We start from the raw sequence: 72089 nt of genomic DNA, 5'->3' as shown, positions 1-72089 counted from the left end.
AATGAAGGTGGAGAACTGAGTTTCCATCAAGTGCATCGCTACATGAGTCTGCAGACAAATCCTCTGATGTGTCGCAGCAATACACGGATTTGTTTCCAGACTATGAGTTCCAACCTGCAGCACTCGTTGAGCCTCATCAAAGTACGAGGCGAGTGTTACTATACTTTTCATGAGTTTTCCTAGCCAAAATGCATGCATGTACATCATCGAGATGAGGGGAATTCGTAGGACTTTTCAGTAGGCTGGTGTATAGGACAAGCAAATACCCTCGTCTAAAACTATACAATGCATGGGTATGTCAGCAATATGATCATATACATACGCAAACCTATTGAAAAAATATGAAAAAATTACACAAAACCGGTAAAAATTGAGGGAAACCTGGTATAATTGCGACAAATTGATGGCAAATACGTAACATTGTGGATACTACGACGAAATATGTAAAGTTGCGAAAAACTTGTAAAATTACTTAAATTGACTGAGACTACATAAAATTACAGAAAAAGTAACATGAAATGCAGGGAATTGAGGTGGGTTGTGGGCAACCAGACACTCAAGACCCATAAAACATTAAAAATTATGTTCTGTCTGCATTCAGGTTTAATCTACCGTAGGTGCGACCACAAAGGAGGGGTATCTGTTAAGAGATCATACAAACGTGTGGTTCCTCAAGACGGGCAGCGGCCTTTTCAGTAGTTGCAGGGGCAACAGTCTGGATGATTGACTGATCTGGCCTTGTAACACAAACCAATATGGCCTTGCTGTGCTGATACTGCAAACGTCTAAAAGCAAGGGGAGACTACAGCCGTAATTTTTCCCGAAGGCATGCAGCTTTACTGTATGGTTAAATTATGATGGCGTCCTCTTGGGTAAAATATTCCGGAGGTAAAATAGTCCCCCATTCGAATCTCCGGGCGGGAAATACTCAGGAGGACGTTGTTATCAGGAGAAAAAAAACTGGTGTTCTGCAGGTCGGAGCCCTTAATCGGGCAGGCAGGTTAGAAAATTTAAAAAGGGAAATGGATAGGTTAAAGTTAGATATAGTGGGAATTAGTGAAGTTCGGTGGGAGGAGGAACAAGACTTCTGGTCAGGTGAATACAGGGCTACAAATACAAAATCAAATAATGGTAATGCAGGTAGGTTAAATAAGGAATAAAAAATAGGAGCGTGGGTAAGCTACTACAAACAGCATAGTGAACGCATTACTGGGACCAAGATAGATACGACGCCCACGCCTACCACAGTAGTGCAAGTTCATTAGTGCAAGTTCATATGCCATCTAGCTCCGCAGATGACGAAGAGATTGAAGAAATGTATGATGAGATAAAAGAAATTATTCAGATAGTGAAGGGAGACGAAAATTTAATAGTCGTGGGTGACTGGAATTCGATAGTAGGAAAAGGAAGAGAAGGAAACGTAGTAGGTGAATATGGAATGGGGGTAAGGAATGAAAGAGGAAGCCGAGTGGTAGAATTTTGCACAGAGCATAACTTAACCATAGCTAACACTTGGTTCAAGGATCATGAAAGAAAGCTGTATACATGGAAGAAGCCTGGAGATACTAAAAGATTCCAGATAGATTATATAATGGTAAGACAGAGATTTAGGAACCAGGTTTTAAATTGTAAGACATTTACAGGGGCAGATGTGGACTCTGACGCACAATTTATTGGTTATTAACTGTAGATTAAAACTGAAGAAACTGCAACAAGGTGGAAATTTAAGGAGATGGGACCTGGATAAATTGACAGAACAAGAGGTTGTAGAGAGTTTCAGGGAGAGCATTAGGGAACGATTGACAAGAATGGGGGAAAGAAATACAATAGAAGAACAATGGGTAGCTTTGAGATATGAAATTGATAACCGGCAGCGTAGGATCAAGCAGGTAAAAAGACGAGGGCTAATAGAAATCCTTGGGTAACAGAAGAGACATAGAATTTAACTGACTAAAGCAGAAAATACAAAAATGCAGTATATGAAGCAGGCAAAAAGGAGTACAAACGTCTCCAAAATGAGATCGACAGGTAGTGCAAAATGGCTAAGCAGGGATGGCTACAGGACAAATGTAAGTATGTAGAGGCGTATATCACCAGGAGTAAGATAGATACTGCCTACAGGAAAATTAAAGAGACCTTTGAAGAAAAGAGAACCAGTTGCATGAATATCAAGAGCTGAGATGGATACCCAGTTCAGTGTAAAGAAGGGCAAGCAGATAGGTGGAAGGAGTGTATAGAGGGTCTATACAAGGGCGATGTTCTTGAGGACAATATTATGGAAATGAAAAAGGATGTAGATGAAGGTGAAATGGGAGATATGATACTGCGTGGAGAGTTTGACAGAGCACTGAAAGTCCTCAGTCAAAACAAGGCTCCGGGAGTAGACAACATTCCGTTAGAACTACTTATAGCCTCGGGAGAGCCAGCCCTGAGAAAACTCTCCCATCTGGTGAGCAAGATGTATGAGACAGGCGAAATACCCTCAGACTTCAAGAAGAATATAATAATTCCAATTCCAAAGAAAGCAGGTCTTGACAGATGTGAAAATTACAGTTTAATAAGCGACGGATATAAAATACTAACACGAATTTTTTACAAACGAATGGAAAAACTGGTAGAAGAGGACCTCGGGGAAGATCAGTTTGGATTTCGTAGAAATGTTGCAACACGTGAGGCAATACTGACCCTACGACGTATCTTAGAAAATAGATTAAGGAAAGGCAAATCTACGATTCTAGCATTTGTAGACTTAGAGAAAGCTTCTGACAATGTTGACTGGAATACTCTCTTTCAAATTCTGAATGTGGTAGTGAGCGAAAGGCTATTTACAATTTGTACAGAAACCAGATGGCAGCTGTCTGTGGTGGACGAGCGGTTCTAGGCGCTTCAGTTTGGAACCGCACGACCGCTACGGTCGCAGGTTCGAATCCTGCCGCGGGCATGGATGTGTGTGGTGTCCTTAGGTTAGTTAGGTTTAAGTAGTTCTAAGTTCTAGGGGACTGATGACCTCAGACGTTAAGTCTCATAGTGCTCAGAGCCATTGGAACCATTTGAACCAGATGGCAGTTATAAGAGTTGAGGGGCACGAAAGAGTTGCAGAGGTTGGGAAGGGAGTGAGACGGGGTTTAGCCTATCGCCGATGTTATTCAATCTGTATATTGAGCAAGCAGTAAAGGAAACAAAAGAAAAAATCCATGGAGAAGAAATAAAAACTTTGAGGTTGGCAGATGACATTGTAATTCTGTGAGAGACAGCGAAGGACCTAGAAGAGCAGTTGAACGGACAGTGTCTTGAAAGGAGGATATAAGATGAACATCAACAAAAGCGAAACGAGAATAATGGAATGTAGTCGAATTAAATCGGGTGATACTGAGGGAATTAGATTAGGAAATGAGACGCTTAAAGTAGTAAATGAGTTTTGCTATTTGGGGAGCAAAATAACTGATGATGGTCGAGGTACATAGGATATAAAATGTTGACTGGCAATGGCAAGGAAAGCGTTTCTGATGAAGAGAAATTTGTTAACATCGAGTATAGATTTAAATGTCAGGAAGTCGTTTCTGAAAGTATTTGTATGGAGTGTAGCCATGTATGAAACTGAAACATGGACAATAAATAATTTAGGCAAGAAGAGAATAGAAGCTTTCGAAATGTGATGCTACAGAAGAATTCTGAAGATTAGATGGGTAGATCATATAACTAATGAGGAGGTATTGAATAGGATTGGGGAGAAGAGAAGTTTGTGGCACAACTTGACTAGTAGAAGGGATCGGTTGGTAGGACATGTTCTGAGGCATCAAGGGATCACCAATTTAGTATTGGAGGGCAGCGTGGAGGGTAAAAATCGTAGAGGGAGACCAAGAGATAAATATACTAAGCAGATTCAGAAGGATGTAGGTTGCAGTAGGTACTGGGAGATGAAGAAGCTTGCACAGGATAGAGTAGCATGGAGATCTGCATCAAACCAGTCTCTGGACTGAAGACCACAACAACAACAGGATCCTCATAATTCTGGTCAGTTGCAGGTTAAATTTGCGACCGTGTTGCAGGGAAGATTGGCCAAGGACAATGTGTGGGGGATATGTCAATCTCCAACTTTATTCTACGAATGCGAGAATATTGTGTGACGCCTGTCCACATGGGGAAAGATGGTCAGTCATAATCGTAAATTCTGCACTATGATCGAAGTGCTGGAAATATGTGAATAACCTAACTGCATCGTTATAGGACGCTACGTGGTATACTTTGATGTATATGACCAAATGGACATACAGCACTGCCATTTATCTGCATTTACAATCTAGTACATGGTACTTCCAGAGTAGTGGAGAGGAGATTTTACGATGATACAGAGACTGGGAAACATTCTGCTGTGTCATTGGCTGGCGTCGAAATTACAAAACAACTGATAAAATTGCTAAAATTGATCGCACTGTCTACTGCAGTGTTTATTATCACACTATCTACTGAAGTGTTTATTACAGTACTACCTTCTGTATTGACAGTGTCTTCCACATTCTGTCAGTCTACTGGTATACTGTTGACTATCACATAATGATTGACTGACATCACTTGTTTGAGATGGAGAGAGCCTTGGTGGAACACTGTATACCTGCTACTTGTCACTGTGCAGCATGGGATGAAATGTAGACCTCCACATGTTTTTTCATCCGTAAGATAAAAGTCTCTCTTGTTATTTCTACTATATGATGTGTGTTTTGACCAGCACCTTCCATCGATGGTCAACACCGGAACAATAATCATATGCATGACTGTAAAATGAGGTAACAATGCTGTTCAAAATGGAACATTGAGATATGTGTCAATCCATCTCTGCGGAAGATGAGATTAACTGCATGAGATTAACTCCGGATAGCAGCTTGGAAACCTTCCATAATGCCGCAAACTCATCCAATTTTAATATGTTATGATGCGTTCCACGTTTTTTCAATGAGAAACATAGCCTCTGTGTTTTATTTCTACCATCCGTTGTGTTGTGGCAGCTGCATAGTTTACACCAGGCAATGTTCAGCTTTCCGTGAGAGCATATGGATCGAAATGTGTTAACGTAGGTTTAGCATCCGACACAGGCCTCAAAGTCATGGGGAAAAAACAACATGTGTAGTGGTGTACAAAGCTGTTGCCATACACTGCTTAGATGTGTTACATCTGAAAAACAATGTACTGAACTGATCAACCGAATCTTCCATCGGTTTTTGGTAGAACAGTAATACTGTAGAACCAAAGCAAACTAGCGCTATTCATTTATTATTAAACTACTTATGAAAGCACAAAACTGGATCCCTTTATTGTGAGTGGTAGTTTGTTGTATATGGTCTACCTCCAGTATGGTTGACAAAACTCTACACAGGCCTTGCAAGTGACATCAACCACTGGCTACCTGCTCCAATGGAGCGACTTGTGTATATGTAATATGTTCGATGTCAACATGCGAAAGGTACTTGTTTTTAGATATATCAGAAGAGAGAGACACAGTACAATCTTATAGGAGATTCTATTACAAGGAGTGATATGACTGCTTAAAGTTTGGATACAGATAGTCCTCTCAAAGCTACACCGATTTTGCTCATAAAACTGATAGAAATCAGTTGATTGTCTGCTGGACGACAGAAACTTTACAGGCAGGTCCGTAGAAGGGAGTTATGATGCAGAAATATCAAATGTAAACACTCAGATGGGATTCGTTTTCGATGCATCAGAGGAGAGAGGCACAGTAAAATCTTCAGGAGTTTCTATTACAAGACATGCTCTTACAATTTGTTGAGTGTGATATAGCATCACATTGCTAAAACAGGACCTGCAATACTGTATAAAACAGTAACCTCCTCTTGAATTGTAGCTTGTTGTTTAAAATGATTGCGTCTTTGAGACATGTGAGCAAATGTCATGAAAGGCTGTATTCTGTAATGTTATTTCACATGTCTGAAATGTTTATAGTACACACATGCATAACAGTTTGTTGATAGATACTGATTTGAACGTGAGGGAGTCTCTCAGGCCGTGTAATTTGTCCATCATGCTAAAATAAATAGCTTATAATAGATTATTTTTCTGCAGAGTTTAAATTCTCGCTTCTTTTTTACTTTGATGACAGTTTCGAAATAACGAGGGCATTCTGCAGTGATCGGTAGTTTTCGTAACAATAATAGTGGAACTTTTCTTCGATTTTATGCATGGTGGACCCGTGTAGGAGATGTGGATAAATTAATACATCTGTCAGATATACCACTATTGAATACTGACTTCTGTAGATCTGTAATCGACGGCAGGACTGAAGTTTTTTTTTCACTTCATGGTATGTCGCAAAATAACTGGAGGCGACGGGAGAGAGAGATGTGAATTCTATCCTACAGTCGGATCTAAAAGAATGACTGTATGGATGCCGATCTATATTGATAATTCAACCATCTGAAAAGAAGAATGGAATGCCCTCGAGTATGACAATTTATGACTTGAACACAATGAGTGCTCTCAAAATATTGCCATTTTGCTCATACAACTAAAAGAAAATGGACTGTGCCGATTTATCTTGAAACAGGACATTTATTATCGTTGCAACTGTGTGTTTGTCTTAAATAGACGCTCACTTATAAGAGATGTTAAATATAATTGTTGAATAGTTGCAGTGAAGTCTTTTCCTTGCAGAACGACGGGCGCTTGGGGGGGGGGGGGGAGGGGGGGAGGGGGGACGGTGTGGGGGCAGGCCCACAGTGCCTGTGGTCTCCAGAGGCACCTGTGCTTTGCTCAGGTCACTGTTACATATTAGCGTCATTTATCTCACATTGTTTAGTGGACGTCAAGCCTTCTGTGTTGACGAGGAGCTGCTGCCTGAACGGTGCAACCGGCATCACCCCAAGGCGGGCTGGGTGCGGCCGGCGACCGCCTGCTAGTCCGCCAGAGGGGGTCCGGTATGCTGCAAAGAAGAGATTGGTACGCAGTAGCAAAACCGTGTGACGCCACCGTAGGTGGAGCGAGTGAGGGAGGGATGGAGAGATGAGGGTTGGTAAGAGTGCCTCTAATTTCTCTGTTTCCTGACCATACGTTGAGAAGAATGCACATTCGATTGCCGCGCCTCTCTCCTTCGCAGTCTTTTGGGACACGATTTTCCCTAGTCCCCAGTACATGTGTTGTGTTATGACCTGTTGATCACGAGTGCTGGTTTTTCACGACAATTCTGGTGTGTAATTAGAACAGTGAAGCATTTTCCATCAGTTGCGGTAGCGTGTATTGGCTTTGACTACCTGGGTTGCAAGGTCATTGTCGAGCAATGCAGGGGTAGGTGTCTGTAGCGAACTATATGTTAAGCAGCGATATATGCAGTCCTCAGCAGTATGCTTACAGACCACACATTTATTAAACTCCTCTCTGTCCAAAGCCAGCATCTTGTCAGTTGAACAAAATTCCCGCCAAATAAACAAATAAGCAAAGACAGTACCTTCCATTCTTTCCCTTTTCCCCCCAAGTTGTAGGTTAAGGGCAAAATTTTTTCCCAGCCAGTTGTCTGGCACCGTCAATTTTCGAGCTGTATAGCGATTTTAGCCACTCCTTGTGTAGCTCTATGCATATAGTTATGTAATTAGGATCGATTTTTACGATTAATTATGAAATTAGGACCGATCATTACGATTAATTACGAAATTAGGACCGATCTTTACTTCAGTTTCCCAACCAAAATAAATAAAGAACATTAACGTAACTTTCCTCCCCCGCATCTGGACAGTTTCCATGCGTTGGGGTGGTGCTCTTGGGCGTTCTCTCCAGGACGACCAGTGGTCAAGTCCCAGAAAGGGGCTCACCATTTTTAATTTCCCACTAGTTCCAGGGTGAGGGGTAGGATGGGTCATCAGCACAGCCCTGGGACAAAGAAAAACCAACTAAAATTCGAATTTCTCGCAAAAATTCGAAATTCCCACCGAAGTTCGAAATTCCCACGAAGGGTAGGTGGGAGAGGGGGAGGGGTAGAGGTGGGGTTGAAGATGGACAGGGACCTACGTGCCAGCTGGGGAAAACACATGACGTCAACTGGGGTGGGGTGTAGGGGTGGGTGGGGGATAATAATTGATCCGTTTAATTAATTTGCATATCAACTTGATATCAAAAGTGTCCTCAGAGCCCACTTACCTTACAACATTTGTTGAGTGTGCTCCGCACCTTATGCCACAAAAAGTCACAGATTGCTGCGACAAATAAAAAAAATGGAGTTGATTATTTATCTTCAGCTGCAGCATCTGCTGGTTTGTATTTGCTTTCTCGAAAGTCAGCACTCCAGTCACAAAAACAGCATGCTGAGCAAGAGAGAGGCCACTTTTATTTCAGGGCAGATCTCACCTTACATTCTCGAGCAAACTGTGTATATTCAGTATTGTCAGGTGTCGTGGTTGTTTTCTTCCGAGTAGTTTATTTGTGTATTTTCCTAGTCTAAACAAAATTGCACTTCATATCACGCAGCGTTCGTAATGTACATCGGTACTGAGTTTTAATTATATAGTTTTCATTGAGCACATAATTAGTTTCCTTTGACATTTAATTAGATCGATTTTCTTTATTTCAAATTTTGCATTTCATTATGTTTAAATTATGTTTCATGAGACTGTTCACTTGCGCAACATAGGGCCAACCAACAGTCAGTTTTGATCAGAAATTGATCTAAAGTACACGTTACATAAGGTGAAAGTTTTTGAAATCAGTATATGTTAAGTTTTCTCACACACAGAAAATTTTTGATAGAAAGCTTACACATGTCGACCTTCTTCGCCTAGAATACACATCTGGTTTTTGCGTGACTGCGCATTTAGATTGCAACACAGGTTTTCGAAAGCAAATCACCACTAAGCTTATATGTACTAGCTTTGTATTTTCTCTTTCAGCTATTGTAATTTTCATTGCCATACTTATGAGTGATTTTTGGTGTAACATTCTTGTGATTCTAGAAAACCTCTTCGATCAGAAATTGAATAAGATATCTAGCGTACACATTACATGAGGTGAAAGTTTTTGATATCAGCATATGTTAAGTATTCTCACATACAGAAAGTTTTTGATAACAAGCGTACACATGTCGATCTTCTTCGCTTAGGATAGACCTCTGGTCAATGACAAAGTTGTAGTACAGATATTTCGCGCAATTTTTTTGTTACGCAGATATTGAATTCATTCCTTTTGTATTTACGGAAACGCTCAATCTTGTGTTTTTTGTGACTGGTGTTTGAAAATAATTTATTTCGTGAGGCATAGAAATGTGATTTTTCTTACGGCAATTAGTTGAGAATGCAGTTAGTTAAAGAGAGTGTGGATGAGTATAATAGGTTAGTGCAAGAGACATAAGCAAAAATAAGTCACTGAATGAGGATAATAAATCACAGAAAGAGTTTTTTAGGTCAGTGAGGGACACAAGTAGGGCACGGAAAGAAAATACAACGTCACAGGTAGAATATTCTAAGGATCAGAAAGAAATGATTACGTCACAGAGAAAACAAAATGGTAGAATTACTCTGAATGATTTACTATCAATGCGACACATTTGTCAAACAATACAGAGACAAAAATTCTGACAACACTTCCTTCACTGGTTCACTTTTCAAAAACAGTCGAATGAGAAGTTTTGAAACAATGTAACGTTGATCAGAAGCGAACCACACGAGATCAGAAACACAAAGTAAATACTAGCACAACATTTGCCGACACGAGTTTAAACAGTGAAACAAATCCACTCAATGGCAATGTGAAACAGCTATACAAGAAAACAATGTAATATCCTGTACCATTACAGCTCACAGAGGACAACAAATACAGCATCTTACAAATGTATCCCAGCCCGTGAAGAACACAAACGAACATAAGCAGAACCCTAAATAACATTTTTCTTGTTTGTTCTTGTCGTACAAACAAACGTAAAGCTTTCAAACAGCATGCAGACGATCACGTAAGAATAATGGAACAACAGCCTACACACGGTGGACGAGTGCCATTATTTTGCTTATTTTTGTTTACATTTTGGCACTTTCAGTATTTGTATGTATTCGTGGCATTTAAGTTTCGTGGATACATAAAGACTGCAGTAACGATTGCAAACATTTTCATACAGTCAACCCAGGCGACTATTTTCTGGTACAAAAATACACTTACACTAAGACAGTGTAGGGTCCACGCGTTATTATACTGAGCATTTGAGCGCAAGAATTATAAAAGAAGCGACAATGTGAGTTCTATGCATTACCTACGTTTAAAAGTAGGTAGGAGATCCATCATACTTTTTTCAGTACATTGACTGGCTAACGATGCCTGCCCGTGCTGGGTGTTAACCGTTTTTCAGTTTCTTAATACGCTCGTCTTCTCCTACTATAGGAATTTTCCTCCACTGTAGGAATTTTCCTCCACTATCCTAATGTAACAGCGTCGAAAATAATTTTAGTGACTTGTGAGCAACGACTAAGAATGTGTCACATTGCCTACAGAGTACATTCGGAGACTGACTAATTGGAAACTTCGATTACGTGCATTTCGTGACATTATCAAAATGAAATTAAAATGAAAAAACAAGCGGCATTTCATTTAATTTCGACGCTTACTACAGATCAGCGACTTGCAATTCTGGTAATAAATAATGCTTCAGGTCACACAGAATATACCGCTGCTACAACATTAAACTTTGTTCACAGAAATATGTGGGACATCATACTAATTGTCCCAGGCACTACGTTAAACTGCCGGCCACGAAAAATAGAAATAGAAAGTACACTCTCAGTAAACATTTTCTAATATGAAATGAAACACATATTGGTGATACAACCATACAGCTTTGAACAGCATAATTTTTGCATACAGAATTAGCAGTCAGAAGTTATAAATTGAAATATTTAGTACCAGCTCCGGTAAGATATATAGATTACTGAGATTATACACATATCAAAAAAAGTTTTGCATCATCCCAGTTCCCAGAACTCCTGAAGACACATGTTGACAGTGGATATTGTATCACAGACACAGTCCCTTTGACTGTTCAGATATGTCACTGCATGAGTAGCGCCTATTATTTTAGTAATAGTTTTTCATTTATCTTATATCCAAATATGTACATTTATTAAATTTGAAGTATTATTGAATTTATAATTATCTGACAATAGTTATAGTACAAATACACAGAAATGCTTACAAATGTCTGCAAAAATTTTGTATTCTCTCGAAGTTGTAGTATAGTAAATTTTGCCGGCTGGAGTGGCCGTGCGGATCTCGGCGTTACAGTCTGGAACTGCGTGACCACTACGGTCGCAGGTTCGAATCCTGCCTCGGGCATGGATGTGTGTGATGTCCTTAGGTTAGTTAGGTTTAAGTAGTTCTAAGTTCTAGGGGACTGAAGACCACAGCATTTTTATAGTAAATTTTATAGTAAATTTTTTCCCAAATATTTAACTAACTGTTTTGGTATGTTGCCACCAAATGAATCAAAAACAATTTTTGTATTATTTGTTTTATAGTAACAAATCCAGTGTGTGCATAATCAGATAAATCTAAATTTACCACTTCAGCTTTGTTATTTTTTGGTTCGTCTCATAATTCTTCAGTGTTTAATATTTATTGTTTTGCAAGTTTTCCTATGTCGAAATTACATTATGCTTTTGGATGCTTTCTGACTATTTGTTGGAATTTCGTTTTTTGAACTTAAACCTTTACTGGTTGTTTGATTGTGCCATTTTTGGTCTTCCAATTCGGTATCACCTTTATTTTTATTGTAGTTGTATTTGCAACAGCAGCTGATCCATCATCTAATGAAGAAATAGCAGTGCATTATAATAGATGAGATGAAGTCCCATACTCCGAGGAGCATAGAGAATGATGTGGGGGACCCGCAACACTGACTTGGCAAGGTCGTAGTGGAGGTGGTTTGCCATTGCCTTCCTTTGACTGTAATGGGGATGAATGATGATGATAAAGACAACACAACAACACCCAGTCATCTTGAGGCAGGGAAAATCCCTGATCCCACCGGGAATTGAACCCCAGACCCCATGCATGGGAAGTGAAAATGCTACTGCAAGACTACGAGCTGCAGACAGTTATAATAATACTGCCAAAATTAATGGAAAAAATCCTCCTTGTTGTGTTAATCTAGAGCCTTATTCTTTTTCGTTAGATATTCATAGTTTTTCCACAATGGGTATACCTAATGTTATGAAAAAATTTCCACCTTTTTTATCTCTTTCTTTTATGAGCATCAATTAAAAACTTTCAATGCTATGCCACTGTTCATTATTAAGTTTAATTTTAATTGCTTAATAGTTTTACCACTACATAGCGATTTGTAAACAATACTGAAGTTATTCTTTTACATAGGTAAAACTTTTAATGAGAATGAATATTTTTTTATAATCCTCTACTATTTTCATCACGTTCCATGTTTAATTTTTTTCCATACATTATTCCTCTAACTGCTGTTGCAGCTAATTTTTCTCTTCATAATGCATCAGAAGCATGCTTTCTCTCTCTTACAGCTAACTGAAGTTCTTTATCTGCTTCATGGCTTTTCTCTAAATCTTTATGACCTTTATAGACGACGTCAAATTGTTTACAAGCTTCATCTAATATATTAATTCCTTGATCTCTTCTAGTTAAACTTTCATTTTTTCATTTTATTTTATTTTATTTGGATTATTATCAGAATATAATGCTTATGATTGGTGCAATATCTTCACATAAAATGATAAATCAACAGTATTCAATTAGTGTTCAAATAATCCATAGTAATCAGTTTTTAGTTAAAAGATTCATCTGTCCATCTGTACCTTCATGTTCTTATTCAACGATTTTTTATGTATCTTTTTTGAATTCATCTGGCAAACGACCAACAAATTTAAATGTATCAACAGGTGTTAATTGTAAAACTTCATCTTTACTATGGTTGATATACTTTATCATTTTTCACCTATATTTATTTTTTAACATCACTCTTCACTTTTTTTTACTTTTTTCTCTTATGCACAGTTATTCACTGTGGTGTGCATTTCTGATCCACGTAATGTGTGATCAAACTGTGGACTTTCATATTGTTTTAATTTTTCATATTTATTCAGTGGAGCCAGTATTTCTCATTCACTTAATGTATAATCAAACATGGTACATTTATCATCAGACTATTAGTAATGTGAACTTTGATATCCTAGAAAATTCCTATGATATGGAATCATTTGTTTTTCAGTTTCTCTACTTTCTGCAATAGCTTTCAGAAAATTATCACTTAATCCTGAAATTCCTTGTTTTACCTGCTTGATTGCATTAATAACAGGCTGGTTATCTTTGTTAAATTTTACATTTCCTGTTCTTGGTTGTTGTTTCTAAAGCTTGAATGATTTTTCAATTTTTCAGTTTTTTATTTCATTTAGCTTTTCTAACAACTTTTGAATTGTAAACATTCTGCATACTAAGTCCTTTCAAACAACTGTATTTTGCAACGATTTACTACAGACAAACATTAACAAATTATTTTGATGTGGTAAGAAACCTTTAATTTGATCTTTGTATTTACCTTCAGTGGGTTTTCTAGTTATATCTATTGCAAAAAATTCGAACTGATCGTCATTCCAGCATTTACTACAATCTTCTTTAAAGTGATCAAACTTTAAATAACCATCAACAAACTTATGGTAAATATGATTTATATTTGTATCATCTTGTGTAAATATATTTAAAAATTTAGATTATGTCTTACTAATTGTTTTCCTATTTTTGAATAATAACGACCTAATTCCTTTACTTCTATCTCTAGTAAAATCTTATGTAACTAAATCCTAATTTTCGAGAATGGAATGATTGAATACTACAAGCGAATTACCTTGACATTCATTTATTGGTATAATTTCTTGATTATTCTCAGTAAAAGTAGTAATCATATGATTATTTTTATCTTCCAGTTTTTTGCACATTTTTATAAAACCTTGTTATTTTGGCTGATATAAGCTTTTAGAGAAAACATACAGATGCTTAGTTTTATTCCAATTCAGCCATCCTGAAGCTAGAATACAATTGTAGATCATTAATGTAGTTTTCCACCTCTGCTTGACCCTGTTATTGCACATTTAATGAAATTAGGCTAGAGCTTATCACAAATATTTTTCGACTTCTCCTCTGGTTTTCTAAGTTTTGGTTTCCAACCAGTTTTCCTTTAATGAATAATATTTTTGTTTATAGTAAATGAGGCACTTATTTCATTTGAGTGGGAAGTCATCTGTTCTCAGAAAGAGATTGGCAGTTCCTACATGAGAAAACTACAGCAATGTTGCACCAAGTGGTTTTTATACAAAAGTTGTAGCTCCAAATATTACATTGAAAAATAATAAACTGTACTGTACTGGAGAGACAATAGAAATTTCTGTTGGTCAATAGACTTTCAAAAGCTTAGAAACATTTATTCTTTGAAAAGAAAGCAAATATATTCGCGTAAAGGGATATGAAATTTTAAATAGAGTTATTATTGAAAGTCATGTTAAATTGTGTATGGATATAAATTACAGTATTGACACTCCATTTGGATTTAGTAGCCAAACTATTCTTGTTAATGAAAAGACTGTTGCTAATGATGTTCCTAAAATTATTCCATTCAAATTAATCAACATAAATTTTAATCTATCTGATGGAATGTTTGTTAAGCATACAGATCATTTTCGTTGAGAAAGTAACATCATTGCTTCATTCAAACCTAATGCTGAATTTGGTGGACTGCTAATTTATGAACTATATTATCCTGCATATATTGCAGTTCACAATAAAATTCACGTTTTAGACATGACTGTAATTGATGAAAATGATAATTTAATTGACTTAAGTGGTGGTTGTGTAACTATTACTCTAAAGATGGCTTAATAAACTTTTTGCCTTATTAAATGAATAAGATAGAAACTTACAAGCTATACTTATTCCCTCTGAATGACAAAAATAAATACAACCTAAATGCTCCTAACAAGGGCAGTGAAATTGACATTCACATAGCAGATGGATAGCTTCATCTTAATCATGGTCTATTGTACATCAGCTTTAAGACAGTTAAAGACTGAAGGATCAGATTACCCAACATCCAAAAAAATTAATAGGTAACTATGTGGCAAACTTATTTGATTCTAAACCATAGAGAAAGGAAATAATATTTTATCTAGAATTGAACACCCTTTTATTTCATCATCAGTTTTGTTGCATTAGACTTCATCTCTTGCTGATAAAATAAGCATAGAAGGTCATATACTTATAATGGAAAAATAAAGAAGAAGAAGAAAGAGGTGCTTTATCCATTTGGAAATCTTGGTGGATTTTTCAAAGATTATATGGAGACCTTTCTGCAATTTTTGCATGATCTTCTAGTGCTGGAGACGTTGTTCTTAGATGGTCTGTTTTCAATGATGCTGGAATTGAAATACGAGATTCTTTTCCTAATGAATGTAGAATTGTTTTAGGATGTATGGGTATATGTTGTCAAATTTGAGCCAAATAACGAGCAAGAGCAACAAGAAAATATAATGAAAAATCCCCAAACTCCGATACCTTTGTATGAATTAGAAACTATGGAAGTCGCTGCATTGTGTGGTAAGAAGAATTTTTAATCAGTTATTACAAATTTCTGTAACTCAGCAGTATCAGATATGCCTTACTTCATATTCATTACATTTCAGACAAATCAAAAAAATAATCAGTTGCCTGATTTGTCATTATTTGATCATGTAAACTATGTGCAGTTTATCTTAAGAATGAATGAAATGAAATTTCTCCATAAGTAATGTGGAACTTAGACCCACCAAATAATTATTTGAATGCTTACGATTCTTTTCTGAATTTCAAATGAGTTACACAGTTGAAAGGCGATGTGATATAAATACAAATATGGATAATTTCGTAACGAATTATCCAATTTGTGTCATAAATAAGACTCATAGAAAGAATTTAGTTGACACTAAAAAAAAATAAAAATGAAAAAGTGCAGCAGCTTTCTGTAACTGATAATGATAAATTTCCTGCTGGCGCCCTAGCTTATGTAATTATGTATGGTAAAAAGAATCCCTCGTATGATGCCCAACACAAGGTATCAACTAAACATTTTTATGCAAGAACGTGTGTAAATTAGGACAGCTTTCTGATTTCTTAAAATCTGTTAATATTTGGCTGAGAAATAAACAAAAATCAATCCATTTGGATGCTGGCAGGCGTCAGTCGCAGTATATAGATCCCATCTGCGTGAGAGAACTGATTCGACTGACATATTCAGGAAGTGGGCATGAGATCAAGCCATGCCCTCCGCTTCGCTCTGCCTACTTACCTCCGGCTCACTTGATTAGCATGTCTGTACTGTTTGCACAGCAATTGATAACTTTGTTGATAGATGACACGGAGGCAGTCCCCACTGAAAACAGTGTAGGAATATACTTCGTTTTCCAGACAAAATATTTTTTTTTAATCTGGAGTGTTCAATTCGTGTTTACATTTTGTTAACAGTTCTTCTCTTCTAAAAAAACGCAATAAGATAAAGGCAATAGTGTATTTGCATCTGAAATAAATCGATGAAAACATCTTAATTTGAATGAAGTATATAACTCAAATACCTACTATATATACGATTTGTACGCAGTTTATGCTAGCCCCTATGGTCAAATCTGGTGCTTTAGATAATGGTTCGGCCAAATCATTTACTGTTCTGTATTCTTCAAGACCATCTTGTAGCTATACTGGCAGCTCTCTCTCACCTGACAGCTGTCGTCTGGCAGCTCAACAGTCAGAAGAAATGGGACAGCAGCAGTAAAAAACTGGCACACCACCAGCACAAGAAAAAACCGGGAGGAGAAAATGAGAAACAAGAAAGAAATATCAAGAAAAATAACCTACAGGTTTCTCCGATATAATGCAACCAGTTCTAGCTTGTTTAAAAAATTAGTGGGCTAGAAGAAAACGTTTTTTATAACATTGCCGGAGGGCAGTGAATTCAGGAACTTTGATGTCGAAACTTCGTCGATATACTATTAAAGTTTTGACAGTATAAGTGTCTTTACTCTGAATGCGGGTTTGATTTCGTTCTCTCCGTATCGACTGCCGAGTGTCATCAAAAGACAGCAGATATCCGGCTAGCCTGTAGGCCTGCATGTGCACTCCATAAGTACTCTGTTACCCAAGTGGCCGCTTCCTTTGTGTAGTGCACCTCTGACTTATGAAATGGAGTCCTACACTTCTCCACCCTATACCGTATGTCAAGAAATCTGCAACCAAGACTGTCAGACTGTCGACAGGGCCTTTGGTTGCGACTCCTCTCCACCTATCCAACCACAGGGCGATTGGGCTAGGCCAAATGGCAAGCCTCCATATTCACTCTCCACCTCAAGCGACGCGACCGCGTAACAGATCGCCACTTATCGTGCGGTGAAGGCGGGTCACCCGAGTCGGGTGCTCTGGAAGGTGTCTTGACAGTAGAGCCGGTTGGCGAAATAAGCCACACCCGAGGTGCCACATGCGACGCGCCAGATCCTCCGCGACCGCTACACTCTCGAGGCAACAGCCTGTAGACCGCTGAGCGTGACCAAAAACGTTTTCATCTGTTTGTGAACTGCAGCCAGCATCCGCACACAGCAAGCACACATAGTTATCCGTCGTAGTACTACTAACAAGAATTAACTAGAAAAGTGCAAGGAAAGATAAATATTTATCTAGATATCCTCCTGATGCGTCACCACCGTAGGCTGAAGCCATACTGAGGTGCTTCGATGGACGTTCAATAGAAATAACTGTGCTACAGACTGTGCGAAACTACAGTTTACGGTTACAAAATCGCAAGATTATACCTTTTAAATAAAAAAAACACGCAAGGAATTTAAGAATTAAACAACGGAAAAGCACAGAAAAACTTAATATGTAATTTGCTGGTTTACTGGTGTGCCACAGGTGGCAGTTGTTAACCTCTCCCTTTATTCATCATCATTCAAAATGATACTACAGTAAACACACAGCCCTTACAGTCATCTACACTCATTAGATACACTTAAAACATAACCCCGTATACGTGATGGAAAGAGTCATAGTGTGCGGAGTAAGAAAATCCTTTCTGATTAAGTGACGGAATAACACCTCAGAAATTCTTCCCATAACAAGTGCCCCATAGCTTCCTTAAGCATCAGATTCGCCTTTCCTACTAGAGATTTTATGGGTTCCTACCATTTCGCATCACACCTGTACTGCCTAAATAATATAGCAGCCTCTAGAAGTTTAACAACAATTTTGTAGTTGAATACTATTGCACCCTCTTTCTTTCTGGTATTAGTTGGCATTTATCCGTATATAAAGACATCTGTCACTTAGTACACCAACTGCATCATTACGTTCAACCACCAACGATACTTTTTCCTAATATAAGTCTCCACTTATTACTGAATTTACCTGCACTTATGCAGTCTGATGACCTTAACGGTCGTATGAAGTTTCCTAAGGACACACCTCAAAGAATATTATCTTGCTCTTCGAAGGTTATGACATTCAAGCTTAAAATATTAATCAGGATTCCTTATCAGAGGAAGGTTAGGGACGTTGTGTTCATTAGGCTGTGCTCCACAACTTCGATAAAATAAACCCCATGATAAAAGAAAGGCGCACCGTGAAGGAATTATCCGAACAGGACAGAAATCACTGGATGTGATATACATACACAGAGAAAAAAATAATTACAGTTGCAGAAAAACTGGATGATTTTCCAACAGTAGAAGCTTTACAAAGTAAGTAAGTCAATAACGCGTTGGTCCACATCTGGCCCTTATAGCACTGACCCATAGGGTTGTTGGCTGTACTCCTGAGGAATATCGCGTCAAATTATGTCCAACTGGCGCGTGAGATCGTCAAAAACCCGAGCTGGTAGGAAGACCCTCCCCATATTGCTCCTATCGTTCTCAGTTGGGGACATATACGAAGACCCTGTTAGCCAATGTAGGGTTTGACAAGCTCGAAGATAAGCAGCAGAAGCTCTTGTCGTGTGCGGGCGCAGTGTGAGCGCAAGATGCCTTGCTATGAAGGGCAACAAAACCGAAGGCAGAATATCTTAGACGTCCTCTATGCTGTTGGGGTGTCGTGGATGACAACCGAAGGGATCCTGCTATGATAAGAAATAGTACCCCAGACTATCATTCCGGGATATCGGTCCATATGGCGGGCGACAGTCAGGCTGGTATCCAATTGCTTACCAGGGTGTCTCAAGACACATCTTCGGCCTGGGATCTCGTTGAATGCAGTAGAATTGTCTTCAGTGATTAGTCCCGCTTAGAATTGAGTCCGATGACCAACGAAGACGTTTATGGAGATGAAATGGACAAAGGTTTCTTCCAAACTGACTGTCACCCGCTACATGCCCGAAAACAAGGAGTGATGCTCTGGGGTGTCACTTCTTTTCATAGCAGGTCTCCTTTGATTGTTATCCACGACACCCTTACGTCGCAGCGGTAAGTCGACGATATAACACGCCTCGGTTTGTTGTCTTTCGGAGTTAGCCATCCCGCACTTACGTTTCAGCAAGATAACGTCAACGCACAGTTGGAAAGAGTTTCTACTGCTTTTCGCGCTTGCCAAACATTATATTGGTCACCAAGGTATTCTGATCTCTCCCCGAATCACAACGTTTGGAACATTGTTGTTATGGCCCTCCAGCCATCTCGGGATTTCGACGATCTGGCCCGTCAATTGGACAGAATTTGGCAGAATATTCTTCAGGAGGACATTCAGCAACTCTGTCAATCAGTGCCAAGCTGCTTGCATGAGGGTCGGAGGTGCACCAACGTGTTACTGACTTACTCAGTTTGTGAAGCTATTGCTCTTGAATAAATGATCCAGTCGTTCTGACACAGTAATCATTTGTTTTTCTGTACGTGTACATCACATCCACCGATTTCCGTCCCATTTGAATAATTTATTCGTGGTATACTGCTTTTTTTGTCTTAGAGTGGACATTTTCATGTGTACCACCAAAAGCTGCCGAAGTTTTACAATTTTTCAACTAGTTTCATCCATTTACGTCATTATCTCACATACTATACAGCTCAAAATCGTATATACCACGTCTCTCAAAATCTGCTGTGTTTTTGCTATACTCTTCTTAGGTCGCTAAAATACTTCACATTCCACTCATTGTCACCAGATGGCGCAGCCAAGTCTAAGGACTAGTAAGAACGGAGCCATAAACGAGACACCGCTGTGGCACCTCTCCTAGCATTCACAGACGAATGATGCACGAGTGGAGATTACTCAGCATCAGAATGGGCCGGTCAACGGTCCAGTCAGTAAATAACAACTCTGTAACAGTCTTCTGCCGCAAAACATTTTGAGTGCTAAGAGCTTGTAAGTAGGCTGTTTAGGTTTTTATATTGGTAACGCCACGTAGCGCTCTGTATGAAAATCACTGGCTGTGCTGTGTGCAGTCTGTGGCTGGTTTGCATTGTTGTTGGCTATTGTAGTGTTGGGCAGTTGGCTGTTAACAGCGCGTAGCGTTGCGCAGTTGGAGGTGAGCCGCCAGCAGTGGTGGATGTGGGGAGAGAGATGGCGGAATTTTGAGAGCGGACGATCTGGACGTGTGTCCATCAGAAAGAGTAAATTTGTAATATTGAATATCATGGACTGATATATATATAATATGACTTTTGAACACTATTAAGGTAAATACATTGTTTGTTCTCTTTCAAAATCTTTCATTTGCTAACTATGCCTATCAGTAGTTAGTGCGTTCAGTAGTTAGATTCTTTTATTTAGCTGGCAGTAGTGACGTTCGCTGCATTGCAGTAGTTCGAGTAACGAAGATTTTTGTGAGGTAAGTGATTTGTGAAACGTATAGGTTAATTTAGTCACGGCCATTCTCTTGTAGGGATTATTGAAAGTCAGATTGCGTTGCGCTAAAAATATTGTGTGTCAGTTTAGTGTTGATCAGAATAGGGAAAGAGCGAAATGTCAGTACGTTCAGTTCTGCCCAGGTGTTTGAAAATCAAATAATGTAAGACGTTTATCAGCACAGTAATTCATTAATTTTTCTAAGGGGACGTTACAAGATTCTCAGATTTATTGAAAATCTTACTAGTACTCGTCGTATATTTTGTTACGTTAGTGTAGGAACAAGAAAGATGTAGGGAAGCTCAAAACTTCAACTGTGCCATTGCAAAATAGTTCGCAAATGTATTGCGTAGTTTTCGATGTTGGTCTGCAATAACTATGTGGGTCTGTTCACAAGCAGCAGCAGTACGAATCGTATAGGCGCTGTTTTCACGATAGATCGTAAATTTATCCTACATGTGACGTTTACCAACAGTGCACTAAATACGTATCTTGCTTTTTGCTAGAAATATGTGGCAGAACTGCCAGTGCTTTTACTCATACATTTTTCCTCAACGTTTGCCCTGAATTAATCATAGCAATAGCTCATTAATACGCTGCAGTAAAACGTAATTGAGCTTCAGGACGTAGTAACAAAGATCTGTCCTCGGTCTCCTCAAACACACTCAAGAGATAAGGAACGACGAAACAAAACAAAAGATAAAGACACATTAAAACAATGAAACATCATGTAAGTTTATTTCATTTACATGTGTATGTTCTGATATTTTGAGTAAGGAAACTATATTTAACAGCTTTTATGTTTATGTCTGTCAGTGAAATTACTCAAATTACGTCAACGTCAAATGTCGAAAAGCTGCAGACCATCTGCCAAGATGATATAGTTGCGATGCTATAAAAAAAGTGATGTAGCAAACGGGACGCTGTGTCTGCTATAGCTTATCGTAGTCAAGGCTGCCGTCCATGATCTTCTTGATGAAACTGGCGTGTGCTTCTCCACTCATGAGTGAAGCTTTCACTGCGGGATCCTGCTTCATGGCTGCTCCCCACGCCAACTGGAAAGGAAACATAATTATAAATTTTTCATTTACAGCGGTAACATCAAAGTAAACAGAAGTTTGTGATACGACAGTAGTTTCTTTAATTCGTGCCGCGATGAGAATTTTGTCTATGTAATAGCAAATTTCTCTAAATGTTTTACGTTGAGTGCATTAAATCGTACCAAATCATCACTTGATTACACGAAGCTTATCTTCATTAATGTTAATTAAACAATATTTATTAACTAATATATGCGAGGACATGTTGAAATGTACTGTCTTCGATCTTTTTGAAAACACTTACAGTATTTTTAAATAAAACAAACTTTATTTACATTGTGTATCTATATTCTTCATGTATACATATTTATTTCTCAACAGTTACCCTGGCGAAGAGCACATTTCTCCCAACGAGAGACCAGTTTGTTAATACCCTCCCTCTAGAATGTTTGACTTTGTTGACGAAGCAACAACCTCACCTCTGTTTGCACTGCTTCATCACTATTATTACAGTGGTCCTATAATGTGTTCTTCAAGTTCTTCTGATAGAAGAACTAGAGATACAGCGAAGAGCGCAGCGTTTCGGCACGGGATCGTTTGGTCGGCCGGAGAGCGTCAGAGAGATGCTCAACGAACTCCAGTAGCATACGCTACAGGAGAGGCGTTGTGCATCACGGAGAGGTTTACCTCTGAAATTTCGAGAGAGTGGTTTCCGGGAAGAGCTGGACACCATATTACTTTCCCTCAAATACATCTCGCGAAATGACCACGACGAGATAATTCGAGAAATGGGAGCTAATACAGACGCTTACCGACAATGATTCTTCCCACGCGCCATTCGCGAGGGTTACAGGGAAGAGACAATTACTTAGGGGTGCCAGAAGTACCCTTCGCCACTGACCATCAGGTGAATTTCAGAGTACTGATGCAGATGATTTCTGAGCTCTTTCATGCGACCATAAAGAAACAGCTGATAACTTTCACCTGGTCCTACACAATATGACTTTGACTGACCATCTGGGAAGAGTAACAAGGCTGCCCTAATCAGAAGAGCAGTTCAGGTATTGGTAGGAGCATTAAACCGAAAGTCATCTCATGCGATTAGAGGAGACCCGAGTACTTCGGGCGGGGATCCTAGTCGTTTCCTGAGCGTTTGACAGTGTGGCCTGACGTCCTCTTGTTGATGTTACTTGAACAAGGATCGCGTGTCTAGCTTATCGGCTCCTATCACGACGACAGGATCTTCCGTGAGGGAGTCGAGGCCGGACTGTCCACAGTACGTCTTTTCTAAGCTGGCGTACTACAATGCTCGGTCCTTGGAGCCGCCGTGTACACACTACACACTGCCATGACGCATCTGATACCGACAAGAGACCTCTCTTCCTGGAATCTTCAGTAGTTTGCTGCTTTATTTCCTACTATACTAATAATTTAGGTGGATACATGTCAGTCATAATCCTATAAGGAAATAATTTCATGTTATCAACTTCAGTAATGTATCTGTTCCACAACGATTTAGAAAATACAGAAGTAACTTCTTTGGAGATTATTATGAAATCATGATTTCCTCTTAAGAATCAAATTAATCAACTTATGACAAATATTGAGAGAGTAATCGTCAGTTCTCTGGGATATAACAAGTTTTTTGTATCGTCTGTAAAATTTAGTTCTTATGACATGACACATATCCAAACCGACCAAATCATTCATATGAACGATAGAAATGTTAGAACATTGCCTCGCAGTGGACAAATTTTTGCAGACTCCGATGGCAGTTTAGTGATAGAGTTTGGGACACTTGCACGAACTTAATTTTGGCACTTCTGAGAATAGAGGAAGCAGTGAACTTGTTTTGCTGCAATTTGTGACTGACATTGCTTGCACAGAGATGAAAAATATACCAAATCTTTTCCTGAAGGAACAGTCCTGCCGGACTTAGCAAGTCTGCTAATCAGTTTTATAGTTATTTCTTTGAGAAACGAACTCTTGAACACTAGGTTTTCGCGTTTACATTGTACTGTTGAACTGTATTATCGATTATTTGTATTAAAAATCATTGAATCAGCAGTGATGTGTGACCACCATTTATTGATATCTGAGTAATGTCACTAAGCATTTATTCGATTTGAATTATAATTATTTTGTGTTAGTCAACATTATTAACCTTACAGGATGTATTCATTCACTACTTTATCGATATTAATAATTGGCTATAAATTATCTAACTTCCTATAACTTATTAGAATGACGTGTCGTTTAGCTAAAATGTGACACAAGCGGTCGTATATATCCCAGATAGTGGAGCAAGGACCACGAAGAGAAGAGGAAGTTGGTGGATCGAATAGTAAAAGTAAAAACTGCGTCACAAAATACAACTCAAATCGTATGTCTACGCCAGCAAATAAGCCAAGACCAAAAATGGTCGAATTTGGGAAATAATTCGTACAGTCGCAAATTTTTGTGCAGTGGTAGAAGTGGGTGCCACGAACAACATACTAAATATCTAGACCAGTGGGGACTGAAAGGGGGGGTGTTTGTTCATCTCTGTACGTTTTCCTAGAATAATTCGAAAACTATGGCCTCTAACAAAAATATATCCCAGTACAAAATTAAGCTACATCAAATTTCCTACAAAAGCGGTCTGATCATTTTGTGTAGGACTAATAATTTGCACATAGCAGGAGAGAAAATGTGAAATTCTCGCACTTGGTTTTTGAAGGCCAGATACAGAATTATGGGTTGTATAAAACGATATTGGTAAGAACATCTGTATGTCAACTAACGAGTTGTATATTATTCGTTACCGATACATGTAATGAAGGAATTAAAATGATTTTAGCAGCTAGGGGTGCTGAAGCAATCTGCATTCATATCAGCGACGCCTAGAGTGATTTGATGTTACCCTCTTGTATCGGGTTTTCGATGACGGATTGAATGCACTTGGCGGAACAGTGTCAAGATTAGCAGATAATGTAAGCAGTGTCGAAAGATTTTGAAAATATAGCAGTATTTATTTAAAAGGGAAACTTAACGTATGATTTGGTTTGCCTTACAAAATATTATAAACAGAAAATAGCATGCACCGCCATCAGTTCAGATTCATTAACAGCAGAAAGATCAGCTACCGTGTTGCAGGGCATTGAAAAATCGAAAATTATTTATCTACAACGTGGATTTCACGTCCAACTCTCTACCGAAATATTAAGGGTCGCACATATCTCTGTCTCAGGGTTTTTTACGGAGATTACGCAAGGCATAGTAATAGGAATAGTCCTCCCATGGTCTTTACGACAATGAGTGATGAACGAGACGATCAGAGTAGACTCACGAGTCTGGGAAAGTCCTGCACTGGCAGTTTGACGTCTGGGTGCATCGTACGAAGCCCCTCAATGCGCTCCGCCCACGGCCAGATCATGTAGTCCAGCATGCCGGGCCTCGCACCTGAAACACACACACATCCAGCAGCGTGAGGACACGCCACGTCTCAGGCAAAGTGTACGTACGTCACAGTGACCAGCACCATTTTATTTCTCAGTGATATCTCAGACGAATAAAGTGAGCGTAAATTAAACATAATTTGTAAAATGCTCAATCTAAATTAAAGTCCAGAATAAACTGGTTTACCTCTTATAACCTGAAACAATGTCCATTCATTAGGTACGCCTCAGTTTCCTGTGGGCAGTGAGGCAAGAGGTGATTTATCTTCGACCAAGGCGATGTGCACCATCAAGATGACATTTCCCGATAAAATAGGCTAGTTGTTTTAGACTGTCAGTATAGCGTATGCGAAGTTCCCTACTTCATATACATGATACAGGGCACTGCCTAGTTATCCATTTGATAAGTGAGACTGAATATTTCGAGAGAACGTTACGTGATCGGTATCGAAAATGCTTCTCGTGTCTTCGTCTCGAGCTTTTCTTATTTCTGTAATTTATGCGACTTGCAAGTGATGATAGACCAGTAAGTTTCCGAACAAAACCGGAAGCAAATCCATCAGGCAAGATATCATAAATGTGAATTATGAGAATTTATTCCATTAAAGGGACATTTGCTGATTTAAATTGAACATCAAGTTTAATATCTTACAGCATTAAGATTATACAGACATAGACGAAAGGGACGATTATATATTTTTAAAAAAATGAAGTGATCGAATGACGTTATTGACAAAGAGACCCCGTCTGGCGTTATTTTGTCGTCCAGTGTCCTATATTTGAGGCCATTTTGGCGACTATGCATCTTTCTGATGAAGATGAGGTGAAATGGTTACAACAGAAACACCCAGACTCCGATTGAACACAACCTGTGACGCGGCCAGGACTCAACCCCGCGGCCCAAAATCCATAGACAGCTTAACCACTAGACCACCGATATGCCGACCACAATTATGCAACGCATTATGCAATACATGGTGTTGAATGCAGGTTAAAGCTATCTCGTATTGATATCTTTTCCGTCTTAAATTATTTAGTCTTGGAAACATTCCATGATTCACACATTTTAACCACTTTGCGGTCAGTTTTGCATTGAAATACAAACGCATGCCTCTGAACTTTTTGTGTGAAAGATCTTAAAGCTTTGTAAATATAGCAAGCTTTATCAATATTCTACATCTTTATTCTTGATGTCTGGTTATTTATTTCTCAACATAGTCACCCGGCGACGAACACATTTCTCACATCGAGAGATCATTTTGTTGATTCCGACACTGTAGAAAGTTTTACTTTTCTGACGGAGCCACAACCTCCCTCTGATTCATCGCTTTCAAGACGAGGCACTCGAAAGTGTTTTTTGCGTTTTGGAAACAGACGAAAATTGAATGGGACCAAGTCCCGACTGTATGGGGGATGATCGATGATAGTGAAGCCAAAGTGTCAGATTGTTGAAGATGTCACAGCACTCGTGTGTAGTCTTGCATTGCCATGCTGAAGCAGAGGCTGCCCCATGTATGGACGATCTCTTAGAATTCCTGAATCTCAATTACAGCACGCTGTTTCTCACACACCGACATACACTACTGGCCATTAAAATTGCTACACCAAGAAGAAATGAAGATGATAAACGGGTATTCACTGGACAAATATATTATACTAGAACTGACATGTGATTACATTTTCACGCAATTTGGGTGCATAGAACCTGAGAAATCAGTACTCAGAACAACCACCTCTGGCCGTAATAACGACCTTGATACCCCTGGGCATTGAGTCAAACAGAGCTTGGATGGCGTGTACAGGTACAGCTACCCATGCAGCTTCAACACGATACCACTGGCGTATTGTGACGAACCAGTTGCTCGGCCACCATTGACCAGACGTTTTCAGTTGGTGAGAGATCTGGAGAATGTGCTGGCCAGGGCAGCAGTAGAACATTTTCTGTATCCAGAAAGGCCCGTACAGGACCTGCAACATGCGGTCGTGCATTATCCTGCTGAAATGTACGGTTTCGCAGGGATCGAATGAACGGTAGAGTCACGGGTCGTAACACATCTCAAATGTAATGTCCACTGTTCAAAGTGCCGTCAATGGGAACAAGAGGTGACCGATACGTGTAACCAATGGCACCCCATACCATCACGCCGGGTGATAAGCCGGTATGGCGATGACGAATACATGCTTCCAATGTGCGTTCACCGCGATGTCGCCAAACACGGATGCGACCATCATGATGCTGTAAACAGAACCTGGATTCATCAGAAAAAATGACCTTTCGCCATTCGTGCACCCAAGTTCGTCGTTGGTCTCCGAGCTGATAGTCCACGCTGCTGCAAACGTCGTCGAACTGTTCGTGCAGATGGTTGTTGTCTTGCAAACGTCCCCATCTGTTGACTCAGGGATCGAGACGTGGCTGCACGATCCGTTACAGCCATGAGGATAAGATGTCTGTCATCTCGACTGCTAGTGATACGAGGCCGTTGGGATCCAGCACGGCGTTCCGTATTACCCTCCTGAACCCACCGATTCCATATTCTGCTAACGGTCATTGGATCTCGACCAACGCGAGCAGCAATGTCGCAATACGATAAACCGTAATCGCGATAGGCTACAATCCGGCCTTTATCAAAGTCGGAAACGTGATGGTACGCATTTCTACTGCTTACACGAGGCATCACAAGAACTTTTCACAAGGCAACGCCGGTCAACTGCTGTTTGTGTCAGCACGTTGTAGGTGTCGCCACCGGCGCCAACCTTGTGTGTATGCTCTGAAAAGCTAATCATTTGAATATCACAGCATCTTCTTCCTGTCGGTTAAATTTCGCGTCTGTAGCACGTCATCTTCGTGGTGTAGCGGTAGTGTATGTATTTACGTTACACACCACCACGTTACAAGCAACAATTTGGCGCCCTCTAGCGGCAGAGGATTGCAGCTTGCGTCAGCGAAGCGGGAAAGTCGAATGAGTAATATGCATGACCTGTAATACTTCAATCTATATTGAGAACAGAGTAAAAGATTCAGAGGGATTACTTTTTACCACTGCTTCGTAATTACACATCCGTGAGAGTGTATATTTCTTCCGTAGCAGTGAACATCACCAAACGCATGTTTTCACCCATGAAAACTTCCTAATACTGGAACACGAGGAAAAACTGAACATGTGCTGCGCCAGGAACTGAGGCGAATGGACAAGTGATAGTCACGGATCAAGTCGCGGTGATTATCTGACGCTGGGTATTACGTTAGATCTTGCATAACCAATCCATATCAGTGTCTGACAGGTGTATAGTAATCTCAAAGCGTTGTGTAGCGCTACAAGGCCATAAGGAATTCACCAGTAGCTAGTGAACGCCCATGTTTGGATGTAAAGCAAGGTAGCAGATGAATACGAATGCAACAAGCCAGCAAAACATTTGCCATTATGAGTTGGCTCTGAGCACTATGGGACTCAACTGCTGAGGTCATTAGTCCCCTAGAACTTAGAACTAGTTAAACCTAACTAACCTAAGGACATCACAAACATCCATGCCCGAGGCAGGATTCGAACCTGCGACCGTAGCGGCAGTATGAGTTACTGGAACCTAGCGGCAGTTATAGGTCTAGTAAGTGTAAACACACTGATCGATAAAATGGGGAGAGCGTATAGACCACTAATGCACGCTTGTGCAGTGGTGCTCGACTGGAGTAAATCGATTCGAGTCCCGATGATTGAAAATTTTTCACTACCGGTATTAGGCTAGCGAGGGGAGGAGAAGTTACAGTGTAATGTTCCTGACCACTAGCCTTTGAGCCGATCTACTGGTTTAAATACGAAATCTCTCTGCAGAGTCTCATGAAGTGAGGGCATGTGACACTGTTGATGGCGATCTGTCCTTCGGATGGGGATGGGGATGTTAAGCACGCCTATTTACGAGCTTGCTATTTGCAAGGAGCAGGCTATGTGACGGCACCAAGTTTCGCCCTGTTGCTACTAACATCACCACCATCACCACACAACACTAACATTACTCTACACTCCACACACACGTATCAGATACATGTAATATTACAAATATTGTAATTGAGCATGTTGTAAAACTATTTTTTCTGTGACCTTGTATCGTTAGATTTCATAGCAATATGATCATACAGTAGGCAAAATAATTCATTATATTGTCTAATCTTTCCCACTAATTTTCGTATTCGCAGGCTTCTTGCCGTGATCAATGTGAAAAAACTCCTATTTTCTGAAGAATGTGTAAAGATGTTATCTAATGATGAAACTGTTTTTCATCTCTATACGCCTTGTGAGTTGAATGATTGGAAATCAGAGGCTGCCGATGTAATGAAGTCTCCTTCTCTCCGTCCATGTAGAAGATGATGTGTTTGACAGTAATGATATTGTGAAGTACGAAATTATGTGTAAAAGAGGAAAACCGCTGGCTCAGTAAGCACCTCACACACTGATCAGAAGCATTAATCTTCTTGTCTCTGAAACGAAAGACTTTGTCCAACTTGGGAATAGCTTTAGTCATTGTAGTTTTATAAAACAATAGTACTTTTAGCTAGTGAAACAGCTTGCACTGGTAATGAGAGTTCCAACACAGTCGTCGAAGTATGCATCAAGTTCACATGGAATGCCTACTACTGTAATCTAAATGAGAGAAAATTGCAGATCTAAAACAACGATACTACTTAGTATGTGTGAACAGTGTCCATTGTCATAAAGATATTATTGACGCACTTGATTGTTTGCAGATCATTTTCTTTTTACTGGCTTCAGGATCTAAGTGAAGTACAAGCTTTTAGAGAGAGAAATCCTGTTTTATATGCGCTTCAGTTTTCTGATGTTCTTTTTGATATGTTATTATCCAGTTTATGTTGACATGCTTTCGTTATTGCTTTAAGGAAAGGTAACTACAATGTCACTTTATTTTTATTTAATTACCTTTTCCATAAGATTTGGAATATACAAAGGGCACAGTTTTACAAAAAAATATATAAATTGTATAAAATTGTAACAAAAATCGTCAAAAGAGTTTCCTTCTGCCTGTACACCAGTAAAGTCATAAGGTGACTTCTACTGCTGGGAGTTTGTTGGATTATAATTCATCCAGATGCACTGAAGTTGGCCATTTATAGCTGCAGTCTGATATACAAGAATAAAAAAACTATGGTATTACGACTGATAGCTATGTTCTATCGTTCCTTATAAACCAAATGAAGTCACACAATGGACTTGATCTAGTTCGTTTGTTTCAGAAAGAGTGCACAGAGATTTTCACGTATGTACGCGAAAAGCAAGACATCAGACACCAAATGTAAATTGGAGTAATCTCCTGAGCCCTTGCATTAAAACTAACTCCAAACTTTGCACTCTCTTTGGTATTTCAACTCTTTGATTGTTGTTTCGCTGCTCAGCTACCTTTTGAAAACTTCAGTTGGTGCCAACTGTTCTTCCAACAAGACGGATTCGTCAGTTACACACTCATGTGGAAAATATCTTTTTCATTAATTACATGAAAATGCTCGCTGTCATTTTGCACATCACCAGGTTTTAAATACACTGGCGCAAAAAAATCGCAACACCAAGAAGGAGTGGTGCGACATAAACGAAAGTTGGATGGCGTGCTTCTAATCTTAAAGATAACATCTACTTCAGTTTCGTGCCAGGCTCATGAGAGTCGCACTAGTAGCGCCATTATGAGAGTGCCAATCAGTTTTGCTTCAAATACACGCCGCAACAGTCGAGAGCGTTACTTACCTTTGAGGCTGGACATAGTGAGTTGATGTTACTCAAGGGGGAAAGTCGCCATTATCAACACCTCACTGAATTTGAACGAGATCGTAAAACAGGGATACAAGAAGCTGGATGTTTCTTCCGCAATACTGCAAAAGACTTGGCTGGAATGTAGCCACTGTATAAGATTGCAGGCAGCACTGTATAAGACTGCAGGCAGCGGTAGTCGCGAGAATTTGCTGTTGCAAGAAGACCGAACTCCGGACGGCCACGTTGCTCTGCCAAGAGCGAAGACGACCGGCATGGCTCTGGCGCATTGTACTGTATCTGCAGCAGCAATATGAGCGGCATTTGGCACCACAATGACACAACGAACCGTTACAAATCGGCTACTTCAGGAACAGCTCCGAGCCAGACGTCCTGTAGTACGCATTCCACTGACACCAAATTACCGCCATTTGCGATTTCAGTGGCGTCATCAAGAGGTCGTTGGAGAGCAGGGTGGAGGTCTGTTGTGTCTCCTGATGAAAGCTCGTTCTACCAGTGATGGCACTGCGTTGGTTACAGGGAGGCCAGCTGATGATGCAGTACCTTGCGTTATGGTCTATTCTGCAATTTCGTGTGACAGCAGGAGCACTCTTGTTGTTATGAAATGTAGGGTTTCGCAGGGATCGAATGAAGGGTAGAACCACGGGTCGTAACACATCTTAAACTTAACGTCCACTGTTCAAAGTGCCGTCAGTGCGAACAAGAGGGGACCGAGACGTGTAACCAATGACACCCCATACCATCACGGCGGGTGATACGCCAGTATGGCGATGACGAATACATGCTTCCAATGTGCGTTCACCACGATCTCGCCAAACACGGATGCGACCATCATTATACTGTAAACAGAACCTGGATTCATCGGAGGAAATGACGTTTTGCCATTCGTGCACCCAGGCTCGTCGTTGAGTACACCATCGCAGACGCTTCTGTCTGTGATGCAGCGTCAAGGGTACCCGCAGTCATGGTCTCCGAGCTGACAGTCCACGCCGCTGCAAACGTCGTCGAACTGTTCGTGCAGATGATTGTTGTCTTACAAACGTCCCCATCTGTTGACTCAGGGATCAAGACGTGGCTGCACGATCCGTTACAGCCATGAGGATAAGATGCCTGTCATCTCGACTGCTAGTGATACGAGGCCGTATTACCCTCCTGAACCCACCGATTCCATATTCTGCTAACAGTCATTGGATCTCGACCAACGCGAGCAGCAATGTCGCAATACGATAAACGGCAATCGCGATAGGCTACAATCCGACCTTTATAAAAGTCGGAAACGTGATGGCACGCATTTCTCCTCCTTACACGAGGCATCACAACAGCGTTTCACCAGGCAACGCCGATGAACTGCTGTTTTTGTATGAGAAATCGGTGGGAAACGTTCCTCATGTCAGCACGTTGTAGGTGTCGCCACCGGCCCCAACCTTGTGTGTATGCTCTGAAAAGCTAATCATTTGCATATCACAGCATGTTCTTCCTGTCGGTTAAATTTCGCGTCTGTAGGACGTCATCTTCGTGGTGTAGCAATTTTAATGGCCAGTAGTGTATATGGCCTTGGAAATGGATACTTCTTTGAAAGGCGCTTATATGTACCAGGTGTCCCTCCTAAGAATCATCAGTGGCATTTTTCGGTGACGTTTCTGCTGGTATTTGCAGTTTTGTTCATGCAGTGCATAAATGCGGCCAGCCAAAACCAAACACTGCTTATAACATCCTTCATGTGGCGCCCATTGTTAATGGAAAGTATCGCTTTGTTTTCCATTATAAACAAAGTGATTTTTAAAGCCGAATTTTACATAACCGAGCTATATGGCTATCACAGATTAGTCTAATGCGACATTCGCTTTATCGAAATCCATTAACAAGGACATTACAACAAGAAGAACAACCAGTACTCCAGCAGCTACTGAGCAGCAATGGGGCGTGGCAGTAACAGCCGGTGTGGATACGCGCAATGCTGTCGCTGTTGGAGTACTGGTTGTTCTTGGTGTTTTACCATCCCTGTTTATGCATATCGCTAAAACAGACATTCAGATCTTTCGGAATCTTTTGAAAATCGCTGCAACGTACACAAAATTCATATCGGTCAGATGCTTTTGAACATAGCCAAGATGGCAGCTCCGGGGATACGTACTGAGTGGCTGGCTCGTAACTTAAGGGGCTGTGGCTGGCTGTTCTGTTTTAATGGCCAGAAAACTAATGGGATATGATTGGAAGTGAGGGGAGCGGAGGGGAAGAGAGGCATGGCGTAGGAAGGAAGGTGTGGCTTAGGAAGTGTAGTGCGGCCTAGAGACGAGAGCATGGCTTAACAACGAACCCCTTGAATGTGAAGTCGTAACTTTAATCTTTATTAAGTCTCACGGGAAAGTGTTGTGTTAACAGTTACGGTATGAAAAATATTATCAGCTACTGACTCACCATGGGTATCAGAACAGCGACAGAAAATGAGTGTCCGGGAGGTGCAGAGATCAAACTTTTATGGGATGTATGTATTATCAAAACAAACCATTAACGCGCACCATAACACCGAACGAAAAATCGCGCATCACAGTAATCACAAAGGTTCTCGTACGATAGTTATATTTCTCTTGCGCCCATTTTCCCTTTCTTGCTTGCTGACGTAAATATTCCCTGACACTCTTACACGAACACGCACACGAGAAGAATTGTAGGGGGTAGAGCACTTACAACTTCTCGCAGCACGGTTAATAATTTTCTAGCCAAATTACCACCCAGATTAACTTTCGGCATAATTATATAGGAATGCGTTATGGCACTGATGTTAATTGATCTTGATACAACTCCTTTGGTACCTCTAATTTGCAGGGTTCCTTTTATTTCCTTGCACTTCCTCTTCAAATCCCGACTGGTCGGAGACGAAAACAAATTCCTTACTCAATAATGGGATACATTTCTTTATCTCATCTACAAATTTTGTGGTGGATTCCGTTGTTTGTTGTGCATCGTGATGTTGATGCTTTGTTTGAAATTCCGTTATCTTACGTCTTCCAGTTCTGCAGTACTGTTGTAAGTTATGCAACCATCCATCGCTCCCCTTCAAATCACTGTAATCTATGTCGCGCGCACTTTGATGTGCATAACGCAGTAGGTCATTATCATGGATAGCCTGTAAATTGTATCGAGCGTCCTTGAAACGAGCAAACACCAATTTTTATAACAAGTACGCCTTCTCCTCCGTTGAATATCCGTAGTTTTTCTTTTGCACTACATGGCCAATATGTTCGAAATCTGTTCATAATTGTTTTCCGACTGCGCTTAGGATGATCTTACATGCACGTAATTATGTTTAGTACCCGCTCTTTGGACAACGATGTCCTTTACTACGTTTCACTGGAGACGGGATTTGCGGCTCCCTGTCCGAACAGGATGATTAACTACATGGACTACATGGCTCGACACCGTTTCAGTATTACTTTCACTTGTCAAGCAGTTACCGTCGTCACTGTACTCATGTACATTGTCTGCACAGTCGAACGTATACGATACCCCACATTTCACTGACTCATCTTGCGGATACGCTAATATTTCATCTGGTACTTCTTTCTCACTCTGCGAAATTGTTGGTTTCCTTTCTGACAATTTCTTAACTTCGGCAGCTGTTGTTGGAGATATAATGCAATGTTTTATTTTTTTTATCGTTGCCATTACTCTGCTTTTTTTCAGTGCCACTATCACTATATCACTGTTGTGAGTTACTGTTTGACTAAGCAGTTCGTCTACGCTCCGTAGCCTCATGCCGTGTTCACCATTAGATACCTGCAGTTCCGTCCCCTGTTGTCATTAGCAGCTAATATAGCGGATGGATGGTAGACAATATTGGGGGGGGGGGGGGGGGGGGAGGGCGTCGAAGGCTGTAAACCGTAAACATCATTGGCCTTTTGCGACCACGCACTCAAGATGATCCCTTTAGGCATGGGTGCGTGGCCTCCACTGGTCACGTTCTGAGTAACGGCCGGTACGCATATTTGATCTCCAACGGTCACTGCATTCCTGCTGCTCCATTGCACCTTAGTTTTTGAGCGGTTTTTGCGTATGATATCACGTATTACCCATCACAGTCACTGTGAGGAACAACTACTCTACCAACATATTAACTACTTAGACTCGGGTGAGAGCCGATGCGCCTTACCTCCGAAGAATTTGGATCCTGTCTTTGAGAGCTCATTCTCCAAGGGTTGTATGACAGCCGCCATAGAGGACACTGTCTCATCCAGCTCCTGTGAAGTGATGGCACTGAAGAACTTCCTGTACAATGGGAACGCCTGCAATATGAAGCATACGTCAGAGCACAACGAGTGGGTGTTTACAATAACAGATGACATCAGACAAGACTGCTGTTACAACAAATAATAAACAATTGAAACAATCACAATTCTGCATCAAAATATAACCACGCTGTTGGTCGGCTTTGGCGGTATACGTTTACTCTGAAGATAATACACTCCTGGAAATTGAAATAAGAACACCGTGAATTCATTGTCCCAGGAAGGGGAAACTTTATTGACACATTCCTGGGGTCAGATACATCACATGATAACACTGACAGAACCACAGGCACATAGACACAGGCAACAGAGCATGCACAATGTCGACACTAGTACAGTGTATATCCACCTTTCGCAGCAATGCAGGCTGCTATTCTCCCATGGAGACGATCGTAGAGATGCTGGATGTAGTCCTGTGGAACGGCTTGCCCTGCCATTTCCACCTGGCACCTCAGTTGGACCAGCGTTCGTGCTGGACGTGCAGACCGCGTGAGACGACGCTTCATCCAGTCCCAAACATGCTCAATGGGGGACAGATCCGGAGATCTTGCTGGCCAGGGTAGTTGACTTACACCTTCTAGAGCACGTTGGGTGGCACGGGATACATGCGGACGTGCATTGTCCTGTTGGAACAGCAAGTTCCCTTGCCGGTCTAGGAATGGTAGAACGATGGGTTCGATGACGGTTTGGATGTACCGTGCACTATTCAGTGTCCCCTCGACGATCACCAGTGGTGTACGGCCAGCGTAGGAGATCGCTCCCCACACCATGATGCCGGGTGTTGGCCCTGTGTGCCTCGGTCGTATGCAGTCCTGATTGTGGCGCTCACCTGCACGGCGCCAAACACGCATACGACCATCATTGGCACCAAGGCAGAAGCGACTCTCATCGCTGAAGACGACACGTCTCCATTCGTCCCTCCATTCACGCCTGTCGCGACACCACTGGAGGCGGGCTGCACGATGTTGGGGCGTGAGCGGAAGACGGCCTAACGGTGTGCGGGACCGTAGCCCAGCTTCATGGAGACGGTTGCGAATGGTCCTCGCCGATACCCCAGGAGCAACAGTGTCCCTAATTTGCTGGGAAGTGGCGGTGCGGTCCCCTACGGCACTGCGTAGGATCCTACGGTCTTGGCGTGCATCCGTGCGTCGCTGCGGTCCGGTCCCAGGTCGACGGGCACGTGCACCTTCCGCCGACCACTGGCGACAACATCGATGTACTGTGGAGACCTCACGCCCCACGTGTTGAGCAATTCGGCGGTACGTCCACCCGGCCTCCCGCATGCCCACTATACGCCCTCGCTCAAAGTCCGTCAACTGCACATACGGTTCACGTCCACGCTGTCGCGGCATGCTACCAGTGTTAAAGACTGCGATGGAGCTCCTTATGCCACGGCAAACTGGCTGACACTGACGGCGGCGGTGCACAAATGCTGCGCAGCTAGCGCCATTCGACGGCCAACACCGCGGGTCCTGGTGTGTCCGCTGTGCCGTGCGTGTGATCATTGCTTGTACAGCCCTCTCGCAGTGTCCGGACCAAGTATGGTGGGTCTGACACACCGGTGTCAATGTGTTCTTTTTTCCATTTCCAGGAGTGTATATAAGTAAATATACACGGATATAAAAGTTCAGGCTGTCACAATTTCTTCCACAATAAATTGTTGACAAATAGCATAAGAAAATACATTAGGCATTTTTGTGTTATCAGTTCACTCTATTTTCTAAATTTAATCATTTGATACATAAAAATGAAAATATGAATACTATTACAACTTACAGACTTTCCCTACACTCTCAAGGAAGTTAGCAGTCACTTTATGAAGGCAAATATCTTTACTAAACAAAAGGGGACACTCTGATTGTAGGAGATGGTATCTCATAATTATCAATGTCTTCAAAAATTCGCATCTTTCACAGTCGAATTTGGGACACGAAAACAATAAGTTTACATCGGCTTCCAACTGAGAATCACACTCACATGCAAGAGGACCGTAAGTGTTGATTATGGAGAAAAGACGTGGTTGAGGTGTTGTCGAGTGATTGTGGAAGTCGTTGATCAGTCCAAACGTGTCGTTGTGAACCATGGCCTTGCAAGACTTTGAGGTTGTAACGCTTCATACTAACCACCGTTCCTTTGTTAGGGCATATGCCACATCTCTTGTCACCGATATTTTCCGTGGGTATTGAGATCACTTAAGTAGTCCGTATACGTAATTTCAAATCAAGGACAGTGCCGACAGATGCAACTACCTTCACTAATATATCAACTTCCTCATTGCAGAGGATGCCAGAGTGCGAATTTATCCACGGCAGATGAAGAGTGTACTCCCTCCGTTCATTGTGAACGTATTCCATTATTCAACAAGTAGACAATAGTTAGCTCTTTTATTAAATGTCCGGTGTTGAATTTTATACGGCCAGTGTGAAGGGCACAATTAATCTCTTAAAGAAGGGGGCTGCTGACACAAATCTGAGTGCTTCCAAAATTGCCATTCTCCACCATAAAAGCAAAAGCACAGTTACTTTGAATACTTCACTGACGTGGATCTGAGGGCACAAAGAAACACTTCCAATATACTTTTCTCGGGGAATTTTGGATCCATATGTATAAACTAGCCATCGAGCTTCAACTAGACAATGAATGCTTTATATGTATGCATTCCAAGCTTGTCGTATTAAAAGAACAGACTCGAATCTCAGCAGAGTGTGATAAATAAAAGCAAACGCGAAGAACGTATTGTTGAATGTTAGACAGGTTGCGGTGGAAGCATCTGTTTGTCTTCAGCTGTACTATCAGAATACTATCAGAAGATGCGTCTCTGACAGAGAGAGCTTGCAGTGGCAATGCACGGCTTAATGTTTCACTTTTGGCTTCTTGAAATCATATGACCTTTTAATAGCAGCAGTTGTGAACACAAAGAAGAGTCTCTTGGAACGACACTTAGTAAATCCTGTACAAGTGGTAAATTATCGAGAATTAATTAATGTTGAACTAAAAGATAACAAATTTCCGACTGAAATCACCGAGGACCAAAGTTTATTGTTACGGATAAAAGATTTAGATGTGTTTCCAGCTGGCAGTACTTTACGTTATGTGTTAAATGTACCTCTAGTTGATAGTAATGACTTTAAATTGTACAAGATGTGGCCACTCTCCGCAGAGTTTGATAATACTAAGAGGCGGTTTACGTATATAGCTTCAGGAAAAGATTTCTCAGTGACTGATGAAGCAAAACAGCAGTACACGCAATGTCCGGGATAATTTACCCTGTAAATCTGCAACTACGAAGCACCAAATATGTATTAATATCTACTTATGATCATAAGAGGTTCTAAGCCCGCATGCTGCAACTTGTCCGAGAGATACCGAAAGATTGCTATCTGAAGTACATAATACTGACCAAAAGTATCTGGACGCAGATTCGGAACAACGAATGGTTGTTTGTCATCCTGAAGGACGAAGGCTTAACAGTAATGAACTACCAACTGCAGACCTCATTGTGCGAATGACCGGGAAACTGAAGTTTTTCAGTAAATGCAAGGCGTGTGGAACGCAAATCATGTTACAGTCGGAATAGTAGTAAAAAGGATATAGCACCCACCTCAAATGTAGATATTGGCTGTTGTAAAATGGAAAATGAAAAACAAAAGGTGTCCGAAGTAGTTTTGCCGCTGAAGGATATAGTGAGACATTTAGATGATACGAATGTAGCTGGGCACAAAATCGAAAATCTTCAAAATGAGACTGAATATCAGCAACGAACCACCTTCCGAGGATGCGAAGGGAGAGCTGCGACTCCAGTAGTGGAATCACCAAATTTACGTATCTAGCAAAGATATCAATGTAAAGGTTTATAAGCTCATTAAGATTAGTAAAGAGTATAATAACGGCAAAAGCAAATTTTTCTGAAATATGTAAATACGGTAAAAGATACGTAATTTGAAACTGTACATCCAGTAAGGTATGCCGTTGTGTTTTACGACCAATGGACAATGAATGGAAAGGATATTTCATGTAAAAAGAATATTGTCAGTGTTGAGCAATGTATCCTTGTAAATATTATCCATGTAGAATGACCTGTATGTAAATTGTGATTGAATGAAACAAATGGAGGTCTATCTACATGGTGATGGGAGATGCCGCAAATCTCCATCTCATCGAATATCTCAAATATAACTGTTAAGAACAATTCTTGCTATAGGCGAGCTGGGAGTCGGCCACTTGACAGGATGAGCGTTGAAAGCGATTACAGCTTCCGCTGACCTCACGGCGCCGGCTAGACAAATAGCTTCAGGGACGTGCTGCACAAGCGGCAGGAAGAACTGATGTGGCCGTAGCAGGGGGAGAAGTACTGAGTACGTGTGTGACCCGCCTCGTGTGTCACAGGTTAGAGGAACCTCCTCGTGACGAGCTTTTGGTGATATAAATAGGGGTCCAGCAGTACTCAGGTTAGGTTGGGACTCAGCAGTGAACAGTCGACACCGCGTCTATGTCGCTCGTCACTGAAATCTGCATTAGGTCTCTAGTAAACCTCGGCACCGCCGTCGCTACGGAGACAGAGCCAGATCAAGTAGATGGGCAACTGATGGGAAGTGGCAGTGCCAGAGGAACCTTCAATGTTCAATAGTCAAAGGACTTAGAATTAATTCCCTGCTTCCTTAAGAAATCCTCACCGAGTTCCATACTATGCACCCACTGTTTAGCTTGTCTCCTACAGCTGGTGGAGACTGCAAGCAGCCCATGCATACTTCCACTCATCGAGAAGATCAACAGGGGTGAGCTCCCTGTGCTGTAGCAACGTGCCCATGTCTGTCCCTCTTGGGACACGACATTTTTACAGAACCACGAAATATAGTGCGGACCCCGATGCGAGGTGCTTATAATAGTTTCCTCAACGAAAATTTGTCTCGAAACCCGGCAGAAAATCCAAAGAGATTCTGGTCGTATGTGATGTATGCTAGCGGCAAGACACAACCAATGCCTTCTCTGCTCGGTAGCAATGGAAATACTATCGATGACAGTGCTGCTAAAGCAGAGTTACTAAACACAGGCTGCTGAAATTCCTTCACCAAAGAAGACGAAGTAAATATTCCTCAATCCGAATCAAGAACAGCTACGAACACAAAAAATTTGTAACTAGGTAACCTCGGAGTAGTGAAGTGACTTAAATCACTTAATAAAAGCAAATCTTCCGGTCCAGACTTTATACCAGTTAGATTCCTTTCAGAGTATGCTGATGCAATAGCCCCAAATTTAACAATCATATACAACCGCTCGATCGACGAAAGATCAGTACCTAAAGTCTGGAAAGTTGCACAGGTCATACTAATATTCAAGAAATGGGTTAGAACAATCCACTAAATTACAGGTCCATATTATTAACGTCGATTTGCAGCGGGATTTTGTAACATGAATTGTTTTCGAACATTATGAATTACCTCTAACAGAACGGTCTACTGACACACAGTCAACACGAATTTAGAAAACATCGTTCTTGTGAAAAACAACTATCCTTTTACTCACACGAAGTGCTGAGTGCTATGGACAATGGATGTGAAATTGATTCTGTATTTCCAGATTCCTAGAAGGCTTTTAATACTATACCTCACAAGCGGCTTGTATTCAAATTGCGTCGTTATCGTCTCGGCTATGCGACTGGATTCGTGATTTCCTATCAGAGGGGCCACAGTCCGTAGTAACTGACGGAGAGTCGTCGAACAAAACGGAAGCGATTTCTGGCGTTCCCCAAGGTAGTATTGTTGACCCTCTGCGGTTCGGTATCCGTATAACCGATTAAGGAGACAATATGGGCAGCCGTCTTAGGTTGTTTAGAGATGATGCTATCGTTTATCGTCTAGTAGACTCACCAGAAGATCAAAACAAATTGCAAAACGATTTAAAAAAGATATCTGTTTGGTGCGAAAATAGGCAATTGAGCCTAAGTAATGTAAAGTGTGATGTCAACTACTTGACTGCTAAAAGGAATCCGTTAAACTTCGGTTACACGATAAATTAGTTATATCTAAAGGCCGCAAATTCAACTAAATACCTAGGAATTATATTTACGAACAACTTAAATTGGAAAGAGCACACAGAATATGATGTGGGGAAGGCGAACCAAAGACTGCGATTTATTGATAAGACACTTAGAAGATGCAACAGATCTACTAAAGAGACTGCCCACGCTACGCTCTTCCTTCCTCTTTTCGAGTATTGCTGCGCGGTCTTGGGTATTTACCGGATAGGATTAACGGAGTACACCGAGAAAGTTCGAAGAAGATCAGCACGTTTTATATTATCGAAAAATGGGGAAGTCAGTGTCACGGACATGATACAGGATTTGGGGTGGACATCATTAAAAAAATGGGTTTCTGCTTGAGGCGGGATCTTCTCATAAAATTTGAATCACCAACTTTCTTCTCCGAAAGCAAACATATTTTGTTGACTTAAATAAGAAGAAATGATCTTCATATTAATATATAAGGAAAATCAGATCATGCAGGGGAAGACAAAGATGTTCGTTTTTTCCGCGCAATTTTCGATAGTGGAATAATAGATAATTCTTTTGAACGTAGTTCGCTGAACCCTCTGCCAGGCATTTACGTGTGATTTTCAGAGTATTCATGTAAATGTAGATACAGAAAACACACTAAAGCATGTTATACGATTTGTAATTTTTATTTATTGTACAATTAACATTGAGCCATAAGATTTAATAACTCGTTTGTACCGCAGAAGAATCTGCATTGTACATTTAGCGTTATTAAGTACCTGGTGAGTAATAGATGTGGGAAATTACATATGTCGCATCGTTATATTAATTTTACAGATTTCCAAAATTAACCGCAGAACATGCACGAAACTACAGCGATGAAAGCATAGCGAAATTTCTAACACATTAAAATAGTGTATGAGACTGATGCTTTGTCTTACTTGGCCACCAAAAAGAGAAAGATCAGGTGGAGCTCAAATTACGCATCGACTCAGGCTTCGTTTGGGATATTCTTTTTTTCCTCTGGCGCGTGCTCCGATAAGCCATCAGCGTTGCCCGGGAAAGGTTAAAGTTCAATGTAAGATGGGAAAATCGCACATTATGTTTTACTAGGCTGCTCCCTTCAGTAAAAGTGACTAACCTTCCCGACCGTCTCCAGTAGCTGCTTGTGGTGAAGATTCTTATCCTGATCGGCAGACCACAGTGGTGGTTCTGGAAACTTTCGGTCCAAATAGTCTGAAATGTCGAGCGACTCGACGACCACCTCGCCGCTACCCATCTCTAGAGCGGGCACTTTTGCCTCCGGATGCACTTTGCTGTACCACTCCGGCTTGTTCTTCAGGTTGATTTCCACCATCTCGAAAGGAACGCCCTTGGCAGCCAGGACGAGCCGCGCCCGCTGTGCGTACGGGCAGTACAGCATCGAGTAGAGTCGCAGCTTGCCCGCGTCCACCGGGGGCGGCTGCGGGTCACCTGCCGACACACAAATCAAATCAGCTGCAGTTGCTATGATATGTGTTTCACATTATGGGCCACAGTGGGTTTTCCTGAACATGTCGCTAACTGCTGTTTATTTTAACCTTCCGCTGGTGGTGCTGAGTCAAGCGCAGCCCGTGCAAACTCCGACTGCCATCCCGCTGTAGACAGGCACAGAGATGCATCGGTCTAGTAAATTTCTGTATGGAGGGGAGGTTCAAGCCATTGTAGGTCTGACCTCTGGTGAGTTTAGGCAAAAATTTAAGTTTATTTTTTAAACTGGATTACTCCCACAGTCCACGCTCTTAACTTTGTCCCACTTCGGGGCGAGCCTGACGGAGAGTTAACAGACGCAGTAGGACTTGTAGGGCTAAAGTGCAGGGGTATCAGACTGCCGAGACTCCTCGTATTTCATTGAATCGTTCGATAAATTGCACCTATATCAGAGTGTCGAAGCTGTATAAGAATGAGTAAAAACCATACCTAAAGTACGTGTCAGCTATTTACTGTTGCTACTTAACAACTGGATCTCTTTTTTTTTATAAATGTCCTGTATATTGTGACCAATAGCTGTTGAGTGGCGTATGAGACACGATTTTACTGTCTGTCACAGCTGATGCTGTTTCTTCACAGTTACGATGATCTTCCGGCATTATTTTCTTCAAATCGCGTCATACGGCTACAGGTATAGCACGTTAAGTAAACTTGTTTTGTTACATTAAAAACTGATTATGTAATATACTAACTGGCCAGGCATTCATTTTGCCTATAGTCTAGAAGAAACTAATACAGCCGGCCGGAGTGGCCGTGCGTTTCTAGGCGCTACAGTCTGGAACCGCGTGACCGCTACGGTCGCAGGTTCGAATCCTGCCTCGGGCATGGATGTGTGTGTTGTCCTTAGGATAGTTACGTTTAAGTAGTTCTAAGTTCTAGGGGACTCATAACCACAGCAGTTAAGTCCCATAGTGCTCAGAGCCATTTTTTTGAAACTAATACAAAACATCAACTGCGTTTATAAAGTAACATCGAAAAAAATTTCATTTCCACGTATTCGTGAAAATAGCTTTCAAATTATGAAACAGTCGTTTTGTTGTTGTGTCTTCAGTCCAGACACTGGTTTGATGCAGCTTTCCGCGCAATCTACCCTGTGCAAGCTTCTTGATCTCCAAGTACTTACTGCAACCTACATCCTTCTGAATCTACTTCGTGTATTCATCTCTTAATCTCCCTCTACGATTTTTACCCTCCACGCTCCCTCGTTTACTAAACTGGTGATCTCTTGGAGCCTCAGAACCTGTCTTACCAACCGATCCCTTCTTCTAGTCGTGCCACAAATTTCTCTTCTCCCCAATTCTATTCAGTACCTCCTCATTAGTTACGTGATCTACCCATCTAATCTTCAGCATTCTTCTGTAGCACCACATTTAGAAAGCTTCTACTCTCTCCTTGTCGAAACTCTTTATCGTCCATGTTTCACTTCCATACATGACTACACTCCATACAAATACTTTCAGAAACTACTTCCTGACACTTAGTTCTACATTCGATGTTAATAAATTTCTCTTCTTCAGAAACGCTTTCCTTGCCATTGCCAGTCTACAGTTTGTATCCTCTCTACTTCGACCATCATCAGTTATTTTGCTGCCAAAATTGCAAAACTCGTCTACTATTATAAGTGTCTCATTTCCTAATCTAATTCCCTCAGAATCGCCCGATTTAATTCCACTACATTCCATTATACTCGTTTCGCTTTTGTTAATGTTCATCTTATATCCTCCTTTGAAGACACTGTCCATTCCATTCAACTGCTCTTCTAGGTCCTTCGCTGTCTCTGACAGATTTACAATGTCATCGACAAACCTCAAAGTTTTTGTGCATCTTCAGCTTCTCGCGGCGTAATGAATAGCCCATCAAATTTCGAGCATGCAACCGCCCAAAAAAAATTTCCTCCACTGATATTTCGGCCGCGTATCGTCCGTCCATCATCAGAGTGAGTTAAAAGACTGATGACAAGATGCCAAGCGCGTCCGTATATGCTCCACCGCGGCGGTACTGCGCATGCGGGACACAGATGCTCGACGGCGGCAAAGGGAAAAACGCTTACACTTGAGCCGCCGCCTGTGGCGAAGGCGTACAGACATTCGATACGCTTATCGATGTATGTTCGGCGGCTGTGATATCATGACGACTTCTCTACGGTTTAATTACCCCCAGAGCCGGATTCCATGCTTTGTCCAAAGGAAAACCATTATCTCTATTTATTAAATTATTAGCTAATCTAATCCCTTTAGCTTCCTTGAAGACAGATATCCAAATGGAAGAGGTGGATGTTAAGATCTTCACGTCAGTGTAATTCACGGAATGCCCTGTATCAATAAAATGTACGGCCACAGCTGACTTGTCTGGTTGTGATAAGCGTGTGTATCTTAGATCCTCCACACATCTCTCATGAACGGTGCGTGTTGTTTGACCTGTGTATGACTTCTCACAATTTCCTCAGAGAATCTGATACACACCCACTTTACGAAGCAGTAAATCGTCCTTTACAGAGTCTAGTAAAGCTGCAATCTTCCTGGGGGCCAGAAGATCACCTTAACACAGTGTTTCTCAAGAATAGGGCCTATCATCGAGGGAAGAACACCCACATAGGGCAAAAGCGCACTTGATGTGAAGGAATTACCATCTTCTTCCACATCACATATCTGCATCCTATGTTTTGTATTGAATGCTCTACGAATTTGCTGCGGAGAAAATCCATTCGCTTTAAAAATTCTCTTGAGGCATGTGAAATCTTCTTGCAAATTATTTTTATCGGATATACAATGCGCCCTGTGCACTAAGGTCTTAAGGACACCTATGGTCATTGAAGGGTGATGCAGCTACTGGCATGTAGATATACGAGGGCAGTTCAATAAGTAATGCAACACATTTGTTTTCTGAAACAGGGGTTGTTTTATTCAGCATTGAAATACACCAGGTTATTCCCCAATCTTTTAGCTACACAACACTATTTTTCAACGTAATCTCCATTCAATGCTACGGCCTTACGCCACCTTGAAATGAGGGCCTGTATGCCTGCACGGTACCATTCCACTGGTCGATGTCGGAGCCAACGTCGTACTGCAACAATAACTTCTTCATCATCCGCGTAGTGCGTCCCACGGATTGCGTCCTTCATTGGGCCAAACATATGGAAATCCGACGGTGCGAGATCGGGGCTGTAGGGTGCATGAGGAAGAACAGTCCACTGAAGTTTTGTGAGCTCCTCTCGGGTGCGAAGAATCTAAAGGGCTGTTACTTCAACTAATTACCTAGGAATTATAACTACGAATAACTTAAATTGCAATGAACACAAGGATAATTTTGTGGGGAAAACAAAGCAAAGACTGCGTTTTGTTAGCAAAATACTTAAAGGCTGCAGCAGGTGTACTAAAGAGATTGGCTACAGTTCGCTTGTCCGTCCTCTGCTAAGGAGTATCGCTGTGCGGTATAGAATGCTTATCAGAGGATTGACGGAGGACATCGAAAACGTCCAAGGACCGGCAGCTCATATCGTATTGTCGCGAAATGGGAGAGAGAGTGTAGGGATATGATAGGCAGGGTGGGGTGGCAATCATTAATCGCTGTGCGGTATAGAATGCTTATCAGAGGATTGACGGAGGACATCGAAAACGTCCAAGGACCGGCAGCTCATTTCGTATTGTCGCGAAATGGGAGAGAGAGTGTAGGGATATGATAGGCAGGGTGGGGTGGCAATCATTAATATAAAGGCGTCTTTCCTTGCGGAGAGATTTTTCCACGAAATTTCACCCCCAACTTTTTCCTCTGATTACGAAAATATTTTTTACACCATCCCACATAGCAACAAAAGATCATCATATTAAAATAAGAAATCAGAACTCGAACGGAAAGATTTAAGTGTTCAGTTTTCCCACGCGCTGTTCTAGAGTGAAACGGTAGAGAAACAGTGTAAATTGTGGAGTAGTCATGTAGATGTAGATTTAGAGAGACGCAGCTCAAACAACATGGATCTGCTATCACTATCGGTAGCCAGCGCCGCCACGAATAAACTCAAACTACACTCCTGGAAATTGAAATAAGAACACCGTGAATTCATTGTCCCAGGAAGGGGAAACTTTATTGACACATTCCTGGGGTCAGATACATCACATGATCACACTGACAGAACCACAGGCACATAGACACAGACAACAGAGCATGCACAATGTCGGCACTAGTACAGTGTATATCCACCTTTCGCAGCAATGCAGGCTGCTATTCTCTCATGGAGACGATCGTAGAGATGCTGGATGTAGTCCTGTGGAACGGCTTGCCATGCCATTTCCACCTGGCGCCTCAGTTGGACCAGCGTTCGTGCTGGACGTGCAGACCGCGTGAGACGACGCTTCATCCAGTCCCAAACATGCTCAATGGGGGACAGATCCGGAGATCTTGCTGACCAGGGTAGTTGACTTACACCTTCTAGAGCACGTTGGGTGGCACGGGATACATGCGGACGTGCATTGTCCTGTTGGAACAGCAAGTTCCCTTGCCGGTCTAGGAATGGTAGAACGATGGGTTCGATGACGGTTTGGATGTACCGTGCACTATTCAGTGTCCCCTCGACGATCACCAGTGGTGTACGACCAGTGTAGGAGATCGCTCCCCACACCATGATGCCGGGTGTTGGCCCTGTGTGCCCCGGTCGTATGCAGTCCTGATTGTGGCGCTCACCTGCACGGCGCCAAACACGCATACGACCATCATTGGCACCAAGGCAGAAGCGACTCTCATCGCTGAAGACGACACGTCTCCATTCGTCCCTCCATTCACGCCTGTCGCGACACCACTGGAGGCGGGCTGCACGATGTTGGGGCGTGAGCGGAAGACGGCCTAACGGTGTGCGGGACCGTAGCCCAGCTTCATGGAGACGGTTGCGAATGGTCCTCGCCGATACCCCAAGAGCAACAGTGTCCCTAATTTGCTGGGAAGTGGCGGTGCGGTCCCCTACGGCACTGCGTAGGCTCCTACGGTCTTGGCGTGCATCCGTGCGTCGCTGCGGTCCGGTCCCAGGTCGACGGGCACGTGCACCTTCCGCCGACCACTGGCGACAACATCGATGTACTGTGGAGACCTCACGCCCCACGTGTTGAGCAATTCGGCGGTACGTCCACCCGGCCTCCCGCATGCCCACTATACGCCCTCGCTCAAAGTCCGTCAACTGCACATACGGTTCACGTCCACGCTGTCGCGGCATGCTACCAGTGTTAAAGACTGCGATGGAGCTCCTTATGCCACGGCAAACTGGCTGACACTGACGGCGGCGGTGCACAAATGCTGCGCAGCTAGCGCCATTCGACGGCCAACACCGCGGTTCCTGGTGTGTCCGCTGTGCCGTGCGTGTGATCATTGCTTGTACAGCCCTCTCGCAGTGTCCGGAGCAAGTATGGTGGGTCTGACACACCGGTGTCAATGTGTTCTTTTTTCCATTTCCAGGAGTGTATATTGGTATCTTGGACTTACCTATCGAATGCAGCACTGCATGGAACTAATCTGCGTCATCTGATGTGAAGCCGTTTAAGGTCATAACCAGAGGGTTTGTCTGTTCTCTAATCACGATTCCACGAGCTGTACTAAAGGGTGAAGATTTGTAGAACTGTCCTGGATAAAGCAGGCCAACACCGTGCATCAGAAGCGTCCGCTCAGTTGGCAACGAAGTTGTGGAACGCACTTGAGGAATACTGTGTATCGTAGGGTTACCCGAAAAATCGAGATTCACTGACGAAAACTCAATATCTTAGAATGCAATTACTGATATCGAACGCATATAAAATCTGGGAAGTGAAAATACTGAAATACTCGCCTGCAACTGCTACAGCGTTAGCAGTAAGTCCCAGAAAATAGTTTTTTTTTTCAAGAAAGCAGTCATCCTCACATTGTTCTAGCGATTGTAATTTTACTGAAACACGAACTAAAAATTAGGTTATATTCAACACATAGTGAAATGAACGTCGAAAAGCAGATTAGACTCCTGTAAAGCTGGTGTGTGCAGAAACATAGCGAGTCCTGAGAAAACACATGGACACAACCAGATGTAAGAGTCTAATGTTAACAGTCGGTTGCCTCCGCAGGCTGTCATATTCATGTTCAGGCATATTATTCGTTGAGACACTAGAAAACAGCCTGAATTAAATAGCATGAAAATATCACAACCATCCGATGGTAGTGGTGATTGACTGTCTACTGTTGACTGGTAATCTATGCTTACACTACTTTGGTGGGAACAGTCATAGACTTCCTTCTTAAAAAACGAAGTCAGAGCATTTAGACCAAATACAATAATCTTAGAAGAACTATGGAAAAAGCTTAAAAACATCAAAAAATCTGTCTAGATAAAAACGATGGACCAAAATAAGGACTCACTGCAAAGGAAAATAATACAAAATACACGATATCGTCCAATTCTAACGCTAGGAGAACACTACATGATCTGAAAGCATCTAAATATGTTGTAAATGTATCAGCAGCTTCTATTATCAGTGTATCTTTCAACCTATGAAAATGTTATAAGGCAATATATCAGAAAGGGAATACAAGCAGGAAATACAGCATCTTATGCCAACTTACTGGTATTTAACAATTCTCTGATCATACGACTAACAAAATTAAGAGTATATTATTATCCTGTATGTTCACTTATTAGATATGATTCAGGCTCGTGGACTTGGCCTACAGCAGAGGCGGATATAAGCAACCTAAGGCCATTTGAAAGAAAAATGCTGTGCAAAATCAATGGGCCTGTGAGATATGAAGAGGGCTGGACAATCAGGTAGCATCATGAATTACAACAGCTTACACAAGAGAATGATTTGGTAATATTTATTAAATATCAGAGTGTACCCCGGGTATGACGTATGAAGAGGATGATAGATGACTGGATGCCGAAAGGAGTAGTGAAAGGCATACTGTATTTAACCAGAAGGGAAGGACCTACCAAGAGAAAAGAAAACAGAAGTACGGAGACATATTCTTGAGGAGGCCAAGGCTTATCAAGCCCCAAAGCGATAAGAGGAAAACGTACCAAAAGATAATAAGAAACGCAAGATAGCGCCTTCGTTTAATTCTACCGTACGTAGAACGTTACGGAAACAGAAACAAACGAGATCAGTATGAAACCGACAGAGGAAATTTCAGTTCTTACGGCTGGAAGAATCCTATAACCATTTCCAATTCGATCCTGGCGATGAAACTAACGTCTTGTCATATGAGCTACTGGACTTACAGGTAGGAATTTAACTCATGCATACCCATTGTTCAGTCTCATGTGGATATGTCTGATGCTGAAGCTAAAGGAACCAGGAAGCCGAGGATTAAATTCTGCATATCGAAATACAATTTAGAATATTCAAAGCGACTAAGGCGCTATGCCTTAAATGAATTGCTGTTAAACTTGACAATCAGTACGCTGCGTATTTAACCCCTTTCTTAGTCAGTTTTATTGATTTAGAAGACACTGCAATTGTCATGCGCCGCTTATATAGAGAACGTAACTTGCGTTGTAGAAAACGAAACGGATAAACTGAATTACAGTTCAAATTCTTAGTTTCTGTCTTTTACCAGATCCTACTGAATACGGTACTTCGAACATTCTGATATTCCTGAAGGAAGATAATTTTCTCACAAAGAATCAGCACTTCAAGAAGAGCACTGGTATAAAACACTTATTGCTCGTTTTATACACCATATCTTGCAAACAGTAATTGCAAGACCACAGCTTAATTTCGAAAGGCATCTGTCGTTGTACATTTTCGATTGATAACCAGGCTGCTATGAAAGGGAATATTTTTACAAATATGTGACTGACTCATAGAACTTTTCACATTGGTCAGTGAATGTTCAACATCATCAATGTTAACCGTATATGTGTTAACAAAGGAAGGTAAGCATCACTCTCAGACTGCATGTCGATGATAACGCTACGTATAGAAAAACGGAGATATGCAAGATTATTTTGACAATATTTCCGATTCGTATACTGAATAAAAACTGTCTTTAAAATGAAGCAAAGAAATAAAATAGTCACAATAGAGAAAAATAACACGGAAGTACAGAATCAAAAGATTATCATTAAGCTTCTGCTGTCTGTCATATCATTTCGAAAACCAAATTATAATACTAGTACGTGATGGAACAAAGATGTGTCATTACTAGCAGGAATGCAAAATTAGCATCAAGCTAGTATACTACTGAGAATAAAAAAGTAAAAATGGGCAGATTACGCATTCTCTGGCGTATGCTGAGATTTTATTCCTCAAAGCTTCGATATTCCTTCCTGTCACCGAAACTTTAGGCTCATGCCTACAAAAATTACTTCCAATAATACTTCAATGCAGTGGAACTGCATTGGGGCCTTGATCGAAAGGTTTTAAAATCCCGTGTTATACTCCACTTACCCTTTTTCAGGAACTTCACACCCATGACTGACTCTCGTGAAAACTACGTGTCCAACAAAGTGTGCGAGACTCTCTGTGCAACTCGTTGTCGACTGCGCTTATAAAGAAACCGTGCGTATCTAATCTTGATGCTTCAAGGACTTTGCTTAGTCATGCACAAAGTAAACACCCGTGTTCAGCCTGACACTGCTAAAATGCTATTTCTTTCTTTAAATGCTGAGTGACATAGAGGGGCGCACACGGAAGCGACGGATTGCACCAGGTTCCGCAATCTGTCCGCATATCGCACGTGAGTGGGGAAATCTCAGATCGCAGCGATCGGTCGCTGTTCGCTCGTTATTGCCAAGCAATCTGACATACGGCTTGCAACGAATCGGCTATGTGTAACAATATGGGCACCTAACTACGACTAATTTTTGGCTAGGTATTGAGTGTGGCTGTATATGTCTGTTTCGTTTCCCTGCGGTCACTTGAAGTAAGAATTTAGAAGAAAGAAGAAGTGAGAATTCATAGTTATTCAGGAAGAACAAACCAGTCCTAAAGTGAAGTTGAAGAAGAAGTTGCCACTAAGAAGGTATAGAAATCTATAGATACTGGTACTCTTCAGTTTTGCAGCAAGCAATATTTTGAAGCATATACTGTAGAAATTCATGGACAATCGAACGTACTATCCTACAAATGATGGACTTAAATCGTGTATGAAATTGCTACTCGGATTAGTAAAGTTTTTTTTTAAATAAAATGAGGTTTTATTAAGTGGGCATTCTTATTCAAACGTTTAGATGTGTTACAGTCGTGTGTCAGTTCCCTGTCCCCTTGTCGTTTCATATGATCTTTTCCGTACAGTATTCAACAAAACTTATGGAGACCATCAGAGCTACTATCAATAACATTTCGAGGCTACAAAACTATTGTGCAAATATGTCACTTAGTTGTGTAAATACTTTGAATTTAAATTACAAAAAATGGTTCAAATGGCTCTGAGCACTATGGGACTTAACTCCTGAGGTCATAAGTCCCCCAGAACTTAGAACTACTTAAACCTAACTAATCTAAGGACAGCACATACATCCATGCCCGAGGCAGGATTCGAACCTGCGACCGTAGCGGTCGCGCGGTTCCAGACTGTAGTGCCTAGAACCGCTCGGCCAACCCGACTGGCAGTTAAATTACAAGACTAATAACTGAAGAAAGAACAATGGCTTAAAAATGTATTTATGAATTACAGAATGGAAAATGTACACAACACACTTTGTATCAGTAAAACATGTAATACACTCCTGGAAATGGAAAAAAGAACACATTGACACCGGTGTGTCAGACCCACCATACTTGCTCCGGACACTGCGAGAGGGCTGTACAAGCAATGATCACACGCACGGCACAGCGGACACACCAGGACCCGCGGTGTTGGCCGTCGAATGGCGCTAGCTGCGCAGCATTTGTGCACCGCCGCCGTCAGTGTCAGCCAGTTTGCCGTGGCATACGGAGCTCCATCGCAGTCTTTAACACTGGTAGCATGCCGCGACAGCGTGGACGTGAACCGTATGTGCAGTTGACGGACTTTGAGCGGGGGCGTATAGTGGGCATGCGGGAGGCCGGGTGGACGTACCGCCGAATTGCTCAACACGTGGGGCGTGAGGTCTCCACAGTACATCGATGTTGTCGCCAGTGGTCGGCGGAAGGTGCACGTGCCCGTCGACCTGGGACCGGACCGCAGCGACGCACGGATGCACGCCAAGACCGTAGGATCCTACGCAGTGCCGTAGGGGACCGCACCGCCACTTCCCAGCAAATTAGGGACACTGTTGCTCCTGGGGTATCGGCGAGGACCATTCGCAACCGTCTCCATGAAGCTGGGCTACGGTCCCGCACACCGTTAGGCCGTCTTCCGCTCACGCCCCAACATCGTGCAGCCCGCCTCCAGTGGTGTCGCGACAGGCGTGAATGGAGGGACGAATGGAGACGTGTCGTCTTCAGCGATGAGAGTCGCTTCTGCCTTGGTGCCAATGATGGTCGTATGCGTGTTTGGCGCCGTGCAGGTGAGCGCCACAATCAGGACTGCATACGACCGAGGCACACAGGGCCAACACCCGGCATCATGGTGTGGGGAGCGATCTCCTACACTGGCCGTACACCACTGGTGATCGTCGAGGGGACACTGAATAGTGCACGGTACATCCAAACCGTCATCGAACCCATCGTTCTACCATTCCTAGACCGGCAAGGGAACTTTCTGTTCCAACAGGACAATGCACGTCCGCATGTATCCTGTGCCACCCAACGTGCTCTAGAAGGTGTAAGTCAACTACCCTGGCCAGCAAGATCTCCGGATCTGTCCCCCATTGAGCATGTTTGGGACTGGATGAAGCGTCGTCTCACGCGGTCTGCACGTCCAGCTCGAACGCTGGTCCAACTGAGGCGCCAGGTGGAAATGGCATGGCAAGCCGTTCCACAGGACTACATCCAGCACCTCTACGATCGTCTCCATGGGAGAATAGCAGCCTGCATTGCTGCGAAAGGTGGATATACACTGTACTAGTGCCGACATTGTGCATGCTCTGTTGCCTGTGTCTATGTGCCTGTGGTTCTGTCAGTGTGATCATGTGATGTATCTGACCCCAGGAATGTGTCAATAAAGTTTCTCCTTCCTGGAACAATGAGTTCACGGTGTTCTTATTTCAATTTCCAGGAGTGTATATTCTGTGGCCTGGCTTACAGCTCTCAAGAAAGATGTTTCAAAACAACTCTCATCAATATCAATTACATATTTTTTTCTTTTGCAGTTGTTAGTCAGCGTACTACCCTTGCTGCCCAAGAACGTAATTCATTTTCCATTGCAGAACTTCACGACAAACTGACATTCGAAAAACTGGTTGAATCTGCTTGGTAACTCTCTAGTGTGTGGCGGAGTCGAAGTGAGCGACCGATTGCAACCTTTGGCGATCCGAAGTGCATGTGTTTATTGATTGTTTATTCCCCACAGCCACTCAAAACATTCTGAATAACACACGTTTCTTGTCGACTCTCCTACTCCATACCTACTGAAGGAATGTGATTTGAAGGTCAAAAATTTCATGCCTGAGTGTAAAGCTACCTACTCACCAAGTTTTTCATTCAGAAATCAACGTTAGCGGTATTGAGAATCTGAAGAAGAACACGCAGTTCAGTGAGCTCTTTTCAGGAGTTAAATTATTCTTGACAACAAAAGATTCCTACTAAGCTGCATGCGATGACTGTTTTTGTAGGTAACACGTGAAATTTGTTCGCTTTGCTGCAAGCTTCTGGAACAAGATGGACACAGACGAGGACCTTTCGCGACTACCAACCAAGTACCAGAATTATACATAGTTTAATGTTGTTGTTGCTGTTGTGGTCTTCAGTCCTGAGACTGGTTTGATACAGCTCTCCATACTACTCTATCCTGTGCAAGCTTCTTCATCTCCCACCACATACTGCAACCTACAACCATCTGAATCTGTTTATTGTATTCATCTCTTGGCCTCCCTCTACGATTTTTACCCTCCGCGCTGCCCTCCAGTACTAAATTGGTGATCCCTTGATGCCTCAGAACATGTCCCACCAACCGATCCCTTCTACTAGTCAAGTTGTGACACAAATTTCTCTTCTCCCCAATCCTATTCAATACCTCCTCATTAGTTATATGATCTACCGATCTAATCTCCAGCATTCTTCTGTAGCACCACATTTAGAAAGCTTCTAATCTCTTCTTGTCGAAACTAGTTATCGTCCATGTTTCACTTCCATACATGGCTACGCTCCATACAAATACTTTCAGAAACGACTTCCTGACACTTAAATCTACACTCGATGTTAACAAATTTCTCTTCTTCAGAAACGCTTTCCTTGCCATTGCCACTCTACATTTGATATCCTCTCTACTTCGACCATCATCAGTTATTTTGCTCCCCAAATAGCAAAACTCCTTTACTACTTTAAGTGTCTCGTTTCCTAATCTAAATCCCTCAGCATCACCTGACTTAATACGAATACATTCCATTATCCTCGTTTTGCTTTTGTTGATGTTCATCTTATACCCTCCTTTCATGACACTGTCCATTCCGTTCAACTGCTCTTCCAAGTCCTTTGCTGTCTCTGACAGAATTACAATGTCATCGGCGAACCTCAAAGTTTTTATTTCTTCTCCATGGATTTTAGTACCTACTCCGAATTATTCTTTTGTTTCCTTCACTGCTTGCTCAATATACAGATTGAATAACATCGGGGAGAGGCTACAACCATGTCTCACTCCCTTCCCAATCACTGCTTCCCTTTCACGCCCCTCGACTCTTATAACTGCCATCTGGTTTCTGTACAAATTGTAAATAGCCTGTATTTTACCCCTGCCACCTTCAGAATTTGAAAGAGAGTATTCCAGTCAACATTGTCGAAAGCTTTCTCTAAGGCTACAAATGCTAGAAGCGTAGGATTGCCTTTCCTTAATCTAGCTTCTAAGTCGTAGAGTCAGTATTGCCTCATGTGTTCCAACATTTCTACGGAATCCATACTGATCTTCCCCGAGGTCGGCTTCTACCAGTTTTTCCATTCGTCTGTAAAGAATTCGCGTTAGTATTTTGCATCCGTGAGTTACTAAACTCATAGTTCGGTAATTTTCACATCTGTCAGCACCTGCTTTCTTTGGGATTGGAATTATTGTATTCTTCTTGAAGTCTGAGGGTATGCCGCCTGTCTCATACATCTTGCTCACCAGATGATAGAGTTTTGTCAGGACTGGTTCTCCCAAGGCCGTCAGTTGTTCTAAGGGAATTTTGTCTACTACCGGGGCCTTGTTTCGACTCAGGTCTTCCAGTGCTCTGTCAAACTCTTCACGCAGTATCGTATCTCCCATTTCATCTTCATCTACATCCTCTTCCATTTCCATAATATTGTCCTCAAGTACATCGCCCTTGTATAGACCCTCTATATACTCCTTCCACCCTTCTGCTTTCCCTTCTTTGCTTAGAACCGGGTTCCTATCTGAGCTCTTGATATTCATACAAGTGGTTCTCTTTTCTCCAAAGGTCTCTTTAATTTTCCTGTAGACAGTATCTATCTTACCCCTAGTGAGATAATTCTCTACAGCCTTACAATTGTCCTCTAGCCATCCCTGCTTAGCCGTTTTGCGCTTCCTGTCGATCTCATTTTTGAGATGTTTGTATTCCTTTTTGCCTCCTTCATTTACTGCATTTTTATATTTTCTCCTTTCATCAATTAAATTCAATATTTCTTCTGTTACCCAAGGACTTCTACTAGCCCTCGTCTTTTTACCTGCTAGATCCTCTGCTGCCTTCACTACTTCATCTCTCAAAGCTACCCATTCTTCTTCTACTGTATTTCTTTCCCCCATTCCTGTCAATTGTTCCCTTATGCTCTCCCTGAAACTCTGTACAGTCGGCAGTGGTGGTCTAGCGTTTCTAGGCGCTCAGTCCGGAACGCGCGACTGTTACGGTCGCAGGTTCGAATCCTGCCTCGGGCATGGATGTGTGTGATGTCCTTAGGTTAGTTAGGTTTAAGTAGTTCTAAGTTCTAGGGGACTGATGACCACAGATGTTAAGTCCCATAGTGCTCAGAGCCATTTTGAACCAAACTCTGTACAACCTCTAGTTCTTTCAGCTTATCCAGGATCCATCTCCTTAAATTCCCACCTTTTAGCAGTTTCTTTAGTTTTAATTTACCAATAGATTGTGGTCAGAATCCACATCTGCCCCTGGAAATGTCTTACAGTTTAAAACCTGGTTCCTAAATCTCTGTCTTACCATTATATAATCTATCTGAAACCTGTCAGTATCACCAGGCTTCTTCCATGTATACAACCTTCTTTTATGATTCTTGAACCAAGTGTTAGCTATGATTAAGTTGTGCTCTCTGCAAAATTCTATCAGGCGGCTTCCTCTTTCATTTCTTACCCCAATCCATATTCACCTACTATGTTTCCTTCTCTCCCTTTTCCTTCTACCGAATTCCAGGCACCCATGACTATTAAATTTTCGTCTCCCTTCACTATCTGAATAATTTTTTTTATTTCATCATACATTTCTACAATTTCTTCGTCATCTGCAGAGCTAGTTGGCATATAAACTTGTGCTACTGTAGTAGGATTGGGCTTCGTTTCTATCTTGGCCACAATAATGCGTTCACTATGCTGTTTGTAGTAGCTTACCCGCACTCCCATTTCTTTATTCATTATTAAACCGACTCGTGCATTACCCCTATTTGATTTTGTATTTTTAACCCTGTATTCGCCTGACCAAAAGTCTTGTTCCTCCTGCCACCGAACTTCACTAATTCCTACTATATCTAACTTTAACCTATCCATTTCCCTTTTTAAATTTTCTAACCTACCTGCTCGATTAAGGGATCTGACATTCCACGCTCCGATCCGTAGAATGCCAGTTTTCTTTCTCCTGATAACGACGTCCTCCTGAGTAGCCCCATAGTCCCCTCCCGGGGATCCGAATGGGAGACTATTTTACATCCGGAATATTTTACCCAAGAGGACGCCATCATCATTTAACCATACAGTAAAGCTGCATGCCCTTGGGAAAAATTACGGCTGTAGTTTCCCCTTGCTTTCAGCCGTTCGCAGTACCAGCACAGCAAGGCCGTTTTGGTTTGTGTTACATGGCCAGATCAGTCAATCATCCAGACTGTTGCCCCTGCAACTACTGAAAAGGCTGCTGCCCCTCTTCAGGAACCACACGTTTGTCTGGCCTCTCAACAGATACCCCTCCGTTGTGGTTGCACCTACGGTACGGCTATATGTATCGCTGAGGCACGCAAGCCTCCCCACCAACGGCAAGGTCCATGGTTCTTGGGGGGATAGTTTAATGGTATGTACTAATGTTTGTAAAAATTACAGTGCTCGAAAGAATGATCATTATAAATAGAAATAATATCTTTATTTCGTTTGCTCGGGCATAACTTGCGCTAAATAACTGGGATAAAACTGTGTTCTGCGAAAGAAACGTTAATGGTTGTCTTTTATAACTTGCGGGTGCGCAAATTAACTGCACATGGATATGTCACTACAGTTTTGTACCACTGCGAATACACAATCACTGTACGTAACGTACAACGTACTTTATTTGAGTGCAGAGGAGCTGCCATTACGTTCAGATGTCATAGTTTCGAAGAAAGTCGGAGAAACAATCTCGTACTTCAACAAAGTGGATGGAAAGCCATAAGCGTCGTGATCCAGCGAGGACAATCTATACACATTGGAGGCGAGATTCAAATTATCATCAGGGTCGTACATAGCAAACAATATTCGGAGCTAAATAATAGTAACATATAGGGCAGATGATGAGTAGTATCTCGTTGCAGTAGCCAGTGGCTCCGCCCATTCCGCAGCGCCCGCCGCGGTCCGGGCGTGAGTCACGATCGGTGCAAGTCGATGTCGCTACACAATCTCTGATGGCCAGCAAATTCATTTGTTGGTCTCTATTGCTCGACAGTGGGGATAAAATAAGCAGATGTGCAAGAAGTGAAGGTTTGTTGGTAAAAAGGACAGATTTCAACAAAGAAGGCGAGTAAGAGGATAGCAAAATTAAAAGCTTCGTTTCGACAATGGAGGCAACAAAATATTTAGAACTAACTGCGGTCTTTCTCGGCGGTGCACTATATTGTAGACTAATATCCCGTGATGTAAAGGTTATTCAGCTTGTAAGGTGGATGGCGAAGTGTAAAACGGTTGCGTTCCGTGATGAATTAGAATTATCACCACAAGAATAAAATGTGATGTGTAATATCTCAATTTTCCTATGGAAACAAAGTACTGTAGCTGAATTTCATCATTCTCTCTAAATTTCATGGACTCATCAGGTACTCGTATTGGTATTTATTTACTTTTCTGTATTGGCCAATGTGTGGACCATTAGCTCTCTGGTTCGATGCAGCCTGCCACGTATTCCTCTCTTCTGCCAACCTCTTCATCTCTGGGTATCATTTGAATCCAATGTTGTTTGTTCGATACGTTCCCTTTCCATCCAGTATAATCGAACTTATTCCTAGACATCTTATTGTACGTCTTATCATCATGTCCTTCTTAACAATGCTTCTACATGTTACTTCACTCCATAATTTACTTCTGTGCAATGCTGATATCCAAATATACAATTGCAAGGTGACCCAGAGTTAAATGAATTGTAAGTCTGGGAGACGTCACAAAAATATTGGTGCCTTCCAAAACAATGAATGAGGAAACTTATGACTACTAAATGAGACACGAATCACAATTACTTTGAATTATTCCAGTAAAATTATTCACAAAAGAAGTGATAAACAGTGGCAACTTTAATATGATAAGATCTTGGCATATCTGACTTGGGGTCAGGGAGGAGGGGGAGGGGGGGGGGAAGATAGTAATAACCATACAAAGTGAATTAATTGCAATTGTGAAGAGCCCAGTGATTGTATCATTGTTGTTGTTGTTGTTGTTGTTGTGGTCTTCAGTCCTGAGACTGGTTTGATGCAGCTCTCCACGCTACCCTATGCTGTACAAGCCTCTTCATCACCCAGTACCAACCGCAACCTACATCCTTCTGAATCTGCTTTGTGTATTCATCTCTTGGTCTCCCTCTACGATTTTTACCCTCCACGCTGCCCTCCAATACTAAATTGGTGATCCCTTGATGCCTCAGAACATGTACTACCAACCGATCCCTTCTTCTAGTCAAGTTGTGACACAAACTTCTCTTCTCCCCAATCCTATTCAACACCTCCTCATTAGTTATGTGATCTACCCATCTAATCTTCAGCATTCTTCTGTAGCACCACATTTCGAAAGCTTCTATTCTCTTCTTGTCCAAACTATTTATCGTCCGTGTTTCACTACCATACATGACTACACTCCATACAAATACTTTCAGAAACGACTTCCTGACACTTAAATCTATACTCGATGTTAACAAATTTCTCTTCTTCAGAAACGATTTCCTTGCCATTGCCAGTCTACATTTGATATCCTCTCTACTTCGACCATTATCAGTTATTTTGCTCCCCAAATAGCAAAACTCCTTTACTACTTTAAGTGTGTTATTTCCTAATCTAATTCCCTCAGCATCACCCGACTTAATTCGACTACATTCCATTATACTCGTTTTGCTTTTGTTGATGTTCATCTTATATCCTCCTTTCAAGACACTGTCCATGCCGTTCAACTGCTCTTCCAAGTCCTTTGCTGTCTCTGATACAATTACAATGTCATCGGCGAACCTCAAAGTTTTTATTTCTTCTCCATGGATTTTAATTCCTACTCCAAATTTTTCCTTTCTTTCCTTCACTGCTTGCTCAATATACAGATTGAATAACATTGGGGATAGGCTACAGTCCTGTCTCACTCCCTTCCCAACCACTGCTTCCTTTTCATGCCCCTCGACTCTTATAACTGCCATCTGGTTTCTGTACAAATTGTAAATAGCCCTTCTCTCCTTGTATTTTACCCCTGCCACCTTCAGAATTTGAAAGAGAGTATTCCAGTCAACATTGTCAAAAGCTTTCTCTAAGTCTACAAATGCTAGAAACGTAGGTTTGCCCTTCCTTAATCTAGCTTCTAAGACGAGTCGTAGGGTCAGTATTGCCTCACGTGTTCCAACATTTCTACGGAATCCAAACTGATCTTCCCCGAGGTCGGCTTCTACTAGTTTTTCCATTCGTCTGTAAAGAATTCGCGTTAGTATTTTGCAGCTGTGACTTACTAAACTGATAGTTCGGTAATTTTCACATCTGTCAACACCTGCTTTCTTTGGGATTGGAATTATTATATTCTTCTTGAGGTCTGAGGGTATTTCGCCTGTTTCATACATCTTGCTCACCAGATGGTAGAGTTTTGTCAGGACTGGCTCTCCCAATGCCGTCAGTAGTTCCAATGGAATGTTGTCTACTCCGGGGGCCTTGTTTCGACTCAGGTCTTTCAGTGCTCTGTCAAACTCTTCACGCAGTATCGTATCTCCCATTTCATCTTCATCTACATCCTCTTCCATTTCCATAATATTGTCCTCAAGTACATCGCCCTTGTATAGACCTTCTATATACTCCTTCCACCTTTCTGCTTTCCCTTCTTTGCTTAGAACTGGGTTTCCATCTGAGCTCTTGATGTTCATGCAAGTGGTATTGTCATCATATTACTTGCAAACAGGTTAGTTCTACAGAGAAAAATACGTCACTCTTGTGGTGGGAGTTGAACACAGGTTTCTCTACACATCGTGTTGTGTTTGTTGCTCTATCTCACCACAGTATTGTAGATGGAGGCAGAAGTGGTTGCAAAATCAGTCATTGTTGGCAAACAATGACCATCGCAAGTGCAAAGCAGATTGAAATTTCTCTGGCGGTGCAGGCCAGTGATTCTCAGCGGTCCAGTGATGGAACTGAAGATGAGTTTTGTGATGAAATTTTTAGATGAGGAAGAAGATTGAGCTAATTATGAATTTTTTTTTTTTGCTCTAATGTTTGTTACAAGGAAACCTCGCATGGCTGATTTTTTGTGCCTCTTACTGAGTTTAGACTGTCTGGGCTACTGATTTTCCAAGGACCGTCCGATAAAAATGCTCCTTACATTACTCCCCCCCCCCCCGGGTTCTTCTCTGTGTGATTGACAAAACATTATGCCTACCATTTTACGCAAGAAATCCACATAACTCTCTCTCTCTCTCTCTCTCTCTCTCTCTCTCTCTCTCTCTCTCTCTCTCTCGCAAGCGAGCCAACACCGTTCGGAAACAGTGAGGATTTCTGTACTGACATAAACTTCTTCCTGAGCTTGTCTTATTTATTTATTATTTCCACGTCAAGTTCCGTAGGAACAAATTGAGGAGCAAGTCTCTAAGGTCATGGAACGTGTCAGTACATGACATTACAATATAAAAATAATACCAGATAAAAATAAAATGTGTATGAACACGAAAAAAGTCAAGCCATAAGTTTAAGTAAACGTAATCAACGATACAACAAGAATCAGCTTAATTTTCAAGGAACTCCTCGACAGAATAGAAGGTGTGACCCATGAGGAAACTCTTCAGCACTTGGATTACTGCTAAGATTTTTGAATTCTAGTGGTAGCTAATTGAAAATGGTTTCAACAGTATACTGCACACCTTCCTGCACAAGAGTTAAGGAAGTCCAATCCAAATGCAGGTTTGATTTCTGCCGAGTATTAACTGAGTGAAAGCTGCTCATTTTTGGGTTCAAATGGTTCAAATGGCTCTGAGCACTATGAGACTTAACATCTGAGGTCATCAGTCCCCTAGAACTTAGAACTACTTAAATCTAACTAATCTAAGGACATCACACACATCCATGCCCGAGGCAGGATTCGAACCTGCTACCGTAGCAGTCGCGCGGATTCGGACTGAAGCGCCTAGAACCGCTCGGCCACAGCTTATTTTTGGGAACAACCTAATATTGTTAACAAGAAATGACAGTAAGGAATGTATACATTGAGAGGCCAATGCCAAAATACCCAGACTCGTGAACAGGGGTCGACAAGAAGTTCGTGAACTTACACCACTGATTGCCCGAACCTCCCGTTTCTGAGTCAAAAATATCCTTTTAGAATGGGAAGAGTTACCCCAAAATACACCATACGACATAAGAGAATAAAAATAAGCAAAGTAAACCAGTTTTCGTGTCGGCCGATCACTCACTTCAGATACAATTCGAATAGTTGTAAAAATGGCAGAATTAGGTCTTTGAACAAGATCCTAACACTGTACCGCACAAGCGGCTCGTAGTGAAATTGCGTGCTTACGGAATATCGTCTCAGTTATGTGACTGGATTTATGATTTCCTGTCAGAGAGGTCACTGTTCGTAGTAACTGACGGAAAGTCATCGAGTAAAACAGAAGTGATTTCTGGCTTTCCCCAAGGTAGTGTTATAGGCCCTTTGTTGTTCCTTATCTATATAAACGATTTGGGAGACAATCTGAGCAGCCGACTTCGGTTGTTTGTAGATGACGCCGTCGTTTATCGACTAATAAAGTCATCAGAAGATCAAAAGAAACTGCAAAACGATTTAGAAAAAATATCTGAATGGTGCGAAAAGTGGCAAACGACCCTAAATAGCCGGCCGGAGTGGCCAAGCGGTTAAAGGCGCTACAGTCTGGAACCGCACGACCGCTACAGTCGCAGGTTCGAATCCTGCCTCGGGCATGGATGTGTGTGATGTCCTTAGGTTAGTTAGGTTTAAGTAGTTCTAAGTTCTAGGGGACTTATGACCACAGCAGTTGAGTCACATAGTGCTCAGAGCCATTTGAACCATTTTTTTGACCCTAAATAACGTTAAGTGTGAGGTCATCCACATGAGTGCTAAAAGGAACTCTTTAAACTTCGGTTACACGATAAATCAGTCTAACCTAAAAGCCGTAAATTCAACTAAATACACAGGTATTACAATTACGAACAACTGAAATTGGAAGGAACACATAGAAAATGTTGTGGGGAAGGCTAACCAAAGACTGCGTTTTATTGGCAGGACACTGAGAAAATGTAACAGACCTACTAAGGAGACTGCCTACACTACACTACACTAGTCAGTCCTCTTTTAGAATACTGCTGTGCGGTGTGGGATCCTTACCAGAGAGGACTGACGGAGTACATCGAAAAAGTTCACAGAAAGGCAGCACGTTTTGTATTATTGCGAAATATGAGAGAGAGTGTCACAGAAATGATACAGGATTTGGGCTGGAAATCATTAAAAGAAAGGCGTTTTTCGTTGCTATGGAATCTTCTCACGAAATTCTAATCACCAGCTTTCTCCTCCGAATGCGAAAATATTTTGTTGACAGCGACCTACATGGGGAGGAACGATCACCACGATAAAATAAGGGAAATCAAAGCTCGTTCTTTCCTCGCGCTATACGAGATTGGAATAATACAGAATTGTGTAGGTGGTTCGATGAACCCTCTTCCAGGCACTTAAATGTGATTTGCAGAGTATCTATGTAGATGTAGATGTAGATCCTGAATGTGGGTTTTCCATGACAGTTTACTATCTATCAGAACACCCAGAAATTAGAACTGTTCAGCTTCACTAATCGTATGCTCATTCTGTGACATTAAAACGTCAGGTTTTGTTGATTTGTATGTTAGAAACAGTAAAAACTGAGTCTTGCTGTGATTTAGCGTTAGTTTATTTTCTACGAGCTATGAACTTATGTCATGAACTGCACTATTTGAAAGCGAGCCAATGTTGCACGCAACATCCTTTACTACTAGTGTCATGAGCAAACAGAAATATTTTAGTGTTGTGTGTAATACTAGAGGGCATATCATTTATATAAATAAGGAACAGGAGTGGCCCCAACACTGATCCCTGGAGCACACCCCACTTGACTGTACCCCACTCAGAACCCAAACCACAGCCATTCTCAACACTGTGAAAAATTACCTTTTGCTGTCTGTTGCTAAAGTAAGAGGTGAACCAGTTGTGAGCTACTCCCTGTATTCCGTAATGGTCCAACTCCTGGAGCAATATTTTGTGTTCAACACAAACGCCTTAGTTAAATCAAAAAATGTTCCTAGTGTTCGAAACCTTTTGTTTAACCCCCTCCAGTACCTCACAGAGAAAAGAGAATATAGCATTTTCAGTTGTTAAACGACTTCTAAGGCCAAACTGTACATCTGATAGCAAATCGTGTGATATAAAATGATCAATTATCCTAACATACACAGCCTTTTCAGTAACTTCAGCAAACACTGATGGCATAGAAATAGGTATAAAACTGTCTACATTATCCCTTTCTCTCTTTTATAAAGTGTCTTTACTACTGAGTACTTTAATCGTTCAGGAAACTGACCATTCCTAAAGATAAAATTACAAATATGGCTAAATACAGAACTAATATGTGCAGCACAGTACTTTAATGTTCTGCTAGGCACTCCACCATATCCATGCGAGTACTTAGTCTTCAGCGATTTAAATATTGACTCAATCTCCCCCTTGTCAGTATCACAGAGGTGTATTCCAGACATCAATGTCGGAAAGACATTTGCCAAGAGAGTTATATGATTCCCTGTGGAAACTAAATTTTTATTTAATTCACCAGCAATCCTCAGAAAATGATTGTTAAATACTGTACATATATCTGACTTATCAATAACAGAAATACTTTTACTACGAACTGACTTTATATCGTCTACCTTGTGCCACTGACCAGACGCTTCCTTCTCAACCGACCACGTGATTTTAATTTTATCCTGTGAATTATCTATTCTATTTGCATACCTCATACTCTTTGCCTTCCTAATAACATTTTAAGCACCTTACAGTACTTTTCGTAATGGGCTACTATAGTTTGATTGTGATTACTTCTAACAATTTGATACAATTCCTGCTTTGTTCTACATTATATCCTTATCCCACTAGTCAGCCACCCAGGCTGCCTTTTATTGCTGGTACCCCATTTAGAATGTTATAATGGAAAGCAACTCTCAGAGAGCATGAGAAATGTGTTAAGGAAAGCATTATATTTGTCATGTATGCCATCGCCACTATAAACATGCTGCAGCTCTTGTTCCTTGACGAGGTTTAAAAACTCTCTATTGCTGTTGGATTAACTTTCCTACATAGTTTGTAATTATATATGGCATTTGTTTGTGTACTACAGCCTTTTGGTGTTAAAATTTGTGCATTGTAGTCTGAAAGGCCATTAACCATTTTATTAACAAAATGCCCATCTAGTAATGAAGAATGAACAAAAATATTGCCTATGGCTGTGCTACTGTTCTCCTATACTGTAGCTGGAAAAAATACAGTCTGCACCAGATCATATGAATTTAGGATATCTACCGACATCCTTTTTCTTGCGCCATCATATATAAAATTTATATTGAAGTCACCACATATAACTAATTTCTGGTATTTCCTGTCAAGTGAATCAAGAACCCTCTCTAGGTTGAGCAGTAATGCTCTGAAGTCACAGTTAGGGGACCTATAAACAACAACAATTAGAAGTTTAGTTTCACTAAATTCAACTGCCCCAGAACAACATTCAAATATCTGTTCAGTGCAGTGCAGTGATGGGTCTATACTTAAATGGAATAGTGTTTCTTACATAAATGGCCACTCCCCTACCCAACAAGGAACTCCTTGAAAAACAGCCAACTGATCTGTATCCTGGTGAAGGAAGCCTCTGAATTGTCAGATTATTTAAGTGGTGCTCCGATATAACAATAATTTGAGAGTCAACATCTATAAGCAGTTCGCTATATTTATCTCTAATACCTCTTATATTTTGATGGAATATGCTAATTCCTTCTCTACTTGGAAACATGACGTCCTTTGAAGGTGAGTCCTTAGTTAGAGGCACTTCCTTTAAGCAGGTATACCTATCAGTTGACTTCAATCCAAAAAAAGCGCAGCTGTAACATCAACTACCACAGGAATTTTTCCGTGAGTGATCCCACCACCACCCACTACACTGTCACCTATAAGTTTGCCAGCCTCCCAGTCCCAAATGTATTGAGGTGCAGGCCATTCCTAGTGAAACCCGATCTACTGACAGACTCAACTGGCGCCACGGAAATGTGACCCATGCCTTCTGCCATCAGTTCCTTCTCCAGCTGCATGTTAACGTGCCTATCAGCCGCATTAAGATGAGGCCGAGCATGACGCTGAAACAGTTGCACGAAATGCACACTGGTACCACCAGTTTCAGTACCTACCTTTACCTGGTCACCACCTACATCATATTTTCCGTCTCTATCAACACTGTTCCCTGCTACACTCACTATCACCACCTGATCCTCCTCCTTAAAATTCCTACATAACTTCCCTAAAAGCAATGGAAATGGCAGTTTCAGCCGTTTCATCTTCCCAAATGGGATTTTTAAAAGCATCTAAGCAGTTCAACGTACCGAAATCAACATTTGAAAGATATGTGCCTAAAGCTACGAATAATACTGACTACATAATTGACAAATCAAATGGGAAATTTAAAAAGGTGTTCACTGCAGAACAAGAACATGAGCTGGTAACATATCTCAAGTCAATGGAAAGCAGACTTTTTGGTCTAACAATGAAGGATCTCAGATCACTAGCCTATCAACTAGAAAGAAATGGCTTACCACACAGATTTGACAAACAAACTTGTCTAGCTGGACAAGACTGGGTTAAAGGATTTATTACGAGGCATCCTACACTGTCTATTCGCAAGCCAAAAAATACCTCTGGTGCTCGAGCAATGGGATTCAACAAAGTAGCAGTTTCACAGTTTAACTTTCCCAACCAGCTATGTTCGCCGAACAACTCAGCTTTCCAGATATCGCTCGAGGCTGTCATTCCAATCTCACTAATCTCTCAAAATACTCGGCGGACTACAAGCCGAAAAGGAAAAACCGTCGTATTAACAGATTCTCCTTATAAGAAGGAACTGCAGAATGCTGTCGCACGTAAAGTAGGCCTACAGAAAGGAGGAGGATGCACAAATATGAACAATGTCAGGACAGAGACGTCAGGTTCAATGCAACTTAAGGCAAAAATTTCAAAATGTACAAAAAAAAAAAAAAACAGAGGACATCAAAGACCTTAAGAAAAATAAAAGGGAAGAAGAAGATGGAGAAGAGAGAATCAGAGAGAGAGAAGATGCTGAGTGTCTCTACTGTGGGAACTTCTACTCCATTTCTAATGACGGCTGGGTCGCATGACAGAGGTGTTTCAAGTGGGCACACAATTCATGTGCTGGCATAGTTAGTGAAGATGTAGAGGAAATATTGATTTGTGACTATCGTCGAAAGGACTAGTAATTAGTGCTTTGGTGGTTATTAAGCATTGCACATTTTACAGAATGACATTAAAATATTCTCTTATTTTGAAGAATGTCTTTTCAGTTGTTTAAATTACACATTCCTTAGTCTGCATTGCCTTTTATTCAACATTTTGTCATAGTTTAATACGATATTCGTAATTCAAATTCAACGTTAATGCAATAATTTAAGAAAAAATAACCTTATCCTATTTTCCCCCGTGGGTGGGGCGGAATGGAAAATATGCAAGACTTTCTTTGAAAAATTGTAAAAAATGCAAAATGTATTGTTTTAAGTGATTTTAATATAAGGTACATTACCTTACACCAGAAGGTGTTTTTTTTTATAACCTTAAGAAGTGTTTCCTTGTGTTCCCTTATTTTATACACATTGTTAAACATTAAGTATTCCGTTCCGCCCCGAGTTCCCCTACTATTGGGCAACGGAAAATCCACGATAGCTGCGGCAAATGGAACATCAATCAGGTGGATTGGTCGTCGAAACAGCATACCTTGGCCCACACGTTCACCGGATTTGACGTCCCTGGATTTCTTTCTGTGGGGAAAGTTGAAGGATATTTGGTACCGTGATCCACCGACAACGCCTGACAGTATGCGTCATCGCATGTCAATGCATGTGCAAACATTAAGGAAGGCGAACTACTCGCTGTTGAGAGGAACGTCGTTACACGTATTGCCAAATACATTGAAGTTGACGGACATCATTTTAGCATTTATTGCATTAATGTCGTATTTACAGGTAATCACGCTGTAACAGCATGCGTTCTCAGAAATAATAAGTTCACAAAGGTACATGTATCACATTGGAACAACCGAAATAAAATGTTCAAACGTACCTACGTTCTGTATTTTAATTTAAAAAACCTACCTGTTATCAACTGTTCGTCTAAAACTGTGAGCCATATGTCTGTGACTACTACAGCGCCATCTATCACAAAGCGAAAAAAGTGGTCCAACTAAAACATTCATATTTATTTACGTAATATGTAATAAAAATGGGGGTTCCTATTTTAAGAAAACGTAGTTGATATCAGTTTGACCTATGACAGCGCCATCTAGCGGGCCAACCATAGCGCCATCTGGTTTCACCCATCAAACTAGACAAGTTTCGTACTTTGTAGTTTTTTCGTTTGACGCTTATTTTGTGGGATATTTGGCCCAATCACGATCAATGGACCACCACGCTGTATGACAGATGGAGTGCACGCGCTGCCCGGGAGACAGAGCGCGCATTGGCGTCACCGATGTGTGAGGCGAGCTGAGACTGATAATTCGAAAGATCTCGTCGTTCCAGTGGCTTTGCCCGGAGTTGAAGTCTGAACCGACGGTGAGGACCAGGGACGGGCAGATGGCGTGGTGTTGCCTGCGCTGGCTGAGCAGACAGGCAGAGGTCCCTCCGCCGCGGTCCTGTGGCGGCAGAGTTCACGGCAAAGGTACCCCGCAGAAACACGGCAAGAGCCGGGCGTGGCTTACCGTGTCGAACATGTACCCCCTCGGCTGGACCAGCGTTTAAATGCTGGTTCTCGGCGCTGAATTTGCGGAAGCGCTGCGTTTGTGGACCGCTGCAAACCATCGACAACAGGACAATGACCCGTGGCCTGGGTGAACTCTGTGGTTTGCACACTGTCCTTATGCTCCACATCCTGTAACTTAACAACTCGGAAGAGCTTATTTACAACGATAGGGGATCCATGTTAACTTTGCTTCGGTCGCGGCTTCAAGATATCCTGACTTGGGAATCTATATGAAATCTCTTCCTCACAATACCTCGAGAAACTTACTTAATAGTTCATGATACTTATAATTCTAATTTGTCTTTTTATAATAAATCACCAATACTTCACAATAAACCTTAATAGCTCCACAGATACTTCTCATTCTGAGAGAAAACAATACTCCAGTGGTCTCGCTTCAAGAGCTCCACGATACCACCGACTGAGCCACAGGTGGCTTAATGGGCTCTCCTGGGCTGTACAGAAACCTAACATTTTCCCAGCCACAAGCGCTGTATCAGCTCCACCTGTGCATTACAATAATCTTCCCAGATACAGGCGCTACAACAGCCTCGTCTCACGACGTCATGACCAATGACGCGTCTCGCATATGTGTGGTATCTCAGCGCTTTGGCTGTTTTGAGACAACGCCGCATGATGTGAAGACAGCAAAACCTAACCAAATAATAGCATTCGGCACTGTACAGCCACTTAAACCTATCTTAACGAACTAAGCTGTACTTGTTAACTGTTTTCCTTGGGAGTCACTTTCTCCAGATTACATCTCCAATTCTACATCATGCCTAAATTCTTACGTCTCTGCTAGCTTCATCTTAGGAAATCACCGAAGTTTACGGGATACCAAACATTTTCCATTCCTCAGCCAGGCACACTCTCTGCACTGGCTGGCGTGATGCTTTTTTTTCCTGCCAATCCCAACAAGCTACGGGATATGACACAGTGCACTGGGAGGAGTACCGAGGCAAACTGCACAGGTTACATATTACTGAACTTAGCGGTTCGGCCCTCGATCCCTTAGCGAACACTACAGCGGTATCTGACTCCGGCATTATGAAAAAACATAGGGAGATGTCAAAACCAATAAATTTAGGGAATCCCACGAGTGAAAGTAAAAAGCTGTGTGGTGCTTCTTACATATCTTGCTGTCCTACGTTCTTCAGATCTTTGTCTTCCGTCTGTCGACTTCCCCTTTCCCTTCGGAAAACTGCTGCTGCTTCTTTCGCAGAAGAGCTTGTGCAAAGTTTGGAAGTTAGGAGACGAGGTTCTGGCAGAATTGAAGCTGTGAGGAGGGGTCGTGAGTCATGCTTGGGTAGCTCAGATGGTAGAGCACTTGCCCGCGAAAGGCAAGTTCCCGAGTTCGAGTCTCGAAGCGGTACACAGTTCTAATCTGCCAGGAAGTTTCAGGTAGATGGTGCCTACCCCCATAGAAATTTTAGTGGGTGTGAGCAAAATAACTTATCAAGCCTCGTAGTAAGTGGAAGAATCGCATAGGTATGCATAGGCGACGAACAGAGAGACAACTATTCATTTCTAGGGTTCCGTACCTCAATCGTTAAAAACGGAACACTTATAGTGTCGCTTTGCTGTATATCTGTCTGTATCTCTGTCTGTAAGACTGTCAAAAACCCTTTTTCTCAGGAACATGTAGGTGTATCACGCTGAAATTTGTCCCATACAGAAGTCTATGGTCCCTTGGCGGTGTAATAAATTGAATTTTCCAATTCAGAGCAACCAAAACATATGACCATTTATGTCAAATATTTTAATACTCACAAACTCACTCATCAAATCCTCTGTGGTAGTTCCTATTGGTCTAGAATCATGAAATTTAGCAAAAAGGATGGTTTGAAGTACAGTAAAAGCAAAAACCCCGAAAACAGTAAATTTTAATTATATAATAAGAAAGAATTATTTTTGTCATTTCTCATCTGACTCTCTGTCTCTTCGTCCCTTTTTCATAGGAAAAGGTAGACATATCAGGTTGAAATTCATATCATATAGTAAGGTCTACGGCCCCTTGGTGGTACACTAAAGTTTAACTTCTAAGGCAGTGTAATCAAAAGTAACAGCCATTTATGTCTCATATTTTGAAGCTTACAAACTCATTCATCAAAACCTATAGGGTACTCCCGTTCATATGTTATGATGACATTTGGCAAGACTTACGGTTTCACAGTACAAGTAAAGGGACAAATCTGAAAATTACTAATTTGTAATTATATCACACTAAAACATGTTTCTTTTGTTATTTGTGATCCAACATCAAACTTGAAATTACAACAATCAGTGCTGGCCGGGGTGGCCGATCGGTTCTAGGCGCTTCAGTCAGGAACCGCGCGACCGCTACGGTCGCAGGTTCGAATCCTGCCTCGGGCATGGATGTGTGTGATGTCCTTAGGTTAGTTAGGTTTAGGTAGTTCTAAGTTCTAGGGGACTGATGACCTCAGAAGTTAAGTCCCATAGTGCTCAGATCCATTTGAACCATTTTTGAAAAACAATCAGTAGTT

The 72089-nt window shown here is 41.6% G+C and overlaps 1 protein-coding gene across 2 annotated transcripts; it reads right to left on the bottom strand.

The window, feature by feature from the left end:
• Positions 1-21551: 21551 nt before the first annotated feature.
• Positions 21552-51414, bottom strand: LOC126249594 (pyrimidodiazepine synthase-like). 2 transcript variants are annotated; one of them, XM_049951259.1, is made up of 5 exons: positions 51294-51414; positions 42506-42837; positions 35237-35369; positions 25210-25322; positions 21552-21896 (listed from the first exon to the last, which is right to left on the bottom strand). In XM_049951259.1, exons 1-5 carry the CDS (start codon positions 51316-51318, stop codon positions 21774-21776), a joined length of 726 nt encoding a protein of 241 aa, XP_049807216.1. In that variant the 5' UTR covers positions 51319-51414; the 3' UTR covers positions 21552-21773. The 2 variants fall into 2 exon arrangements, with proteins under 2 accessions (XP_049807216.1, XP_049807222.1); XM_049951265.1 differs by lacking the exon at positions 25210-25322.
• Positions 51415-72089: the final 20675 nt, after the last annotated feature.

Source organism: Schistocerca nitens, chromosome 1 (genome assembly GCF_023898315.1).
Source record: "Schistocerca nitens isolate TAMUIC-IGC-003100 chromosome 1, iqSchNite1.1, whole genome shotgun sequence".
In the NCBI taxonomy this organism is placed as follows: Eukaryota; Metazoa; Arthropoda; class Insecta; order Orthoptera; family Acrididae; genus Schistocerca; species Schistocerca nitens.
The sequence above is the reverse complement of the archived record's forward strand: the minus strand, read 5'-3'. Positions and strand labels throughout refer to the sequence as shown.

Excerpts from the sequence above, each read along its gene's own strand:
- LOC126249594 (XM_049951259.1), bottom strand. The coding sequence starts at position 51,318 with ATGGGTGTGAAGTTCCTGAAAAAGG. Across the intron at positions 42,838-51,293 it reads TGTGAAGTTCCTGAAAAAGG|GTGACCCGCAGCCGCCCCCG; the intron begins GTAAGTGGAGTA and ends GTGTGTCGGCAG. Across the intron at positions 21,897-25,209 it reads TGCAGGACTTTCCCAGACTC|TTGGCGTGGGGAGCAGCCAT; the intron begins GTGAGTCTACTC and ends TTTCCTTTCCAG.